The sequence below is a fragment of the Rattus norvegicus genome, chromosome 3 (genome assembly GCF_021556685.1).
Source record: "Rattus norvegicus strain SHRSP/BbbUtx chromosome 3, alternate assembly SHRSP_T2T, whole genome shotgun sequence".
Classification (NCBI taxonomy): domain Eukaryota; kingdom Metazoa; phylum Chordata; class Mammalia; order Rodentia; family Muridae; genus Rattus; species Rattus norvegicus.
In genome coordinates, this window is record NC_141536.1 from 138848395 (window position 1) to 138920483 (window position 72089).

Here is a 72089-nt window from a genome sequence, read left to right on the forward strand (position 1 = left end):
TTCACAACTAGGATTGTCTTGGCTATTTGTGGTCTTTTGCAGCTCAACATAAACTCTTGTCTTTTCTTGTACATATTTGAGATATGAATTCCACTCCTGGATATTAATCCGAGAACTCCACAATCTCCTACGTAGATATTTGCTCTCATATTCTTATTTACTACTGCTTGAACCCATGTAGCAGGGAAGTGGAACTAAGCTAATAATTGTCTATCAGCAGTTGAGTAATGAATACTAGGTCCTCATAACACAGCTCTGAACAAAAATTTAACTGACAATTTTGCAGAAAAACTGATGTATTTAGGATGTATAATATTAGAAGAGATCTCTCAAGCTCAGAAAGACAAACTGCATGTTCTTACTCAGTTGTGAAACCTAGTCTGTGATATATAAATATACATGCATATAAATATATATTATGAATGTCGGTATAGAATAACATGTTGAAAGAAGAACAAGACAGCAAATATGTGATGAGGAAGAACTGAATGGAGACATGAAGGATGCTTTGTTCAGATAACTGAGATATGTCTGATTATACTCAGACACCACAGCACTGAATCATGCAGACAGTAATTCAGCCAAACTTTCATTTTGCACGTACAAGAACAAGCCTCTAGTTCCTGTTTTTCTGTGATGATTCAGGTCACTTACCATTACATCCTCCATATATGATGCTGGGAATGACAGAATGCCATGAGAACGCAAATAATGATGGCTCCCACCATCCTGGCCCACAACCCCTAGAATGGAGCTATAAGTATATCCACTCTCTGTGGCATCTGTGTATAGCCAGATGGATCTCTTTTCTGTTACCAGCTTCTTCTTCATGCTATGACTGCTCCTGAGAGCAACCCAAGCAGATTGTGGTACAGACGTTTTCACTCTCCCTTTTCCTCCATCTGCGATCCACAAAAGTCCCAAGTCCCTGTGTTGTGCCCTGTAGTGGTCCTGACTTTATTCCTCTTTTCCAATTAGCAGGTGGAATGACAGCTGTCTCAGTCCAATCAGCCTGGTGTAACAGGGTAGACAGACAAGTTTACAGGAATATGAACATCGGTGTGGTTTATGTTGAACACCTGCTTCTGCATAACTCTGGTCAGTTGACATATGCTAAGTAGAGGACATTAATGTGACAGTATACCAATAAGGTCTGGGCAGTGATTTCCTTAAAATTATTTTCCAAGGTAAGTCTTTCTTTTTTTTTTTAAATGTGTTTATTTATAATACACTGTAGCTGTCTTCAGACCCACCAGAAGAGGGAATCAGACCTCATTACAGATGGTTGTGAGCCACCATGTGGTTGCTGGGGTTTGAACTCAGGACCTCTGGAAGAGCAGTCAGTGCTCTTAACCACTGAGCCATCTCTCCAGCCCCAAGGTAAGTCTTTCACATATGTTTTGACAATGCTTTGCCTAAGAGATTTCATGTCTCCTCTGTTACCCTTGCTTCTGATGTTCCTTTTTTTTTTTTTTTTTTTTTTTTTTTTTTTTTTTTTTTTTTTTTTTGTGGGGACCGAACCCAGGGCCTTGCGCTTGCTAGGCAAGCGCTCTACCGCTGAGCTAAATCCCCAACCCCTTTGTAAGCATTCTTAACCCAAGTATGACTAGCCTTCTGAGTCTCATGTATCCTGTCATTGCCTACACCATTCCTGATGACACTTAGGGAAATCGCCCAGTACAAGGGTCTACAATTAGTGCTCAGAAGTCAAGAGGATGGGACTGGAGCAATGGCTCAGTGGTTAAGAGCACTGACTGCTCTTCCAGAGGTCCTGAGTTCAATTCCCAGCAACTACATGATAGCTCACAACCATCTGTAATGGGATCTGATGCCCTGTTCTGTGTGTATGCAGACATTGATGATGTACTCACATATATAAAATAAACAAATAAAAAAATTTTAAAAAAAAAGAAGTCAGAGGACAATTTGTAGGAATCACTTCTTTTCTTCCACCAAGTGAGCTCCAGAGACTGAACTCAGATCACCAGGCTTGGTGGCAAGTGACTTTACCTGCTCAGCCTTTGAGCAGGCTATCTTTAATTAAATTTGTGAAAAATTTTTATTGTTCTGATTCATTAGCAATCAGATCAGAATATATCAAGAAACTTCTGGATCCTCTAATTGTACTTTTGAAAATTTTGAGATACAAATTCCATTAACAAAAGAAAAATTGGAACAAGTAGTTAAATTTCATTAGTCACGTACCAACTGTGAATGCTAAAAAATAACACAGATATGTGACTTTTACAAATGATTTCTGTTCCATAGTGCTTGGCTTCATGGTGTTGCCATGCTTATCAGTTATCTATCTATCTATCTATCTATCTATCTATCTATCTACCTACCTACCTACCTACCTACCTACCTACCTACCTATGTATCTATCTGCATGCCAATTCTTTTTGTTTAACTTATTCACTTTACTAGGAAATCTCTTGTCATTTTGTTTTCACATCCAGGTAACTTTGAACCTCCTGAAAACAGAGCAGGATCTCTTAGGGTCAGATTACAAAACTAAGGCACAAAATTACTCATGTTATGAATTATATTTGAATAATATGTTCTTCACATGATCATTTCCGAATTATTCTAGGCACAATTCATAATGAAGGCACACAGTGGTTCTACATACAAAGACAGGGTCTGATCTTGGAGTCCCAGCTGAGCATCAACTTGTGATCATCTGATCGTACCACTGCCTATTACTCATGTGCCAAGAATTAAAAGCTTGCCCAATATAGCCATATACTAGGATCTTGAGACAGAATAGAAACTAGTTATAAAGCATCATATATAAGACTAAGACAGTGACTGCAGAACAAGATCTAAACACAAGCAAATAAACACAGACACACAAGGGCACACACGCTAGCACACTCCACAACTCCCATCACAGAACACAACCCCCAAACACTCCCACACACCAAGAGTAGGGAGCCAGGCAAATAGTTCTCTAATGTATTTGAGAAAAGAAAAAAATATTGAGAATAAAATTTCTGAGACATTTGATACAGCTTGGGTATACAGTCTCTAATACCTGATTATGAACAATTCTGAAAGATACCTGGAGAATTTTACAACTATTTTACTTCATCTAAGAGTTTTATAACTGATTCAAAGTTTTAACAACACACTGTATTTAAAGTTGAAAACACAACTTTCAATAATTGCCAAATGTGTCAAAAGAGAATGTACCACTATTGTCATGCAAATTTTTATTTTTTCATAACAATGCAATACTCTCCTGGAAACTCTGGGTGGTAACAGTAATACAGACATCATGTCCTGATTGGATTGGAGGCACTATAGGCAAATAGACCCATCTACCTACAATGTGTACAAGTTAGGTATTACCAAATATAAGTTACTTTCAAGCCAATCTAACACGCTGTGAAGTTCAGGTACATATAAAACTCAAAGAGCCATGCAATGACTACGTGTATTAAAAATAAACAATTGAGTATTTTAGATTTTGATGTATTTAAATCTTTCTCACCTCAGGCATCAATAATGCCTCAGTGCCCACTTGCCAAGTTCAACTCACTGGCACAGGAAACAACTTCCTGAGCACAACATCAGTATCTCAGGAACTTGGATGAACAATTAGTAAATGGGACCTTAGGAAACTGAAAAGTAAGGTGAACGACACCATCGATAAGACAAAGTGGAAGCCCACAGAATGGGAAAACACATGCAAAAGAGGACTCATACCTGAAATACACAGAGAACCCAAGTTAGAGAACAACAAAACAAACAACCCAATTAAAAAGGGAGTACAGAGCTAAACAGATTTTTCTCAAAAGAAGATTCTCTAATGGCTGAGAAGCTATAAATGTTCAACATCCTTCGTCCTCAGGAAAATGCAAATAAAAATGATGGTAAGATTTCACCTTACGCCGTTCAGAATGGTTTAGATGAAAAATTCTAGGGACAGCACATGCAGGCAGGGATGTGGAGCAAATGGAACACTCCTCCATTGCTGGTGGGCGTGCAAGCCTGTGCAATGGCTCTGGAAATTAATTTGGTTATCAGGTTTCTCAGAAAACTTGGAATTCTACTCATGGCACAATCATACAACTCGTGGGTATATACCCAACATATGTTCCAGCATACCACAAGATACCTGTTCCATTCTGGTTATAGGAGCTTTATTTGTAATAGTCAGAAACTGGAAAACTGTCTGGATGTTCCTCAACAGAATGGATAAAGAAAATGTGGTTCATTTATACAAGGGAGACTACTCCGTCATTAAAAACAAGGACAGCAAATGAATGGAACCATAAATTATCATCCCGGGTAAACTAATCCAGACTCTAAAAGGTATGCATGGTATGAACTCTGTTTAAGAGGATTTTAGCCACAATGTACAATGGTACAATCCACAGACCCAAACAGGCTAAATTACAAGGAGGACACAAGGCAGGATGCTTGAAATCCCACTCAGAGGGGGAAGTAAGTCTTCAGAGGCAGATGGAGGGAGGCAACTGTGTTTCTTACCAGTTTGTATCCTTTTATGTCTTAGGCGTTGACTATTCCACACAAAGGTGTTACCACATTGGTCACATTCACAGGGTCCTTCTCCAGTATGTGTTCTTCAATGTATTTGGAGACTATGGTGATGTGGAAAGGCTTTACCACATTGTCTACATTCATAGGGTTAGTCTCCTGTATGTGTTCTTCTATGATACAAGAAAACAGTTAGGCATGAAAAGGCTTTGCCATATTGATTATATTAATAAGGTTTCTCACCAGTAAGTGTTCTCTTATGCACTTGTAGACTACTGTGACTTGCCAAGGGTTTACCACCTTTCTTTCGTTCATAGAGTTTCTCTCTAGTGTGTATTCTTCTATGTGTTAGAAGATGATTGTTCCGTGCAAAGGCTTTACCACATTGGTCACATTCAAAGGGCTTCTCTCCAGTATGTGTTCTTTTATGTGTTTGAAAATGACTGTGATGTATGAAGGCTTTACCGCATTCATTACATTCATATGGTCTCTCTCCAGTATGTGTTCTTTTATGATACAGGAGACCACTTTGACATGCAAAGGCTTTATCACATTGATTGCATTCATAGGGTTTCTCTCCTGTATGAGTTCTTTTATGTATATAGAGACCACTTTGACATGCAAAGCCTTTACCACATTGTTTACATTCATACGGTTTCTCTCCTGTATGAATTCTTTTATGCCTTTGAAGAGAACTGTGTTGTGAAAAGTCTTTACCACATTGGTTACACTCATAGGGTTTCTCACCAGTATGTATTCTTTTATGTCTTAGGAGATGACGATTTCCTGAAAAGGCTTTACCACATTGGCTACATTTAAAGGATTTCTGTCCAGTATGTGTTCTTTTATGTTTTTGAAGATCACTGTGATATACAAAGGCTTCACCACACTGATTGCATTCATAAGGTTTTTCTCCTGTATGTGTTCTTTTATGATATTGTAGACCACTTTGACATCCAAGGGCTTTACCACTTTGACTACACTCATGAGATTTCTCTCCTTTATGAACTCTTTTATGCCTTTGAAGACAACTGTGAGATGCAAAGTCTTTACCACACTGGTTACACTCATAGGGTTTCTCTCTACCAAGTTTTGTTTTATGTATGTGGAGACTACTACGATATGCAAAGGCTTCACAATGTTGGACACCTTCATAGGGTTTCTCTCCAGTATGAATTCTTTCTTGTCTTTGGTTATGACTCTGAAATGTAGAGGTTTTACCACATTGAATAAACTCAGAGAGTTGCTCTTTAGTAAGACTTCTTGTGTGCCTGCAAACACAAATTTGAAAACTTTCATACATTCATTACACACATGAATATTTTCATTTGTATGAATAAGTTACAATTTGGTCTAATTGTAAAGAACAACCTGACTTTAATGTGTTATCCCTTTGTTTACAAGGGGACTTCGTTGTGGGTTCTCTTGCATTTTTGAAGATGCATGGACTGGGAAGAGCACTGATCCATGGCTCATATTTACAATGTCCTTTTTTCTATATGAGTTTGTTCACATATCTGAAGAGAACAAGAAAAACTCGGAGCTTTACCACTGATTGCACTTATAACTTTTGCTATGGTAAGAATAATACTACATTTGCAAAGTGAACCAAGGCAAATAGAATTTCCACATCACTAATACTCATATAGTAATAGTCCACAGTGTGAGTTTGTAGATGTCCCAAATAAGGCTGGAAAACTATTTGTAAACTTGTAGCATATTTAGAAAGTCTACACAAACTAGGGAATACTACATGTGTCTTCTAATTGTGCTGGAAGACAAAGAGGTTTGTTGTTTCTTTCAATATTCCTATTTTCACATGGCTTGTATCCATTGTGACATATGACATCCCTAATAAAAAGGATTAATTCAAAGAAGAGTAGCAAGTAAAAGCATTCCACACTGAATTCACACAGTTTCACTTTCTTTACTCATACAGCTGTGTTACAGGAATTAAGGTTTCTCCACTAGAACATTCTGGACTTCCTAAACTACCCATCTCACTAAATTAGCAATGATTGACACCAGCTTTAGTATGGACTATTTGCTTATTAGAAGGCTTTGGAAATAAACTTATCACCTACTCAGTGTGTGTACCGTGCAATGTGTAAGTGGTAGTAGACTGAGCATTTAGTTCTTCAGTACTTCTATTGGGCTGTGATTCAAATGGTGAGATCTGTTAAAGCACTGTTTCCTTGTCTTTGTACTTAGAGGAATTGCCTGGTAAACACAAATTAGATACTTGACATTGACGTACATGGTTATGTGAGAATTTAATAATCATCCATAACTTAAGTTAAAGTAGTACTTTTTTTTACTAGAGATTGCTCAATTGTTAAGAACCCTGACTGCTCTTCCAGAGGTCCTGAGTTCAATTCCCAGCAACCACATGGTGGCTCACAACCATCTGTAATGGGATCTGATGCCCTCTTCTGGTGTGTCTGAGTACAGCAACAATATATTCAGATATATTAAATAAATAATAAATAAATAATATTAAAAAAAAACCTGTAGGACCTATTAAAAATTCTTCCAAGGCATATTTTTATCAGTTTGCATGTAAAAATTACCTTCCATATCTTCTAGAACTTTGAAAACGTTCTTCAATATTATGGTCTTCCCAAACGTAGCCTAAAATATAGTATCAGAGACCATATGTTATACTATTGGAAATTAGGCAAAATTTAAGTTACTAAAACTTCAGTGAACTTTAGAACCATGCCTGATTTATTCACCATATTTTACTATTCTCAGCTGAAATTATAAGAACAAATAACAATTAAGAAAGAAACAGTCATCCCTACATGTTAAAAAGTGAAAGGAAATTCACTGTCTTACCTATAGCAGTGAGATTCCTGTAGGTCTCCAGCATCACATCTTTGTAGAGACTCTTCTGAGAAGGATCCAGCAAAGCCCACTCTTCCTGAGTGAAGTGCACATGTACATCATCATAGGTCACTATACCCTAAAAAAATCCCATACATGTGTACATAAGAAAACAGGTAATTACTCACAACATTGTAAATGTATACTTCCTTGAGAATATAGCCATACAATTCTGGTAATTCCTGCACTTAATTTCTGACACAAACACTCTAATGGTATCAAGAAGGAAACTGAATGATTGAGAGTCACCTCTGTCACTTCTGCAGCCCTTGGATAGGATAATGAGTTCAAGAGAAATGATAATTAACAGACATAAAGGCACAGAAGCAAACACATCAATGGTACTGAGCCCACATCAGATAAATTGTATGAACAATTACTAACTAAAAAAAGACGTGCAGGGTGTGTTCACTCCTGTCTTTACTCCCACTAGTGAGGAGGCAGACTCAGGTGTGTGACACTAAATTGGATGGCACCTGCTCTACGCCTTGAATTCCAGGAGTTCAGAAGTTACGTATTAAGACTCTAATTTCCCTGCAAAAATCAAGCAAACAAAAAAGATAGAAAAAACTCAAAGGTCTTCATTGAAGTCTCTACAAAGAATTATACATTCACTCCAAGTCTGTATTCATTTTTCAAAAAAGCTCAAATGACACAGTTTCAACGGTAAAATTAATAAGATCTTAATAAAAGGGAATGCATATTTAAATGTTTATAGAGGGACAAATGAAAACAAGAGCAATATAAATCTTGATCATGAATTAGAAACAAAGGGCAGGAGAGGTGGATCACCAGAGATATTGCCTGTATTGGAGTAAACTGCCAATATTTACATTGTACCAAGTTCAGAAGTTCTGAGAGTATCTTCTGCCTAATGTGAGCATCAGGCACACATGATCTACATATTCCTACATACAGGAAAAATACTCTTAGTCATTAAAAAATTCATAACACACCCGACAGGTAGTAATGATGCCACATACCTGCAATCCAATGGAACATCCATGTAGTATCAATGACATGAATACATGACATTATGAGAAATATAATACACTCTCTGAAAGTTTCAAAATTCAAGTGTGGATGAATTTCAGCATACCAACATACACTTGCATATGCAAACTCTACATTCCAAGCCCAACAGCTAATACTATAAAAACAGAACAAACCAGGATTTTGCCCCACATCCAATCATAGCATTCTGGACTCACTTCACTAAATAGTGCTGCCTGGTCCGGAAACCTACTTTCAGGCCAGCCAGAGACACACAGGGATACTTTGTCTTCAAGATCAAAAAAGAGAGATGGCTCAGTGGTTAAGAGCACTAACTGCTCTTTCAGAGGTCCTGAGTCCAAACCACAGCAATCACATGGTGGCTCATAACCATCTGTAATGAGATCTGATGCCCTCTTCTGGTGTGTCTGAAGACTACGGTGTACTCATATATAATAAATATATCTTTTAAAAAAGATCAAAAACAAAAAAAAAAAAACAAAACAAAAAATATAAAAATGTCAGTGAAATGCCTTAGCATCGAATCCTCTCATGAAAATATATTTAGGGCATAAAGGTCAGTGTGGGCTCTCCAGACACCGCCCAGACCTGAAGGGACCGGATCAACAGTTCTCTGCACCCAAATCCCGTGGGAGGGAGAGCTAAGCCTTCAGAGGGGCAGACACGCCAGGGAAGCCAGAAGAGCTAAAAACTGCCCACATTTCTGACTCCAGAGGAAAACACGTAATGCCATCTGGGACCCCGATGCTCGGGGGCCCCGGGGAAAAGGCAGCGCAGGCCCTCCTGGTTGCCACCCTCACGGAGAGCTCAACAGCAGCCCCCCACAAGCATCTTGAGCTGCGGGACCACAGGTAAGAACAACTTTTCTGCTCCAAGCGACCTGCCTGGTGGACTCAGGATACAGGCCCACAGGAACAGCTGAAGACCAGTAGACAGGAAAGACGACATGCCCGAAAGCAGGACACTCTGACCACATAACTGGCTGAAAGAAAACAGGAAAACAGGTCTACAGCAGTCCTGACACACAGGCCTATAGGACGGTCTAGTCACTGTCAGAAATAGCAGAACAAGGTAACACCAGAGACAACCTGATGGCGAGAGGCAAGCGCAGGAACCCAAGCAACATGGTTCTTGGAACCCAAACCAAGACTACATGGCATCATCACAGCCCAATACTCCCATCAAGCAAACGCTGAATATCAAAACACACCAGAAAAGTAAGATCTAGATTTAAAATCACATTTGATCATGATTCTGGAGGACTTCAAGAAAGACATGAAGAATTCCCTTAGAGAAACGCAGGAAAACATAAACAAACAAGTAGAAGCCTATAGAGAGGAATCACAAAAATCCCTGAAAGAATTACAGGAAAACACAATCAAACAGTTGAAGGAATTAAAAATGGAAATAGAAACAATGAAGAAAGAACACAGGGAAACAACCCTGGACATAGAAAACCAAAGGAAGAGACAAGGAGCCACAGATACAAGTATCACCAACAGAATACAAGAGATAGAAGAGAGAATCTCAGGAGCAGAAGATTCCATAGAAATCATCGACACAACTGTCAAAGATAATGTATAACGGAAAAAGCTACAGGTCCAAAACATACAGGAAATCCAGGACTCAATGAAAAGATCAAACCTAAGGATAATAGGTATAGAAGAGAGTGAAGACTCCCAGTTCAAAGGACCACTAAATATCTTCAACAAAATCATAGAAGAAAACTTCCTGGGGTTGGGGATTTAGCTCAGTGGTAGAGCGCTTGCCTAGCAAGCACAAGGCCCTGGGTTTGGTACCCAGCTCTGAGGAAAAAAAAAAAAGGAAGCTTCCCTAACCTAAAGAAAGAGATGCCCATAAATATACAAGAAGCCTACAGAACTCCAAATAGATTGGACCAGAAAAGAAACTCCTCCCGTCACATAATAGTCAAAACACCAAATGCACAAAACAAAGAAAGAATATTGAAAGCAGTAAGGGAAAAAGGTCAAGTAACATATAAAGGCAGACCTATCAGAAATCACACCTGACTTCTCACCAGAGACTATGAAAGCCAGCAGATCCTGGACAGATGTCACACAGACCCTAAGAGAACAAAAACGCCAGCCCAGGTCACTGTATCCACCAAAACTCTCAATTAACATAGATGGAGAAACCAAGATATTCCATGACAAAACCAAATTTACACAATATCTTTCTACAAATCCAGCACTACAAAGGATAATAAATGGTAAAGCCCAACATAAGGAGGCAAGCTACACCCTAGAAAAAGCAAGAAACTAATCGTCTTGGCAAGAAAACAAAGAGAAGAAAAGCACACAAAGATAACCTCACATCCAAATATGAATATAACCGGAAGAAATAATCACTATTCCTTAATATCTCTCAACATCAATGGTCTCAACTCCCCAATAAAAAGACAGATTAACAAACTGGATACGCAATGAGGACCCTGCATTCTGCTGCCTACAGGAAACACACCTCAGAGACAAAGACAGACCCTACTCCGAGTGAATGTCTGGAAAACAACTTTCCAAGCAAATGGTCTGAAGAAGCAAGCTGGAGTAGACATTCTAATATCGAATAAAATCGATTTTCAACTAAAAGTCATCAAAAAACATAAGGAAGGACACTTCATACTCATCAAAGGAAAAATTCACCAAGATGAACTCTCAATCCTAAATATCTATGCTCCAAATACAAGGGCACCTACATACATAAAAGAAAAAAGCTCTAGAACAAAAAGAAGCAAATACACCCAGGAGAAAATAATCAAACTCAGAGCTGAAGTCAACCAAGTAGAAAGAAAAAGGACCATGCAAAGAATGAACAGAACCAAAAGTTGGTTCTTTGAGAAAATCAACAAGATAGATAAACCCTTAGCCAGACTAACGAGAGGACACAGAGAGTGTGTCCAAGTTAACAAAATCAGAAATGAAAAGGGAGACATAACTACAGAGGAAATTCAAAAAAATCATGAGATCCTACTACAAAAGCCTATATTCAACAAAACTTGAAAATCTGCAGGAAATGGACAATTTCCTAGACAGATACCAGGTACCGAAGTTAAATCAGGAACAGATAAACCATTAAAACAACCCCATAATTCCTAAAGAAATAGATGCAGTCATTAAAGGTCTCCAAACCAAAAAGAGCCCAGGTCCAGATGGGTTCAGTACAGAATTCTATCAGACCGTCATAGAAGACCTCATACCAATACTATCCAAACTATTCCACAAAATTGAAACAGATGGAGCACTACCGAATTCCTTCTATGACACCACAATTACGCTTATACCTAAACCACACAAAGACCCAACAAAGAAAGAGAACTTCAGACCAATTTCCCTTATGAATATCGACGCAAAAATACTCAATAAAATTCTTGCAAACCGAATCCAAGAGCACATCAAAGCAATCACGCACCATGATCAAGTAGGCTTCATCCCAGGCATGCAGGGATGGTTTAATATACAGAAAACCATCAACGTGATCCATTATATAAACAAACTGAAAGAACAAAACCACATGATCATTTCATTGGACGCTGAGAAAGCATTTGACAAAATTCAACACCCCTTCATGATAAAAGTCCTGGAAAGAATAGGAATTCAAGGACTATACCTAAACATAGTAAAAGCCATATACAGCAAACCAGTAGCTAACATTAACCTAAATGGAAAGGAACTTGAAGCAATCCCACTAAAATCAGGGACTAGACAACGCTGCCCACTCTCTCCCTACTTATTCAATATAGTTCTTGAAGTTCTAGCCAGAGCAATCAGACAACAAAAGGAGATCAAAGGGATACAGATCGGAAAAGAAGAAGTCAAAATATCACCATTTGCAGATGATATGATAGTATATTTAAGTGATCCCAAAAGTTCCACCAGAGAACTACTAAACCTGATAAACACCTTCAGCAAAGTGGCTGGGTATAAAATTAATTCAAATAAATCAGTAGCCTTCCTCTACACAAAAGAGCAACAAGCCATGAAAGAAATTAGGGAAATGAAACCCTTCATAATAATCCCAAATAATATAAACTACCTCGGTGTGACTTTAACCAAGCAACTGAAAGATCTATATGATGAGAACTTCAAGCCTCTGAAGAAAGAAATTGAAGAAGACCTCAGAAGATGGAAAGATCTCTCATGCTCATGGATTGGCAGGATTAATATAGTAAAAATGGCCATTTTACCAAAATCGATCTACAGATTCAATGCAATCCCCATCAAAATACAAATCCAATTCTTCAGAGAGTTAGACAGAACAATTTGCAAATTCATCTGGAATAACAAAAAACCCAGGATAGCTAAAAATATCCTCAACAATAAAAGGACTTCTTCAGGGATCACTATCCCTGAACTCAAGCAGTATTACAGAGCAATAATGATAAAAACTGCATGGTATTGGTACAGAGAAAGACAGATAGACCAGTGGAAGAGAATTGAAGACCCAGAAATGAACCCACACACCCATGGTCACTGGATTTTTGACAAGGGGCCAAAATCATCCAATGGAAAAAAGTTAGCATTTTCAGCCAATGGTGCTGGTTCAACTGGAGGTCAACATGTAGAAGAATGCAGATCGATCCATCCTTATCATCCTGTACAAAGCTTAAGTCCAAGTGGATCAAGGACCTCCACATCAAACCAGGTACACTCAAACTAATAGAAGAAAAAGTGGGGAAGCATCTCGAACACATGGGCACTGGAGAAAATTTCCTGAACAAAACACCAAGGGCTTATGCTCTAAGATCAAGAATCAACAAATGGGATCTCATAAAACTGCAAAGCTTCTGTAAGGCAAAGGACACTGTGGTTAGGACAAAACAGCAACCAACAAATTGGGAAAAGATCTCTACCAATCCTACAACAGATAGAGGGCTTATATCCAAAATATACAAAGAACTCAAGAAGTCAGACTGCAGGGAGACAAATAACCCTATTAAAAGATGGGGTTCTGTAGAGGGCCGCAATAACATTCGCCACCACTAGATGGCGCTGGCTCCCACTGCGCCCCACGTGGAAGGCCAGGATAGCCTCTGCCATTACAAGATGGCGCTAGCCTTCACCGCGCCAGCCGACTCCCTTTCAGGAAGTTAACTGTGTGTGCATGTGCAAGAGTACCTTCGTGCCAGGTCTTTGCCCACTCCGGGGCATGCCTAATGAGATCATGAGTAAGCAACCAATCAGGCGTGGACACACCACATTAGGGTGTATATAAGCAGCGCCATTCTGGGGCTCGGTCTCTCCTCTTCAAGATGCAATAAACGCTTTGCTGCAGAAGGATCCTTGTGTCCGCACGTCGTTCCTGCTGGAGAGACGTTGGGCGCGCGACATTTGGTGCCGAAACCCGGAACAAATGCCACACCATCGCTGGCGCCGAGGAGAGCCTCCGTTTGCGGAGAGGATCCAGAACTGCAGGTTGAAAGGTAAGCTCTGAGAGGCATGTTTGATCTCTCTCATCTCTCTCCCCCATTAGAAGATACGGTGGAAGCTTTTGTTATTGTTTTGGCAGCGCTCATTCTTTTTCTTTTGGTTTTCGATTTTGCGGCTGCCGCTAGGCACAGTCAGAAGTCGTGCCTAGAAGATGGGAAATGCCGCCCAACAGTAAGAGCAGGACAGGGAGCGCTAGGGGAGTTACAGGACAGCATGTCAGAAACAGAGCGGAATGAAAGATTAAAGAGCTCAAAGAGAAAAGGTGCACCTAAGAAAAGAGGCCCTTCCAAGGACCTTGGATCCGAGGAAGCGAGAGATAAGGGAAAGGACGCCCTGGGAGAGAAAAAGGGAGGAGATAAAAGGAACACAGTATTTTGGGAGAAAAATTTTGTCTTTGTGCTTGTAAAAGGTGTGATTAGGCTCTGGAAACTTCACAGAGTCATACTGATCAGATTTGATAGAGGTAGACTGCCTGAAACATTTATTCAGGAGAATCAAGCAAAAAGATATCTCAATTCTAAACTTTTGTCTTCAGAGTTGTATTTTACAGAGTGTGCGAACTTGTGAGAACATTACAGCCAGTTTACTTACTCCAACTGCCATTTCAAGATAGATTTAGAGGATTGATTTTGAGTTTTCATTCTGTGAGCTTGCTTATAGTTTTGGAGAGCCCATAAAGTGATGTCATTAGGAATGGCTAATGGCCTTGTGTTGTGTAATTTTGTTGCTTCTTCAATGTGAGAGGTTGGAACTTTGAATCTTTCAGTGTATATGTAAATTTTTACTACAAACCTTTGCTCTCAAAATGAGCTTTAATATTTGGGGAGCAGCTGTTGCACTACTCCAGAAAAGGATATTTGAAACTAATTTCAAGCTTCTAAGGATATGTTAATTGGCTAAGTACCTCACCCTACCAGAGGACTTAGGTCTTTGTTATGCACATTGGAGATAAAGCTTCAGCTGTGTTAATACAGAGTTGTGGACTAGAGTCATGGAAGTATTTTAAAAAGAAACCTGATAAAACATATCTTATTCCAAACAACAGTTAATTGGTTATTACAAAATACTGATATTTGGCCTATTACATATACAAATTTTTCAGGCAAAAATTGATAATTTTACTCTTTCCATGCTTTTGTACTTCCTGTATATTTGTGCATACAACCCATAGGAAATGCGCTTACTGTATTTATAGGTGGTTCATCTAATGAAAAGGCTACACGTATGATTAGATCACTTGTTTATTCTCTTGAGTTTCTATTGCTTCAACACAGATTATTAAATTATGTGCTATAGCCACTGTTTTTAAAATGTTAAAAAAATCAAGCTTTCAATTCACATACTAATAGCCAATGTGTGGCTTGTGGTTTACAATTGATTTCAATTACTTAATGCTTTACTAGAGACAGGTTTTCTACTTAAAATCAATGAGTGATTTCAGTGTGAATGTCTGACAACTCACTGTCCTTTCAGTGCTCTGGCTCAGACAACTAAATTAAACCTTAGACTCATACCTAACTTTGAAAATGGTAATAGAGTTGATATGAAAAGAGGAAGACTCCATTTGCTTACTTTAAATTCTCAGCCTCGCCCTGCCAGCTCAGGGATTTCTAGTAAGACTGAAATTGGACAATATTTACAGGATTTGACATTTCTAATTAATGCTTATGTTTAGGTAAATAAAGTTTGTGAGGTGCTAGAGAAATGGCTTAGTGGTTAAGAGCACTAAGTACTGTTCCTTAATAGACCATTTAAGAACTCAAACTGGATTGCCTGGGCTCCTTAACAAGGGAGGACAATGATACCAGACAGATTATAGGCCTTACATAGGAACAATTAGTCAAAAAATCTCATTCTTTATATATCCAAAACAATAATGCTGGAGACAATAATTTGGTATATAAGTCAATTTATAAATACAAGTGCTCAGTGTCCTCAATTTAATCGAGGACTTACCTTAATAAATAATATCGTTACTATATCTTAATAAATAAAAAGAGGGAGTTAAATAATGCTCCTTTTATTTCAATTTTAAAATTTGGATGCCAAAGTTTATGGCACCCTACAACTAGGCATACTTCTGCCTAGGTGAAATAGAAAGATCCACATACTGACATGATCCTGTCCAGATATTTTATATGGGGAAGAGGGAATGTTTGTGTTTTTTCTACAGGATGCTACGAGAGTGTGCCAGCTGCCTGAGTGGTTGCTGAGACTTTGCTGATCCTGGTTGCATGAAGATTCAGCTTTCGTGGTTCGGGTCCCTGGAGTCATTCCTCTGCCCTGAGAGGAAGATGAAAGATTCCCCTTCATCCTTTGTCATCACAGAGATTTTGCCGTTGCTGCAGTCAGTGTTACTGCTGCGTGTGTCCTGTCCCACTATGGCCCGCTCTCTGACCTCCTATGCACTGCTGCTTGCTAGAGAAGACTGGACTCCAGCCGTTGCTGCCCCCTCATTTCCCTGGTGACTCTTGCTGCCTTAACTGGTCATTTTACAGACTGTAGCTTCACAGGAATGCCACCTGCGTAAAGCTGCTGTGGACTGGGGAACTCTGCCCTGGTTGTACAGATTTCAGAAATGGTTCCATTGTCTGCTGGTTGTTCCAGAGAAAAATGACTGATCCTGAACTGTCCTGGAAAAGACCTTGACACTTTCGCTGCTATTGTAGCAGCCATTACTGCTGCAGACATTGTGTCTGCAGTGTCTGGAGTTATCCTCCCCCAATCTATTGTTAGACAAGCACAGTGGGTGAACTTTTTGGAGTAGTTGCTAACAATTGGGAGTTCAAAATTTTATTATAGGAGCGGCTTGACTATGGCCCTTGGTGGTAACAGCTGAAGAGAACCAAATGAGGTGCCCACTACTTATCGGGAGTGGCTCTGTTTGGTGCAGCCCTATGCTGTGGATTAGTGTTCATACTATGGTTGGTTTGCAAACTCAGATCTCAACAGAAACGTGACAAGGCCATTATCACTCAAACACTTGTGGCCATTGAACAAGGGGCCTCCCCTGGAATTTGGTTATCTATGCTCAGGAATTAGTCGGTATCTGAGTTCTCTGCTCTTGCACCCCATGGATCTGTGGATCCATTGCACTGGGATGAGAGAGACTCATTGATCCTTTGATCAGCCCTTCCACATCGCTGAGGTTTCCTCATTGCACGCGATGGTGATGATGACTATTATAAAATAATATAAATTATAAGGGTGAGATGTAGAGGGCTGCAATAACATTCGCCACCACTAGATGGCGCTGGCTTCCACTGCGCCCCATGTGGAAGGCCAGGATAGCCTCTGCCATTACAAGATGGCGCTAGCCTTCGTCGCGCCAGCCGACTCCCTTTCAGGAAGTTAACTGTGTGCGCATGTGCAAGAGTGCCTTTGTGCCAGGTCTTTGCCCACTCCAGGGCGTGCCTTATGAAATCATGGGTAAGCAACCAACCAGGTGTGGATGCGCCACGCTAGGGTGTATATAAGCGCACCATGTTGGCGCGCCGAGGCTTCTCCTTAAGATTAAAATAAAAGTTTGGTCACAGCAAGGATTTCTATGTACCCGCATGTTTGCCAGCGAGAGGTCCAGCGTGGGACAGGGTTCAGAGCTAAACAAAGAATTCAAAGCTGAGGAATATCGAATGGCTGAGAAACACCTAAAGGAATGTTCAACATCTTTAGTCATAAGGGAAATGCAAATCAAAACAACCCTGAGATTTCACCTCACACCAGTGAGAAGGGCTAAGATAAAAAACTCAGGTGACAGCAAATGCTGGCGAGGACGTGGAGAAAGAGGAACACTCCTCCATTGTTGGTGGGATTGCAGACTGGTACAACCATTCTGGAAATCAGTCTGGAGGTTCCTCAGAAAATTGGACATTGAACTACCTGAGGACCCAGCTATACCTCTCTTGGGCATTACCCAAAAGATGCTCCAACATATAACAAAGACACATGCTCCACTATGTTCATAGCAGCCTTATTTATAATAGCCAGAAACTGGAAAGAACCCAGATGCCCTTCAACAGAGGAATGGATACAGAAAATGTGGTACATATACACAATAGGATATTACTCAGCTATCAAAAACAATGCCTTTATGAAATTCATAGGCAAATGGATGGAACTGGAAAATATCATCCTGAGTGAGGTAACCCAATGGTATGCACTCATTGATAAGTGGATATTAGCCTGAATGCTTGAATTACCCTAGATGCACAGAACACATGAAACTCAAGAAGGATCACCAAAATGCGAATGCTTCACTCCTTCTTTAAAAGGGGAACAAGAACACCCTTGGCAGGGGATAGGGAGGCAAAATTTAGAACAGAGGCAGAAGGAACACCCATTCAGAGCCTGCCCCACATGTGGCCCATACATATACAGCTACCCAATTAGATAAGATGGATGAAGCAAAGAAGTGCAGGCTGACAGGAACCGCATGTAGATCTGTCCTGAGAGACACACCTAGAATACAGCAAATAGATAGGCAAATGTCAGCAGCAAACCACTGAACTGAGGAGACAGGACCCCTGTTGAAGGAATCTTAGAAAGGACTGAAAGAGCTTGAAGGGGCTTGAGACCACAAATGAACAACAATGCCAACCAACCAGAGCTTCCAGGGACTAAGCCACTATCCAAAGACTACATGGACTGACCCTGGACTATAACCTCATAGGTAGCAATGAATATCCTAGTAAGAGCACCAGTGGAAGGGGAACCCCTTGGTCCTGCCAAGACTGAACCCCCAGTGAACGTGACTGTTGGGGGGAGGGTGGTAATGGGGGGAGGATTGGGAGGGGTACACCCATACATTAGGGAAGGGGGAGGGGTTAGGGAGATGTTGGCCTGGAAATTGGGAAGGGGAATAACAATCGAAATGTAAATAAGAAATACTCAAGTTAATAAAGATGAAAAAAATATATTTAGTCTAAATTCAATGATCCTTATTGTCTACAACAGCCCTTTGCAGTGTCCAAAACATCCAAAGACTCCTTGGACACTTAAAGCAATCTTTTGAATGCCACACCTTGCAAAATCAGAAAACAAATTATTTTTTGAATATATAATGGCCAGAAAGAAAGTCAAAACAAAAACTTTCCATTCCAATACAGAAGAATGTGTCCAATGGACCAAGGTAAGAAACCCAGGAGGGCAAACAGGAAATCCTGTAGCTCTGTCTCAGACACTTGGGGCTTCAGGTTCAAAGGCTTACCTGGCTCCGTCCCTGCAACTTCTCATTATCTCTCAGTTCCAGTTCTTCCACTCCCTATGTGCATCTCTCCACGGCAGACTCTCATACCACAGGTCTCTCAACATCTTGTGGTCTCAAAATGCAACTGGGCATCATCCATAGACCTTCATCCAATGAACTCTCACAGAGTCCTCACTGGGGCTCTGACTCTGACAAACACAGAAAGCTACAATACTGCTGAACTGAAACCAAAATGGGAGAATCCATGATGATAATTTCACAACTTCCTTGTTTCCAGAACCAGCACAATTTGGGCGAGTCTGTGAAGTTTGGCTCCTAAATTGTGATGGACCCTACCACACATGGATTACAGCTGCAGTAGGTTTTATATGAAGTTCCTACCTGGGACTAGGATCACCTTGCCCACTTCTTCCATTAATTGAAGGCCTAGCAGGAAGGAGTCTTGCTTATGATACCACCTTAGGCTTCCAATCCAGAGCAATGGCCTCTTTAATGGTGATCATCTCCTTGAAAACTCCTGCCTCTGTGTCAGCACTGACTGCCATCTGAAACTATGTAGTCTCTTTTTCTCTGCAAACCACAGGCTTTGCATTTTTTTTCTACCCCATTTGTTGCTCTTTTTGCCACTATCCTCCTCAATGAGTCAAGGAAATAACCATCCAACAGATCTAATATTACAACTAAGAAATTAGACAATCATCTTTCAATTCTGCCCTACTCAGTTTCCCAGGGCATGGGCAGAGTAAGAAACATTTGTGGCCAAAATACAACACATGACTTCTAGCTATAATTTTCATAGCATCTATTTCCCACTGGATTTCTATGCCATCATGTTCCTCTGTCTGCATTAGTCTCAATACCCCAATCTTCCTAAGTCCTACGTTACAGCAGATGAAGGTACATGTACAGCTTCCTATGCTTTTGGCCATCTCTAACCTTATATTTTCCATATAATGCTAAAAGAAAACATTCATAGGTTTTGTCGAGCATCAAAATCACTTAGTGTATGCCATTCTTTGTTCTGACTTGCTACTCAGGTAATGAACACTTTTTTCTGCATGCTTCTGTCAGATCACACTTCATCATGTTGAGAGCTTAAGACAGAAACTGAAGCTAGAAAATGATGGCAAAAAGTGTGGACCAAATTGTTTCTTCACTTGCTCTCCTGCTTGGTCATTGTCCCATGCTCAGCTAGCTCTCTTATCCAGCCCCGTCCCCCTTTCTCAGGGATATTGCTACCCTCAGTGGAAGTCCCTCCCCATATAAATCATGAATCAACACAATTTCTCAAAGACAAAGCAACCAGCCATTACAATGGGGCACACCCTCAATTGAGCCTTCCTCAGGTGGAGTGAATGCTCTAAGATGTTGAGATCTGAAGCTAATTAGAACAGACTTAATAATAATATATGACAATGTTTTAATAATCCCAAACAAATGTGTTAGCCAACCACTTAAGTAGTAAAAACACAAACATTGATTGCTACAAAAACAGAAAAACATAGATTTGGCAATAAATTAGAAGAGGCGAGTCATTAGAATCAAGAGAAAACTAAAATTTTTTCCAAAGAAAGTCCCCAAACAAAAACTCAAGGAGATTACAATAAATTTTCAACAGACAAAAATGGTGAATGCCAATTATTATGAGATTATATTTAATAAAATCATACAACATATAAGGCACCACAGATTAGAGTAGACACAAAGACCTATCAACACAACCCAGCTCTTTACACAAGAACTATGATACTATGCCATGGGCCACCCCAGGCAGATATGGGGGGCCTTGGGCTGAGAGTCCTTGAAGGCTAGGTAGGTAAGGATTAGGTGGTGACAAACAGAAACAAACACAGAGGCAGTTTGAATCTGAGTGTATTTTTGCAGCTCTCAAGCAAGGATTTTTATACGTAATGAAACAGGTATTAAAATTCTTAGAAGATGTGTTTAGTGAAGCAATCTCTGATAGGACAGATAACGTCATTGTCATTTGGCACAGTAAAGTATAAAGTCATCCAAGGCTAGTGGCATATCTCCAAGAACAGGTTAATACATTTTTATGGTCAGTTATTGTTTAACATCTAATACCTAATTTCTGTGAAACTCCAAGGTGTAAATTTAAACTATTTCAATTCTTTTTTTTTTTTTTAATTTAAGGCTCTCTTTACCATACACCAAAGCCCACTTCTGATGACACATGGATAGCCATGTGAAATTTTATGGTTGGGAAATTTTTGTCATAATATTATTTTGTAATTTTACAAATGATTTATGAAGTAAAACACTGGTTTTCCCAGAGTTAAGGCCATGGTTAGTGATCCCCCTCTCTCAAGGATGGTTTCTTATCCATTTTTCTCACTTAAAATCTCAGCCTAGGCCATCAGGAACATCTTGTAAATACGGAAAGGGAAGAGAAGATGATAGAACAGATAAATTGCCATGAAGAGTCCACAGCCGGTCCCAGGAGGTCTCCTTCCTTTGAAGTTTCCGCCTCAATCTGTGGAACTTGTCACACCGATTCTACTGGGGTTGTTGTGGCAATACTACAATCAAAATCAAATTCAAAGAAATCAGTGGCCATTACTAACCCTGTGGACTCTGGTACTCTATTCTGCCAATAATAAAACAGATTGGGGAGAAACATAGACTCAGGAAAAAGCATATTCCCAGTGGAGAGATTTGCTTAAAGCATACAAATGTTTCAATATTGGAGAAAATATTGACTACTAAAAGTATCTCCTCAACTTATGATAAAGAAAAGCATGTCTTTTCTTTAAAGTGTCGCCTGGAAATCATTTGTTTCCTATGATTAAATGACTGGATACAAGTCTGCACCAGAGCAAGAAAATGCAATTGAAAGAAGACTTTTTAAAAACAGTGTATGCTTTGTACTGTAAACTTAAACAACCTGTTGTAAGCTAACTGCTTTTATAGGTCATAAGCACTTTTGAAAACATACGCAATCCCATTCATGTGAATGTTTGTGTGTGAGAGAGACAAAATGTCTTCCATGTGTGTACAGGTGACAGATCAGGGAAGATGGCGTTACTCCCTTGGTTCTGGAGTAACGGGTAGGTAAGAGCCTCCCAACTTGGGTTGGGTGTTGGTATCTGAACTCAGGTCAACCCCAGCATGAATAGTAGCTGATTGACCTGCCTACTCACATAGTACTTTTTATCAAAAATAACCAGTCTTTCACAGATGAACACAACGAAAAAACTAAGTAAATATAGAAGCAAATAAATGACCCCCGGGGACCTGATGCCTGTTTATTAAGATGTTGGGTGAGGAACTTGGTAGGATACTGCCAGACCATCCCTACTTTCTACTACCTGAGACCCAATCCTCAAGGATGCCCTTAGGACTGCAGCTTTCTTTCACCTGTCCATGCCTCCTGTAGATACAAAAGGGCATTTCCATCGTCCCTTCTCTTCCTGACTCATCTCTGTGTCTGAAACCCCAACTATGGGCAGACACACTCGTTCAAACAAAGGCCAGGGACTAGGCTATCCAAAGACCTATCCCACTATCTGTTACCCTAGACCCAATTCTCATAGTTGCCAAAAGCTCTGCCAGACAGTGTTGGATAAAGCTTCCTCTACCAGTTTCCATGGTTCCGGTAAATACCACAGACCATTCCCAAGTGCTGTGCTTTTCCTGCCACATCTCTGTGTCCCAGCCCCTACTCTGGAAGAAACCCCTTCTCAACCACATGATCAACCGCACTATCTCTCGCCCTAGATGCAATTTTCAGAGTTTTCCCGAGCATTAGACTAGAACACAAGAGGCAGCTTCACCTCTCTTCTGTCAAGTGTCCCGTGGATTAGTAAAATCACCTTTCCCTCGATTCCTTTTCCTCCATCTTCCAAAACCAGCAAACATTCCCTCTTGAACACACCCATCAAACAGATCAGTAGAAGAGGCAACAGTCAGAAAAAACACTCTCTGAAAATCCAGAAAACATAAACCAAGGATCAAAACACCCACCAGAAGAAGACAAACCTAGAAATCAGCACCTAGACCTGAAATCACACTAAATATACAAGCCTGGACAACATCTTAGGAACATAGTAACAGCTAGGAAAATATGTCAGCAAAAGAAGAAAGTTATCCTCCCATAGCAAGGCCTGAATATTACAACATAACTGAAAGCGCAAGAAAAAGACCTTAAAAGCAACTGTATGAAGGTGATAGAGGTCCTTAAAGAGGAGAAAGGTAGGAAAACACAAACAACTGGACAAGAATAAGAAATTCAATAAATAAAGCAAACACTTGAGGAAAACACAACTGTTCATGACAGTAAAATGAAAATAGAAAAGGAAATCGCAAATTAGAGGTTCTCCTGCCCACCCCCCACCCCCACAGCTCCGTGTTTCCATTCGTTCTCCTGGCCCTCTTGGCTTCTCTCCTGTCTTCCTTCACACAGGATCCTGCTCCTCTCCCCCCTCTTCCTCTGCACTCCCCTCTAGGTCCCTCCTTCTCTCCCTCTAACTCTTGTGATTATTGTGTTCCCCTAAGTGGAGTTTAAGTTCCCTTACTTGGGCCTTCCTTCTTAAACTTCCTATTGTCTGTGCATTGTATTGTGGGCATTCTGTAATTTTTGGCTACTATCCACTTATCAGTGAGAACATAACCTGCATGTCCTCCTGGGTCTCTATTAATTTGCTCAGGATTTTTGAATTCCAAGCATTTGCCTGCAAAATTCATGATGTCCTTGTTTTTAATAGCTTAAAGTCCCAGAGACCTGGGATATGAACGGCTCCCAGGACTCAGAGGGGATGACTGTAGCCGAAATGCTCAAAAGTCAAGAGACGGAACCTGAAGGGACCATCTCCAGTAGATAGGGCCCACAGTGGAGAGATGGGGCCACCCACTACCTTCAAAATTTTTGACCCAGAATTATTACTGTCTATAACAAATGCAGGACAAAAATGGAGCAGAGGCTGAAGGAAAGGCCGTTCAGTGAGTGGCCCAACTTGTGATCAAGCCCATAGCCTAGCACAAAACCCTGACACTATTACTGATGCCATGTTGTACTTACAGACATAAGTCTAGCATGGCTGTCCTCTGAGAGGATCTACCAGCAATTTACTGAGACAGATGCCAATACTTACAGCCAACCACTTGGCTCAGGTCAGGAACCACAATGGAAAAGTTAGGGGAAGGACAGAAGCTGAAGGGGATGACAACACCATAGGAAGAACAACCTCATCTACTAACCTCAACCCCTCAAAGCTCCCAGAGACCAAGCCAGCAACCAAAGAGCATACATGGGTTAGTCCATGACCCCAGGCACATATGTAGCAAAGGACTGCCTTGTCTGGCTTCAGTGGGAGAGTATGGGTCTAATCTTGTAGACTTGATGCTCCAGGGAGGGTGGATGCTGGGGAGGATTAGTTGGGGGGTAGGAGGGTGGGCAATAGGGGGGATAGATAGGGGGAGCACCTTTTCAGAGGCAAAGGGGGAGGATGTGAAGAACTCTGGTAGGGGTTACAAGAAAGGAGGCAACATTTGGAATTTAAATAAAATACTTTAATATAAAAAAAAGAAAAAGAAAACACAATCCTGTAAATCAAAATTTTTAGACTGAAAATAGGAACTACAGGGCCAAGGTTCACCCACAGACTAGAGATGGAAGAGAGAATGTCAATCAATAAAAGGAAATGACACAGGCCAAAGAAAATTTAAATCTCAAAATTCTAAAACTTTATAAGAGGATCGTTGGCTCCAATGCTCTATGTTATGTAAGGAAATTCAGAATTCTCAATAGTATTTTGAAGAAATAGTATACACATTGGCACAGTGACTTCTGTACTTACAACAAAGATACAAGGATCAAGAATAGGTACAATACTTGTGAAAAGGTGTGGGGATGGAGAAAAAAAGCCAAAAACAGAAGCCTAAAAATATACTCCAGTTTTCATCAAAGTACCTAAGGAAACTACACTAGGAAAAGTGTGAACTTGATCAATGTTACCTGTGATTGTATGGGTATATGAATTAAATTAACACGGACTTCATGAAGCTTATACAAATTACTCAAAGTGACCCCTAAACTGTTAGGTTTCTGATCCTTCAGCTACTACTGATCCGTCTTCCAAACAGAGGCCTCATGTTCTAAAGCTCTCTGCAAATGGAAGTGATTACAATGGTGGGCTCTGACTGCAGCCTCTCATGACCCCTTGTGATTTCTGGCAAAACTAGCCTCACTGAAGCTCCCACACAAAACGATGTTGAAGAATAATTTAATGTCTGCTTCCTGCTACATGGATTATGTCACAAGATTGGAGATGTATCCTATCCACTTACCTAGTGCCATTGCACATCTGAGAAACTTCAATATTTTAGAAACTCCTTTTACACCCTGTAATTGAATTTCTGTGAATCATGCCATTGTGACTGGAGGTAGTGGAAAGGTGAAGGTTGATCCCCTATTGCCACCTTCCTACTATTTCTAAATGATTTATAATTGCTTTAAATTTATTTTATTTATACTAGTACACTGTAGCTGTCTTCATACACACCAGAAAAGAGTATTAGATCACATTACAGATGGTTGTGAGCCACCATGTGGTTGCTGGGAATTGAACTCAGGACCTCTGGAAGAGCAGTCAGTGCTCTTAACCGCTGAGCCATCTCTCCAGCACCACGACTTATAAAATTTGTCACATAAAATTGAAAGCGGAAGGTTCAGAAATTCTAGGAACCAGACATTCAGTTTCCTACTGCACACCAAAAGCGACGCCTATGTGTGGATAGTGACATTATGAGCAACACAGATTTCCACTAATAGGGCTCACAGAGGGCCTCTGCTCAGATTACTATATGGACTAACAGAACCACGGTCTGACCAATTGCCCATCTCAGTCTCAGCAGATCAGACTTTGATAACTCAGCACACATGCTCCTCCTGGCCTGGGGATGCTGACTCCCACCCTCACCATGGCATGGCCTGTGGTCGTCTTATAGCTTGCCACAGAAGCATCTGAGGAGAGTCCTGGAAAGAACCTACAAGCTAGCTTCCACTGGTGATCCTGACTGCTAGGCCTGCCCAGCGAGGCCTCAGGACAGTAGCAGTCCCTTTACTGAGGGATCAGAGAGCAAATGCCTCAGACAGCTGACGTCTTCCTAGCTCTGCCCTTCCATTCTGGGTACAGAAAGAGCCCTAGTCTGGGAAATTTGTATTGAGTAGACTGTTTTAGTTACCCACAGCATTTCTTTTCCTTTTTCAAGGCACAGGGTTCTTGTTTGCATCTTCCATTACACATGCAATGTTCGGTGCAACCATTTCTACTTCATAATTAGGAAGTCGTGCAGCCAAAGTGCAGTCAAATTCAAACAGTAACGTAGTTAAAAAGAAAAAGTGACTAAGAATTTAAAAGTAAGGAGTGGTTAATGAGAAGTGAATGGGGGGAAAAAAGAAATAAGAAAGGAAAGAACAAGACTGCTCTGGGGTTTCTTATGCATAAAAGTGAGAATATATAGTCAGAGCCAGGAGCGACTGGGAAAGTACAAAGTGGAACCCTGAGCCATGTGGAGAAGCAAGATCCAGACAAAGAGATGAGGATGATTACTGACAGATGAAGACGACCAAGTAACCGTGATGGTTGGGTTACATAAGGAGTGGCAGCCCGGCCCCTGGGCTAAATAAATGGTGAGGTACTCCAGCCATGACATGTAACAGGGAGGTTCTGAGGTCTGCTGAGAGAACCTGACTGGAAGGTTGGCTCTGATTTGTTAAATAGGCCACTCAACACTTTGTCCCAGGGTTTCAGACTTAATATTAGGAAAAAAGAAGAATGAAATGTTTAGTTATACTCTGAAAAATTCTTTTTAAAAGTTTAAGCGGGCTTTAATGGTCCAATATTCTTCAGGGACTAAACGTATGTACTAGAACACACTAAGTACTATTCATGTCTTTTCTCTCACATTGTGTATTTTCTAACATTCCTTTTAGGAACACAACACCACTTTGTCTGAATCTTGTGTTGCTTGAACTAGTATAAATATAGAAATTTGGTTTCTAGAAATAAGTTCAGTTCCTCATCCAGATTCATGATTGCCCTGCTCTGGGAGCCCCCTTAGATCGCCAGTTTGGACTTATACTGATTGTAAATTTAATTACCTGACTACTCATTGCTATTGCCAACGACTGTCAAAGCAGAGAGGCCCTCACCTTCCTTCTGCCCTCTTCTTTTCTGTGCTGTGATTACACTAAATTCAAAGTTGGTCAGAAAACTAAATTCTTACTCATGTACCTCTTTATCTCTAATCCCCTCACCCTGATCCAAGGAAGTTGGAGGACACTCATTCACTGGTCTCTTTTTCTTCTCACTGACCAATCAAAGCCCAGCCTGAAAGAACTTGCAGGACTGCCTTCCAAGTACTGGACAACAGAGGCAGGATTAGGTGTTCATAGCATGTCGTAAGCAGAAGGAAAGGCTGAGCTATAGGAGATGTTGCTCTAAACAGACACAAATACAAAACACCTTTAGAAAAAGGAATGATATTCTTAATGAATAGGAAACAGTGGAGAATAAAAACAAGATCAGAACAGCATTGCATAAAGAGAATGACATTTTAAAAGTAACACCAGGAGGTGAAGAGTCGCTGGTGGTCAGTCTGGTTGCAGAGCAAGCATGTGCAAAGGCCGCTGGGAAGCTGCGGTGCCCGGGAGAGTGCGATGGCGGAGGCTCGCAGCACGTTCCAGGGCTGGGTCTCGGTGCTGGGCTGGGGCCTGGCGCTGCGCTGTCTGTGCGGGGCGGGCCCGCTGTGGAGTGGCAGCCATGATTGGAAAAAACTAATTTTGACCCAGCACTGGCCCCCCACAGTATGCAAGGAAGTTAACAGATGCCGGGACTCTCTGGATTACTGGACAATACATGGACTATGGCCCGACAGAGCAGAAGATTGCAACCAGTCCTGGCACTTTAACTTAGATGAGATTAAGGACCTTTTGAGAGACATGAAGATCTACTGGCCTGATGTGATTCACCCGTCTTCTAATCGCAGCCAATTCTGGAAACATGAATGGGATAAACACGGCACCTGTGCTGCCCAGGTGGACGCCCTCAATTCCGAGAGGAAGTACTTTGGGAAGAGCCTGGATCTATACAAGCAGATTGACCTCAACAGTGTACTACAAAAATTTGAGATCAAGCCATCTATCAACTACTACCAGCTTGCAGATTTCAAAGATGCACTTACAAGAATCTATGGTGTGGTGCCTAAAATCCAGTGCCTTATGCCAGAACAGGGAGAGAATGTACAGACCATTGGGCAGATAGAGCTGTGCTTCACCAAGGAGGACTTCCATTTGCGGAACTGAGCCAGAGGAGCAGCCGTCCTCCGGGCAGGAAGCCTGGCTGGCCAGAGAGGCTTCGACGCATGGGATGATGGTCTGTGAAGACGGCCCGATCTTCTATCCTCCACCCAAGTGATATTCACTTGGGGAATATTTTATGTTCCACAAAGTAAGAGAAGTTCCCAAATCATTGTGCTTTCTAAAAATTCACTAAAAAAGTTTCTGTAAAAAAAAAAAAAGTAACACCAACAATTGACTTTGTAAAAAGATCAATATAATTGGAAGGACACATAGGTATAATGACTTGAAAAAAGAGCACAGTCTTTTCTGGTAGAGGGAATAGCATTAATGTGATAGTGTTTGACCTTGCCCCTGTGTGCAATGTTAGCTGCTAAGATCTCTAACCTGACACACAGGCAATGGCATGTGCTTCAAATCTCTGAGCTGACTTAACTGTGTCAACAAGAATTTTGCATGTGTGTGCATGCGCACATATCCCTGAAATGGAAATTCAATATTCACTCCTTCCAGCTACTGTACCCAAATTGTACCCTCACAAATCTATTCTGTTTTCATTCACATGAGTATTAATGAGGGTTCTCCAGAGTCTCAGAACTTAGGGAATGTCTCTTATACTATAGCAAATTTTTAGAATGATCTACGGTCTGCATTGCAACTAACCAAATGATGGGCAATTTTCAATGGGAAGTTCAAGAATCTAGTAGTTACTCAGTCCCACGACAGTAAATGGTTCAGCTTGTATTTTGTATAAGTTGGAGTGTTGAAGAAGTAGGTTCCAACAGATGGGCTGGCAAGCAAGTGCCAGGAAGTGAAGAAGAATGCCTACCTTTCCCCCTAGTCTTCACGTAGGCCTCCAGCAGAAAGTGTGACCTAGATTAAAGGTATACACCACCAAGCCTGGAAGTGAAACTTCCTTTATCCCAGGCTGGCCTGGAACTCAGAGGCTTATCCCAGGCTTGCCTGTCTGCTGGGATTAAAGGTGTGTAACACCTTGTCTGGGAATAAACTTTACATGGCCACTATGCCTCAATAACTGGATCAATAGCGGCTGTCATCCCTATCAAGATCTGGGTCAGAAACCCATGTCTTCCAGTCTGAAGACCTGGATCACAGGTGTGACCTCCATTTCTGGATTGTAGTTGCTTCCAGATGTAGTTAAGCTGACACCATGCAAAAATTAATACATGCTAGAAAATTATAAAGTCATTCACCCTGTCTGAAGTTGGTCCTTCTTCATAATGGTGACGCCTGCAGCTGACTCTTTTCAGCTTTACTCTGCGGTCTAGCTACTGCCTATCCTGTTTCATCTGACAGTGTACACAGTAAACTGTTCCTCCTGAAGGCAGAAGGCATGCTCCACAGGCAAAATACTTTTCCTCTTACTGAAATGGACAGTTCATTACGTAACTCAAATGAGGAATTTTAAAACACTGTCATGGTACAGTCAGTCCTTTAACTCGAGAATTTAGGAATTTTATCAATAGGAAAGAAAGGTCATTGCCTGGGAAGCCTGAGGCTGGGATCAAAGATATCTGAGTCAATACAGCTTGTCTTAGAAACATTTCTGTAAAAGGGAAAAAAGATGTAGCTATTCTAGAATTCATATACCTTCCCTGGGGAGGAATCACTCCACAAACGATTACATTAGTGAAGAAAAATCTTTTTAATGACACAATCTACTCAGCTCTGGCTAATGCTCAAAGAAAAGACAGCCAAGAACAGATTTTACATTCCAGATATGCTATCAATCCATGTCTCTTTTAGGTTCAGACCCAGGGTTATGTTTTAAATAACAAGTATAGACTGGAGACCGCAAGTCCCACAGTTGGGAGACTTACACAGCAACAATATAACCAGAATTATTTCTTAAGTACACTGGTACCCTGACACGGCAGGTCACTCTTCAGTGACAGGGTCCTGAGATGGAGCCAGGAGATGAGAGACAGGAAAAGTAGGAGGTAGACAGTGTGGGGGCTGGGGTGGGGATGTCTTGGACAACCGCTGTCTTATGCCGAGTAGGCTTCTGAAGAATAGCATCTGGTGTACTTCTTACAGGAGGGGAAAGAAGAAGTGAGAGACTTCTATGAAGTTAGCACAAACTACCATGAAATGGGAAAACACAGGAAGGATCTAATAAAAGAATTTTGTACAAGAGGAACCCTGAACATCTCAAAAACATTACTGACCAAGCCCCCCTGAGAACCATAGCCTCATGTGGTAGAAAGGGCTGGGATCTCAGGATCTGATGCAACCCAAACCCAAAGGCCCTGGTCCGACCACTACCTGATTTCCCAAGCACCTTCCTTGCTTTAGAGAAGGAGCTCTATTTTACTCTCACTACATCAGAACCTTAGGGAAGCTCCTAAGGCCTAAGCCCCAGGCTGTTACTGGCTCTGGAGCGTGAGAAGAGCTATGCCATTCTCCACCCATGAAGGCCTCATAAAAAGCCTTGCTTGGGTTGGGGATTTAGCTCAGCGGTAGAGCTCTTGCCTAGCAAGCGCAAGGCCCTGGGTTCGGTCCCCAGCTCAAAAAAAAAAAAAAAAAAAAAAAAAAAAAAGCCTTGCTTGATCAGGCCAGTCCTCAACACAACAGTGTTTTTCCTTTTCAAAGACCTGTCACTCAGTGTAGTCTTGCCCGTGTAGCAAAACTATGCTTTTCTCAAGAAGAAAACTGGTCCTTTAAGGAACTCCAGGCCTTAATGTTGTCTGTTACCCTATATTGCCCCCTTGAGCCACTTGTTAGAGTCCTGTTTTTTGATTGGGCCTTGTTCGTGATTGTAAACCAGAGTTGTCTCCTTAGTTATGGTTTGTAGACAAATGTCTAATCCTGGTAAAGAAACACATGTATTCTAACATTCTATTCTCTAACAGACCTGGTTAGCATACCGTGTATCTGTGGGGCGTTTTAGAGACAGTCCTCCCTCAGCGGCATTATAAGTTTTGATAAATCCTTTACATGATCAATTTTACTCTTCTACACCACAGCTAAATATTGGAGTGCTACCTACTCAACACACGAGATGCTTTTTGCAGCTTCCACAGAATTAACTCAAACAGATCTTACACCCACATATTAAAGAGCTAACTGCTAAGGCCAGAACTTACTGAAGATACCAGAGAAACTAGGGCTCTCCGAGTTTGGCATCCTGAAGCCGGTTCCTCAAAAGCTTTGTGAAAATGCAGCCATCCTACTAAAATTATTCAGAGCCCATCTTCGGTTCCAGGAAGAGAAACATTACCACAAGGAACCTCACAAGTCTCTGCTTCTGTCTGGCTGCTGTTTACCACGGAGCTCCAGAGACTACCCACCACACCAGGTCCCTCTGCTGGTCGCCTGCTCTTCCCTTTTGTGGGAAATGGTCCTGCACTTACCATGTTGGGACTTCAGAGCTTGCCTGAGCTCTCCTCACAGCATCCAGCAGCAGGACACAGAACACGTCAAACGGAATTCTCGTGACTGTTCAGTTTCAGAGAGGAACTTGCAGGAAAGCTCACGAAAAGCTCCCGGAAAGGCCCGGCTTCTCCTCTGATTGGCAGGAACGCGAGATGTTCTGATTGGCTAATGATTCTTGAGTGATATAAGAACCAACCATAGAGCTAAAGTGAGTTGAAGGGATACGGGGGAATAGTTCCCCTGCACAGGCTGCCAATCCTTTTTCCCAGCTGCAGAGCTCTGCATTTCAGTACAACTGAAAGATAAAAGTTTTAAAGTTGCCCCCCCCCCCCTAGACACAAAGTTTAGAGAAGAAGGAAAAAACAGGTTAGTCCCCAGAGTTGTATGTTCCAGGAAGCCCCTCCTAGGGCTATAGAATAGGTAATTACATTGACCGGTTCTACAGCTTTCTCCCAGGAACTAGCTGACCATGAAGTTAGATTAAAATCTTAGAGAGCAACCTTGAGAAGCAGGAAGCTTCTCCCAGGAGCTAGAGGACCATAAAGTTAAATAATGTTGAGAAACCGGAAGCTCCTCCTTGTGATTTTTCACTGGTATTCTCGACATTTTCCAATGACGCCCTCCCTACCCCCTAGGGTTGTGGTTTCTTCCTTTAAATTCCCCACCTCTTAGCTACTGCCCCTGCGTGGCATATGAGTCTCGACCCCAGTGCACTGGTTCCTATGGATAAACCTCGTGTGATTACAGCAAGGATGTTCTTGTGTGAGTTCTTGGGGGGTCTCCCCGCTCCTGCGGTCTTTCACAACTTGTTTCTGTTTTCCCACACAGGTCTGTGGAGGATCCACAACTCCAGGGAGGATCCACAACTTCTGAATGTTCAGCTACCTGCTTTTTCCCCTGTTGCAGTTTCCTCTCCAACCCGAATCGGCCCGTACAAAGAAAACGCAACTCAATTAATGTGAAAACAATCCAGTGTCTAGATTGGGCAGATCCACCCTACACTGTCCTATTCCTAGCTCCCAAATCCCTCATCCCTTGCACCTTTTATTTGCCAAGTCTCCAGCTTCTTCCTCTCCCACGATGACTCTCTCCTTGCTTCTTTCCTTTCTCCTCCCCTGACTCCTCTAACTTTTTTCAGTTCCCCATCGTGTGTCTAAACTGTCCCTTTCCCACCTATCTTCATTACTCCTCTCCCCACTCTCTCAACTGTTCAATCCTCTCCCCCCTCCTCAGGTTCTACTGGCTCAACTGTCGCCAACTGTCTTCTCTCACCCTATTCTCTGAATCTAATCCCCCTCTCCTCCCAACTCCTCCCTCTGCCCAAATCTTGCGCTCTTGCCTTTATTTTACAAATTCAGAGAGAACTCCAAGGCAAACCACAACATTCCCCTTTGTGCTACCTTGTTGCAACTTTGGAGCTGGCCTGAGCTCCAATTGTAGCACTCAGTAGGCTTCTTCCTATTTCCCTTCTTCCTCCTGCAGTCAAGGTGCATAACTTGCATAGCCCACTAATAGTGCAGTTATCAGTCTGTCTCGCAAGTGGAAAGGTGCCCAGAATATTAACAATTAAAGAGATTTTTAGGAAACAAGATTTGTCTTGTGTCTTCTTCAGGGTTCAGGTAAACTTCAAGTACTTTTCACCTAAAAGTTATGAGTCAACCCTCAGAGCCAAGCAGGAACCACATGACAAACACTGTGTGAGTTGTTGCCTGAGACCCCAACATTGAGCTAATTAGGACAGACAAAGAACACATGAAAGTTCATCTAAAGGACAAGCTCAGTGGAAAAAACACAAAGTTCTAGCTAAGCTTACAGAAGTGTTGATACAAATCTAATGGTCAGCATTGCTTAGTAACAGGCTTGCCAAGTAGAGGCTCCTGACCTTTCGCAAAGAGCTAGTTACAGACCCAGGGCTCCTGACCTTTGCAAAGAGCCAGTTTCCTACAGACTCAGGGCTTGTGACCTTTGCTACAAGCCAACTTCCTACAAGACCTAGGTCAACATCCTGCAGGTGTGAGCCAACTACCTTATTGGCTAGTACATCAAGGTCTCCTGGCCCCCTGAAGATTTCCTACTCCCCCAGCCTTGCGATAGTATACAACTAGAGCTTGCAAGAATTAAAAGTGTCGCCTTGATCAGACTCTTGTCTTGGCATCCTTCTTGTCCCCATTCTCTTCCAGTCCCTCTGGACCCTCGTTGACTGTCCTGCTGGACGGGACAAGTGTGGAGCACTATTGTTAACCAGCGTATCTTCCTCAGTGTGTTGGTAAAAAAAAAAAAAAAAAAAAAACAAATAAACAAAGAACAGCAAAACCCACAGCTGTGTTAGTAAAGGCTCTGTAGATGGACAGAACGGATAGAATCAATCTCTCTCTCATGTTGGAAATATGTCCTGACCAGAGGGAATGACAACGGAGACCCTGGAGAAGGGAGTGGAAATGGATGGGACAAGAGGCGGGAGAAATGGACTCAAGACATCAGTCTGATCAAGTCTCATTTAATAAAGCAAAAAGCACTTGCTTATAAGCAGAAAAATCACACACCACAAACTGATTGTCAAGATAACAATAACATATGTCACATCAGAAACCAACGGCATAATTTTCAATTTCTCAAAAACTTCTAACAATAAATTTCAATTTCCCTAACAATAAAGTGAAACTCATTCTAGTGCAGAAGCAAGCTACCAGGAAGTCCCCAGTATTCCTGACTGGTGGTAACCTACACGTAAGTTAGTTGGAAACAAGGACCCATGAAGTGGAAAACACCTAGGTCAGGCAAAGAAAGGCATAAGCAGGCCAAGCGGCTCTGGACAGAAATAGATCTACTCTTGGTAGCCGCCCATACCGCGCCCAAAGATGGCACCGAGTTCCTGTAAGTGAGTCAACAGGGCACAGCTGTTGTCCACCCCGAAGGACACAGTGCGCATGAGCCAAGCACGTCACAGCCCGCTCTCGGGGCATGCAAATTGGGCATTGGGGCTTGCACCAATCGGGTAGCAACACGAGTCTCCTAAGCATATATAAGCAGTGCCTTTTCCTCCCTCGGGGTACCTGTTCAACAATAAAGGCTTGTTCGCAGAAGAATCCTGTTGCCACGCGTCGTTCTTGCTGGCGAGACATTGGGCGTGCGACAGATCTACTAGAATGGCTCAAGAGCTTTGTTGTCCTAGTAGCCCGACAGTGGTTGTCTACCAGTTATAAGTTGAAAAATCCAGTAGTGGTTTATTCCATGTGGCTGCATGCTTCAGCTGGTCTTCAGTATATATCAGAATTCTGAAAAAAAATGAGCTCTAATTCCAGTTTTTAAAAAATGAATTTGCTAGCCAGAGGCAGGGCAAACAAAGAGAAAGAGATGTATCTATCATCTTTAGTCATATAAATATATGTGTGTGTGTGTGTGTGTGTGTGTGTGTGTGTGTGTGTAATCTGTGTCTGAGATTAAAGATGGATCTTGTCAACTCAAAATCCAGATTATAAAAGGGTTCTTTCATTTCAAAAGCTGTGATAAAGAAAAATCCCCCACAATATCCAACTATTTGGGTTTTAGCTAATTCCAGATATAGTCCTTTTGACTTCCAAGGTTAGCCAGTACAACTATCTAGACAGGAGAGGTAAGAATGACCCCCCATTGGCAGGCAAGGAGAACATGGGAGCCATCTCCAAAGCAATGATTTTCTTCTAAAAAGGAAGCATTGAGACTTTATTAGGGAATGTGGATACGCTCACACAGAGGTTTGCCTACTCCTCAGCATGCTAAGTTAAGTCTTCTTCTGAACTTGGTCACAAGGTAAAAGCGGAGATTTTTAAGGGCATTCTTAGGTCAAAGTCAGGCAGAAACATGTAAAATATTAAAATGATGGACAGAAATGCCTCTGGGATGTTCATCTTGTGCTACAAGGTCTTAGCTGAAAATCAGGGAGATGACACTGTAAAGGTAGATTTCTCAGGTGCCAATGCTACCTGCTAACCATTATCTATGTTCTAACCAATAAATAGTCAATGCTACAAGTCTCACATACAGAAAGAACTGAGTAAACAAATGTCAAGGACCAACCTCCAATAGGTCTGGGTTCCTAAGAGAAGGGGTGTTTGAGAGCAGCAGGGAAACCAGCAACTTGAAGTCAAATCATGGGTCCAAGACTAACAGCTTTGTGGCCTATGTTCTGCTGAGATGACTTTCCAGATGAAATGGCTTCCCAGACTCTCCCACCCTACCCCACCCCCACCCCCTGCCTGCCTTTGAGTATTCTGCTCTGCTCTAGAGAGATTTTACTTGCTAATCTAAAAACTCTCGGGTTCAGACAGGTAGCTTTCTGGTCAAGACTGATCACTCTGCTAGTAAACATTCTAAAAGCTCTTTAGATTTCTCATGCATTTTCTTGGGTGATCAAAATCAGAAAGCAAATTACAAAACAAAAACATTCTAAAAGAACTGTGTTTTCTTCTCTGACAGCCTTCTCTGGATAGCGGCTAGAAAACATTTTTTTTAAAAGATTTATTTATTATATTTGAGTACACTGTCACTGTCCTCAGACACACCAGAAGAGGGCATCAGATCTCATTACAGATGACTGTGAGCCACCATGTGGTTGCTGGGATTTGAACTCAGGACCTCTGGAAGAGCAGTCAGTGCTCTTAACCACTGAGCCATCTCTCCAGCCCCTGGCTAGAAAACATTTTAACAGAACTGTCTCACCTCTTTAAGTAATTCTTGAGGTTTCTGACTAAAGAACCCTTGGGGCTTTTGCCAGCCTTATACCCACCTGCCTCTGGTCAAGGCTAAACCTAGTTCCATTCTTCACCCACAGTTCTCAGGAGGAGCAGGAACATTCTTGAAAAGCAAAATGTACTGATTGATAGTCACCTGACCCTTTGGTCCCAGATAGAGTTTGAATGCATGTCATATGCTTGCTAGCCAATAGTTTCAAAGGTCAATATGCTTAGTCAATAAGCTTAAACTGTAACCTTGATGATGTAACCTGTACCCCTAAAAAGTATAAAAACTGCTTGTTAGAGCCACTCGGGGTTGCCTTCTAGTCACTCGCCATGAGGTTCTGATTGAGGGTTGACCCCGATGCACCAGAAAACTTGCGTTTAAATCGAACTCCATTCTCTAGTCTCACTTGGGGAAGTCTCCTAATAGTTTAGACTCAGTTTGAGCCTTACATGGCCTCAGAAATCCCGTAGAAAAGAATACTTGAAGAGCTGTGTTTGCTCTCCAGAAATCTACAGATAACGCAGCTCTTGTTACAGAATTTTTTTTTGTAAAAGTACTGCTATCGTTTATTGCTAGCTCATCTCGTGCAGGCCAAAAATACAGTGGTTTTTTTTTAATTACATAAGAATTTGGTCATTTATTCCAGAGTCCCTTTCGATTATGCTATGAATCAGTAGGCCAAGAGTCCAACCCCTTGATACTTAGGAGGTATATATATAGGTATATATATTAGGAGCCTGTATATATATATTTTTCTTTTAACATTGCAAAGAATTCAGAAATCTTGCCTCTTTTGATAAGCACAGATAATAACGTAGCTGGGTGGGAGTGTGCTGGAGAGACACAGCATAACTGAAGGCAGTGGAATGCTTCAACTGGAGCTTGATGGGCTACACTAGTAGCAGTATTGAAGACTTTGTTGTTGATGGTTATTTTAACTGTACAGACCTGCTCCAAAAAGTGGAGAACATCCTTATGTGGACTAGAGAATGTTTTGTGGTATTTTGATGAAGAACATGGCTGGTTTTTGCCCTTGTCTGAAAAGTCTATCAAGGTGACAATTTTATTTTTCTCCAAGGCTGAATTTATACCATAACAGGGGTAACAGAGAGAGGGGGGAAGTGGGAAACATTTACACAGGCCAAGGACACAGTACTCATGTGGTCAGCTGATGACAATAGGATGTTGGTTTTTCAGAAAGATGACAGGTTTGTCATATCACTGGGTGACCTGACCGCCAGATTTGTATTAGTCTTCTGCAGCTGGCTGGGGGATTTTCCATGAACCCAGTCATTCTTAACTCTAACTATATTATTAACATCAATAATGTAGGGTTTTAAGGGCATTGTCCCCAACAATGAACTATTATGTCTGCTGAAGATATGGGTTTATGGGTCCAAATTTATGTCTTCAAGATAAAATTGCAAGAACTTTAAACATAGGATTGGTTCCCATCTGAAGTAACCTATAATTTACAATATTTTTCACTCTGTAAGACAATGTGAAATGCATAGAGTATGCTAGTGAATAAAAATATGAATTATCTTATACCAGGAAGACAAGACTCTTATATCCTGGTAGGAAGTGCTGCTGGTAAGTTCCAGAAGTTACTGAAATTATTTACAAAAAAACATTTGAATGTCATTCTTAGTCTTTTTGTTACAGTGTCTTCATTGAAGAAAGATAGTCAATCATTTACCTCTAATATCAACTCATCTCTCAGCTCAAGATTTGGTTGTGCTTGCAAACTCAAAGTCTACCAAGCTTCATCACTTGAGTAATTCCCCAGGGACTTCACGTGGTAGAAGGAGATGGCTGTTTCCCATACTGTGTCTGAAATAAAATCTCAAACCAATGGGTTTTTTTTAGTTAGCTAACAGGGTTAAGGTTCTATTACATGCTTTAATATTTTTCTCTTAATGCCTCAAGTAGATTGAGTAATGAATGTGGCACTTGTGGTTGTTTGACTAAGATTATCCACTGTAGGTCCATAAATTTAAATGCTTAGTCATTAGAGAGGGGCAGTACTTGAACAGATTAGAAGGATAAGAACTTCTGGCCCGTTGGAATAAGTCAGTCAAAGTGGGTCACCAGGGGAGGGATGCAAAGTGTGAAAGTCCCACAGCAGATCCACGATCTCTCTCTCTCTCTCTCTTTCTGTCTCTTTGTCTCTTTCTCCCTCCCTCCCTCTTTCCCCCCTCCCTTCCTCCATATAGTTAAAAATGTAGTTTCCTCAGATAATTAATCAGCACTGTCTGTCTCAGCACCACCAGGCTCCACACCATGTTGGTAATGAACTATTTTCTGTAATTGTAAGCATCCACAGTTAAATCCTTTCTTCAATAAGAATTACTTTGGTCATGGTATCTATTCACAGCAATAGAGCATTGACTAAGACATCATTTTAAAGTTGGTTTGTGTTTGAGTGTGTATGTATGTGGGTGTATTAAATTTTAACCAAGATCAGTATTAAAATTCATATGTGAAATTCTAATTGGTAGCATATACTTTCCTAGGAAGAGCTACAGCAAAGAAAAGAGGTATCAGATTTATCAGATTTACTTCCCACTTTCCAACATTACTAGAAGCCCCCCGCCTCCCCGCCTCTCTCTCTCTCTCTCTCTCTCTCTCTCTCTCTCTCTCTCTCTCTGTGTGTGTGTGTGTGTGTGTGTGTGTGTGTGTTTTCATTTGATCGTGAAGTCATTAGTTTTCTTTCTAAGTGAATCAAGGAAGATTTTTTAAAAAGTATTTGCTATCAGCAGCATTGAAATAGCATGTGCGAGGTCTGGAGAGGGAAGGCCAGTATCCACAGGATATCCATGTGTGACTCCAGTTCCGTGGGGATTTATTCCCACTTTTCTGGTTTCTACAAGCATCAGGCATGCATTGGATACATACATGAACACGCAGTCAAAACTGCCACATGCCTTCTTATTAAAGCAAGGGGGTTTTATGGGTTTGGGGAATGGGGTGATGGTCTGTGAACTAGGAACTGTGATTATGCCCATATAAGGCTAAAAAAATGAGCCCTTTGGTGGGCACTCCTGGGTGAGTAATGGGAAGGCAGAGACAGGGGGAGATGAAGTGGTAGCCCAGGATATCCTCCTTGAAGGTGGGCTTCGGGAAAGAAAAACAAACAAGGTTTCTTAGCTTGTGCACTGGATAAACAGTGTTTCCAAGCAAAAAAGAACACCGAAGTCCTTTGTAGTCCCGGCAATTGCATCATGATCTCAAGATGCTGGTGAAGAAGCAACAGCTTTGATATTTGCCCTGCTAGAATTTTGGACTTGCTGTGGTCTGATTCCTTGCTATGCTCTGATTCTTCTTTGCGTGATAGAAATGTTTTCCCCTTATGGCATTTTATGAAGAATATAATGTAGATTATAGAATGTAAAACAATAGAATGTAACTACATTGTAATGAAAGACCCTCAGAGAGAATCTTCCTTCAGGAAGGAGATCCCCAAGCCCAATGACCAGGCCGAGACCACCGGATGCAATCAGCAAGAGGGTTTATTGTCCGGATACACAGGTACCTGTAGGCGTCTCAGTCATCTCGGAAGGACTGGTGCGCCCAGCAAGACCAGGGACGGGTTTTTATATTGTTCTGGGGAGCAGAAGCAGGAGAAGATGCATGGTTACAGGGACTTGATTGGTGGAATTAAATGAGGTGCGGATGCATGGTTATGCAGCAAAAGAGTACGTGCAGGCTGGGGCGTCCGGAATGTCAGGGGCTAGGGGCTTATCCCTTCCTGCCAGATGGCCTATGAGTCAGCACTGATAACTCGGGCTGGTTCCTGCATTCCTTTTTCCTTATCTTTATGGTCTGTTAGTCTTAACATGCCTGGGCTCACCCGGGCCTGTTTTAGCTCTGAGTCTGTGAATCTTAAGACTTACTTTTTACTTTTATAGTTGTGGACCTTAAGCTCGTATAATTTTCCTTTTAAGGGGGGGGGGTCTTTCAGTAATTTTTGTACTGCTTGAGAGATTTTCTGGGGGATGTTATGAGAGAAAAAATTTGTTACAGCTTGGCTTTATTCAGTGTGTGTGTGGTGTGTGGTGTGTGGTGTGTGCGTGTATGTGTGTGTGTGTGTGTGTGTGTGTGTGTGTGTGTGTGTGTGTGTGATTTTTTTTTGTTGTTGTCGTTGTTTTAGTTGAGCCCAGAGAACATTTTTCTGGCCCCAGAGAATTGAGTTTTTCTCCCTCAGAGAAAAGTCAGCTGAGTGATTAATTGATGATTCTATGCCTATTCTCATGTGTTGAAGCTGGCTTTTATAGTAGGAATTATTCCAATATTGACTAGTCAAGACTGCTTAGAAGAAGCCACCCAGCTAAAACCATTCTCTTGTACTTCTAACCAGACCAATCTCAAGCACTTGGACGTTCCCTCTTCTGTAGAAGATTATCATGCTAGGAACGATGGCCCAAGGGCACAGGATTAAATATATACCAGTACTTAAAGATTCAATGTGTGTTATCCATTATAGTGCACTTAGTGAACTAAGTCAGCTGGGGTACTAGATGTGAACCTGCCTTAAATAGAGGAAATCAATATCCAATCCTATATTCACTATTTTTTCCTTTTATATTTTTTCTTTCTTCTTCATTTTAACTTTCAGGACTTTTTGAGTTGGGTCTTACTGTGGAAATGACTAGGTAGAAAAAGGTATTCTCAAAATCAAGGGTATTAGCTTACCTTTGCCTCCTACTTTCTAGTCCTCCTATTGATGCCAGACAATGCCATCCACTGTTACATATGTAGGTGGAGCCATGGGTCCCTTCATGTGTAGTCTTTGGTTGGTGGTTTAGTTCCTGAGAGCTCTGGGGATGGGGATCTGGTTGGTTGACATTGTTGTTCTTCTGCACGGAGCCATATTGGATTTGGGCCTAGCCGCTTTTTGACTGCATGGTTCAAAGTGACTCTGGGCTGTTTGGCCACAGAGACTCACCCCTAAGATGACTGCATTAAGTCTTAAGATTGTTGGATAAAGCCTCTCCCATGAATTTACGGCACAGGAGTATAACATTCAAGGGATGCCTCAGCTCGAGCAGATACCAGTTATCTCCTCAGACACCCAGTGTCTCCACCACCTGACCTCATCGCCTGACTTCTTTGCCTCCAGCTATCACTGCCTATACCCTCATCTCCCCCTCCTTCATATTTCACAAAGGTCACTCCCCCTACCTGATAGCCTTAAAAGCTGCAATGTTCATCCCAATAAACGAGACCTTGACAACAGAACTTTTGCTTGGTCTCCTTCTTCTCTTCACCCCCATTTTGGCCCACAGGTAGAAAGCCTCTTCGGGACCCTGAATAACTGGGTCCCCGCTGGCGGGGACAAGTGGCGCCCGAACACAGGGACCCCGAAGCAAGGCCGACTACAGGACGATGGAGATAAGAGAGCTGCAGCGGGAATCAAGGACTCTTCAGGCCGCATCGCTCGTGTGTCGCTGGAGAGGGAGGTAAGGACCGGTCGAATAATTGTCGTCTAATTGCCATGGGGAAGGTATGGATTTAGGAGGCTTGTTTCATAGGAGAGATCAAGCGCTCACTCAGGGAGAGAGGATTAAGAGTTAAGAAAAAGGATTTAATCAAGTTTTTTTTGTTTTATTGAAGAAAGGTGTCCCTGGTTAATTTTAAGCAGTGTGGGGCTAGCTTAAGTAAAACTTGTAATAAAAAAGGGACAAGGTAATGGTAAAGTGTTTTTGCATATGCGTTCTTTTAGAGTTATATTTTAGTCTTTGGATCCTGACTAGAGATAGTTTACACCCTAGACATGAGAGAGAATGGGTTTGGGAAAAACAGTCCTCCCGGACTCTCCACGGATGCTTTGGAGAAAGAGAAAAACTTTTCAGGGCTCTCCTGGGAACAGAAGAAAGGCAGGAGACGTCCTGCCTCTCTGCTGGCTCCTATTGGAGAAATGCTTATTTCTAGTTCTGGGTTCCATAGGTAGGATATGTGGGTCCCTATCGTGGGACACCATCTAGTTTTTTCCCTCTATGTCTATTGTGTGTCCTTGGTGCACCAAGCTATCCATGTCTGTCAGTTTATGTCTGTGGTCTTTGTTTCTCGTTGTTTAAATGTTTTATGTTTCGTGTTTAAAAGAAAAAATGATAAACTTTATCTGCCAGTCGTTCACACCTTGACTTGGTTTTAACTCGTTTCAAGAAGGGAACAATGCATAAAAAACAGTTTCAATTGGCTTTTGGAGCCTACATCTGTAGCTAGAAGCCTAAGTCTGCTGGACAAGCTCCCCAGGGGCTGGCTAAATGTTTATACTAGCTGATCCTAAAGACACCAGGAGCTTCACAGCTTAAAAGGTGTAACATTGGTAACAGAAAGTTGGCTTAAAACTGTAATTTGGATATGAGCCAACCTAGGGAAACAGGTCCAAATTGAGGTAATATTTTTATGGAATTCTTATTCTAAAAACCAGGCTTCTAAAAGATTTTAGGGCAACGTCTCTTTGTTGAGGTATTGGAGACCGCACCATCGTGCGTTCATATGTAGGAATTGGCAGTCATAGCCAAAGTTGTGGTTTGCCCTAAAGTTACTGTATTTTGATGCTAATTCCACTGTCCCAAGAACAGCTGCCTAGTCACATACTCAGAATTCAGGTGACTTTCCAAAGTTGTGGCTGTGCTCTGGTGTTACAAAGAGATCTTAAAGATTGTGATTAAAGATTGTCAGTGTTACATTGACTAACTCAAACTTATTTATAATTAAGAAAAAAATCAAACAGGTAGAGATTGTTACAGGATTTAAAAAGGATTGATGAGGTTTTAAAACTTGTGAGAGCATTACAGCTTGTTTGCTTATCCAACTGCCATTTCAAGATAGATTTAGAGGATTGTTTTTATGCAGTTTGTTTACATCCTGGCGATTGTGAGTTTTTATTTTGTGAGCTTGCTTATAATTTTAGAGAGCCCATGAAGTGATATCATTAAAATTTTTTTACAAAAGAGTGGCTACTAGCCTTATATTATGTAATTTTGTTGCTTCTTCAATGTAAGAAGTTAGAACTTTGAATCTTTCAGTGTATATGGACATTTTTACTACAAACCTTTGCTCTCAAAATGAGCTTTAACATTTGGGGAGTAACTATTGCTCCAGAGAAGATTCAATATTCATTTTTAGTATTTAAAACTAATTTTAAGCTACTAAGGATATGTTAGTTGGCTAAGTACCTCACTTACCAGAGGACTTAGGTCTTTGTTTGTTATCCTCATTGGAGATAAAGCTTCAGCTGTGTTAATACAGAATTGTAGGCTAGAGTCATGGAAGTATTTTAAAAAGCCAAACAACAGTTAATTGGTTATTACAAAATACTGATATTTGGCCTATTACATATACAAATTTTTCAGGCAAAATTGATAATTTTACTCTTTACATGTTTTTGTATTTCCTGTATATTTGTGCATACAACCCATAGGAAATGCGCTTACTGTATTTATAGGTGGTTCATCTAATGAAAAGGCTACATGTATGATTGGATCACTTGTTTATTCTCTTGAGTTTCTGCTGCTTCAGCACAGATTATTAAATTCCTGGCTTTAGCCACTGTTTTTATAATGTTAAAAAAATCAAGCTTTCAATTCACATACTGATAGCCAATGTGTGGCTTGTGGTTTACGATTGATTTCAATTACTTAATGCTTTATTAGAGACAAGTTTTCTACATGAAATCAGTGAGTGATTTCAGTGTAAATTGTCTGACAACTCACTGTCCTTTCAGTGCTCTGGCTCAGACAACTAAACAAAACCATAGACCCAGCTCTTTGAAAATGGTAATGGAGTTGATAACACACCCTCTTGAAAAGAGGAAGACTCCATTTGCTTACTTTCAACTCCCAGCTTCACCCTGCCGGCTCAGGGATTTCTAGTGCGACTAAATCTGGACAATATTTATAGGATTTGGCATCTCTAATTAATGCTTATGTTTAGGTAAATAAAGCTGGTGAGGGGCTGGAGAGATGGCTCAGTGGTTAAGAGCACTAAGTACTGTTCCTTTATAGGCCATTTAAGAACTCAAACTGGATTGCCTAGACCCCTTAACAAGGGAGGACAATGATACCAGGCAGATTATAGGCCTTACATAGGAACAGTTAGTCAAAAAATCTCATTCTTTATATATCCAAAACAATAATGCTGGAGACAATAATTTGGTATAAAAGTCAATTTATAAATACAAGTGCTCAGTGTCCTCAATTTAATCCTTAAGGACTTATCTTAATAAATAATATTTTAACAATATTTTAATAAATAAAAAGGGGAGTTATCCCTGTATGCTAAAATATGCTCCTTTTATTTCAATTTTAAAATTTGGATGCCAAGGAACACTCTGAGTTTATGGCACCCTACAGCTAGGCATACTTCTGCCTAGGTGAAATAGAAAGATCCACATATTGGCATGATCCTGTTCAGATATTTTATATGGGGAAGAGGGAATCTTTGTGTTTTTTCTACAGGATAATACAGGAGTGTGCCAGCTGCCCGAGTGGCTGGTGAGACTTGCTGATCCTGGGAGCATGAAGATTCAGCTCTCCTGGTTCGGGTCCCTGGAGTCATTCCTGTGTCCTTGGAGGAATATGGAGGGTTCCCACTCATCTTTTGTCATCACAGAAATTTTGGCGTTGCTACAGTCATTGTGTCCCGTCCCACCGAGGCCTGCCCTCCGACCCTCTGTACACTGTTGCTTGGTGGAAGCTGCTGTGGACTGGGGAACTCTGCCCTGTTTTGCAGATCTCAGACATGGTCCCATTGCCTGCTGGTTGTTCCAGAGAAGAATGACCGATCCTGAACTGTCCTGGGAAAGACCTTGGCATTTTCGCTGCTATTGTAGCAGCCATTACTGCTGCAGCCATTGTGTCTGCAGTGTCTGGAGTTACCCTCCCCCAATCTATTGTTAGGCAAGCACAGTGGGTGAACTTTCTGGAGTAGTTGCTAACAATTGGGAATTCTAAATTTTATTACAGGAGAGGCTTGACTAGGTCCTTGGTGGTATGGCCATAGCAGCTGAGGAGAACCAGATGAGGTGCCTACAACTTATCGGGAGAGGCTCAATTTCCACAATCTCTTATATTAATGCCATCTGGCTCCTGCTCCTTCGCCCCTGGGCTCAAGTAAGAGGAATGAGAAGATGATCCAATGTAGCTTTCCTCAGTGACGGGCAACTTCCTCTGACCCTTGACCAATCTAGACATGGAGCCTTGAGGGCGACAAGGTGGTCCTATGACAGATAAGGCTGGGGTTTGAGAGGTCGATCCTAAGACAGAGGTGGCTACACCCTGTTTAAACGTGCGGGCCGGTCAAATGCTCCTCTGCCCAGTTTCTCCCCCAATAACACACACGTATAGCCCAGAACGGTGTGTTACAGCATAAGTTCATTCCAAGCCATTGGGGTGCAGTCCTAACTGCAAGAGTGGCTTGCCATGGCCGAGCTGGGCACTCTGTGAGGCATGTCTGATCTCTCTCAGACCACTACTTCCACCTAATGGTTTTTTTAATAAAAGAAAAATGGGGGAGTTGCACGGAGCCATATTGGATTTGGGCCTAGCCGCTTTTTGACTGCATGGTTCAAAGTGACTCTGGGCTGTTTGGCCACAGAGACTCACCCCTAAGATGACTGCATTAAGTCTTAAGATTGTTGGATAAAGCCTCTCCCATGAATTTACGGCACAGGAGTATAACATTCAAGGGATGCCTCAGCTCGAGCAGATACCAGTTATCTCCTCAGACACCCAGTGTCTCTACCACCTGACCTCATCGCCTGACTTCTTTGCCTCCAGCTATCACTGCCTATACCCTCATCTCCCCCTCCTTCATATTTCACAAAGGTCACTCCCCCTACCTGATAGCCTTAAAAGCTGCAATGTTCATCCCAATAAACGAGACCTTGACAACAGAACTTTTGCTTGGTCTCCTTCTTCTCTTCACCCCCATTTTGGCCCACAGGTAGAAAGCCTCTTCGGGACCCTGAATAACTGGGTCCCCGCTGGCGGGGACATTCTTCCTATGGGGTTGCAAACCCCTTCTGATCCTTCAGTCCTTTCTCTAACCCCTCCACTGGGATCCTCGTACTCAGTCTGAAGGTTAGTTGCAAGGATCCTCATCTGTATCAGTAAGACTCTGGTAGAGCCTCTCAGGAGACATCCATATTAGGCTCCTGTCAGCAAGCACTTCTTTTTATTAGTTTGATTGTTTGTTTGATATATGTGAGTTCACCGTTGCTGCCTTCAGACACACCAGAAGAAGGCATCAGATACCCATTAAAGATGGTTGTGAACCATCATGTGGTTGCTGGGACCTGAACGCAATACCTCTGGAAGGGCCTTCAGTGTTCTTAAGCACTGAGCCATCTCTCCAGCCCCAGCAAGCACTTCTTGGTATCAGCAATAGTGACTGGGTTTGGTGGCTATATATGGGGTGGATCCCCAGGTGGGGCAGTCTCTGGATGACCTTTTCTTCGGTCCCTGCTCCACTCTTTGTTCCTGTATTTCCTCCTATGAGTATTTTGTTCTGCCTTCTAAGAAGGAATGAAGCTTCCATATTTTGGTCTTCCTTCTTGAACTTCATAAGATTTGTGAATTTTTTCTTAGTTATTCCGAGCCTTTGGGTTAATATCCACTTATCAGTGAATGCATACCATGTGTGTTCTTTTGAATTTCATGTACTCATTGTTTTTACTAGCTGAGTAGTATTCCTTTTTCTTTTTTCTTTTTTTTTTTTCGGAGCTGGGGACCGAACCCAGGGCCTTGTGCTTTCTAGGCAAGCGCTCTACCACTGAGCTAAATCCCCAACCCCGCTGAGTAGTATTCCATTGTGTAGATATACCACATTATCTGTATCCATTCCTCTGTTGAAGGAACACCTGATTTCTTTTCAGCTCATGGCTATTGTAAACAAGGCTGCTATGAACAAAGTGCAGCATGTTTCCTTGTTACATGATCTCAGTCCTGAGTTTGATTATTTCCTGCCATCCACTCCTTTTGGGTGTATTTGCTTCTTTTTGTTTTAGAGCTTTTAGGTGTGCTGTCAAGCTGCTAGAATATGCTCTCTCCAGTTTCTTTTTGGAGGCACTCAGAGCTATGAGTTTCCCTCTTAGCACTGCTTTCATTGTGCCCATAAGTTTGGTTATGTTGTGCCTTCATTTTCATTAAATTCTAAAAAGTCTTTAATTTCTTTCTTGACCAATTTATCATTGAATTGAGTGTTGCCATTCAGCTTCTATGCGTATGTGGGGTTTTTTTTTTATTTTTGTTCTTAATGAAGACCAGCCTTAGTTCATGATGATCTGATAAGATTCATGGGATTGTTTCCATCTTCTTGTATTTGTTGAGGTTTGTTTTGTGACTGATTATATTATCAGTTTTGGAGAAGGTACCATGAGGGGCTGTGAAGAAGGTACATTCTTTTGTTTTAGATTGAAATGTTCTTTAGATATCTCATAATCCATTTGGTTCATAACTTCTGTGAGTTTCACTGTGTCTCTGTTTAGTTTCTGTTTCCCTGATCTGTCCTTTGGAGAGAGTGGGTTGTTGAAACATTCCATTATTATTTTGTGAGGGTCAGTGCATGCTTTAGTAACATTTCTTTTACAAATGTGGGTGTCCTTGCATTTGGGGCATAGATGATCAGAATTAAGAGTTCATCTTGGTAGACTTTTCCTTTGAGTGTGAAGTGTTCATCCTCATCTTTTTTGATAGTGTTTGGTTGGAAGTCAATTTTATTAGATATTAGAATTACTACTCCAGCTTTCTTCTTGGGACCATTCGCTTGCAAAAATTTTCCAGCCTTTTACTCTGATGTAGTGTCTGGGATTTTTTTTTTTGTAAAAATAGTTTTATTCTCCTTCAAACATAAACCATCACTCTTGGGGAAAGGAAGAAGGAAGGTGGCAGGGTGGTCCTCTGCTCACTTGAATGGGGTGGGGAGTGATTAAGAAGTCCCACCCCACTGCCTAGCTGAGATAAGATTACATCCCTTACACTGTGTGTAAATATCTCCTTATATTAAAACAATTTTTCAGGTCCTACTTCATTCTACCCCAAGCTGGGAAAACATTATCTTTGGTTTGTGACGTTACAGATCCCAGAAAAAGGGTGTGGGGGAGAGGCAGACATGAGACCACTGGAAAACAGGAAGGGTATAAGGCAATGATTAACAGGCCCCACATATCGGAGGGGCCCCTGTAAAGCGGAGAGGCCGTGAACCTGTGCACATGCACTCCTATCCTCAATCCCTGATGCTCAGGAGTGGTGTGTCCTGTCAAAGGTTCTCTGTGAGGTCCTTGGGGATCTAAACTCAAACCCAGCTCACTTCACTGCCAAGCTTCGGGTGCCTTTCTAATAGGAGTCAGCCCCCACTGCTTCTGAGATGAGGCCTTTTTAAAAATCATGGGCCCCTCTCCAAATCTCTCTTACAGGGAGAGCAGAAGGGCCCTTCCTAGGAAGGGGGTATTGGGATAAACAGCTGCAATGGGGCCCCATCACTCTCTGACCAGGTGGTAGATGTGGTGCTGAGTTCTGGTGGAGACTTCAAAGACTTAGGCAGTACACAGCAGTAGTTCCGGAGTGTCCCTGTTTGTCACGACCTGGAGGACAGTGAAGTTCTCCAGGACACTGTTCATCATGTAGCGTTCAGGCAGCAGATGGAGCTTGTGCAGGAAGTTAACCAGGTATTTACACATGGGAGAGCGCAGCAGGCGGTACACAAAGCACCTGCCCTCCAGCTAGGCCCGCTCAGTCTCCACCTTCTCCACCACTTGCTTGCCAAAGGAGCAGACCTTGGAGGAGCAGGTAAGTGTCATGAGCTCCTGGCTCTCCTACTGACTGCTCACTCCATAGAAGCCACCAGCGCCTCCACTGCTCCCTGCCTCCTCGGCACTTGGGGTCCCAGTTCAGGTCTGCCCAGAGCTTGACCAGGAAAAATGCATGTGGTGGCCCCCGGTCATACAGCTCCGGGAGACCGCCCTTTTTCTCAGGGAATTTGTCATAGATCTGCCGCACGTCCACACTCTCCAGAGGTGGGGCTCCAGGGCTGGGGCACTGCTGACTGATGTGGACAAACAGATGACTCTGGAACGAGTCAACTGCATCTGGTGGCTCCACAAACGCTGAGAACTCTACCAGCTGCAGGTGCACAGTGCCCAGGGCCGGAACCTGCCAGACTGGGGGAGAGGAGCAGGTGGGGGCAGGAGTGAGAGGGCTGGGGGCGGCTTGTACCTTGGTAGGTCAGTGGCTGGGGGCGTCAGTGACATGGAGAATGGTGCTTGTGAGAAGGGCTTCATGTCTGGAACATTCCATGTTGGCCCAGAGCTCCCTGACCAGAACTGGAAAAGCTCGGTGGCCTGAGGGCTAGAAGGACCCAGCTTGGCCTGGAGGGAAGGTGCAGAGATGAGTTGTGCCGAAGACATGGTGGCCATCGTCTGGAAGGCCTTGTCCTTGGAGACTTGGTCCTTCAGCTTGGACTGAATTTCTCTCGATTTCCTTCGAGCCAAAACCTGGATGTGACTAGAGACCTGCTTTTGAGTTCTGGTCTTCCCTTCCTCAGCTTGTTGTAATGGGCAATGGGTTCGTTCCAGTCATACATCTTGCCCTCATCTGACAAGATGATCTTGCGACGGCCACAGGGAGGGTAGATTGTCAGGGCCTCCTGAAAACTCTGCTCGATGTCAGGGCTCCACACACCTTCTTCATGGGGGCTCCCATCACCTCCAACACCCTCACTGCCTCCGGTGCCCTCCTCACTGCCTTCCTTACTACCTGTCCAGCCCCCCGCCATCATCCAGGGGGGCCCCAGTCCGGGGATCCTCCATCTGGGCCTCCTGGCCTGAGCTGGAGAGCTGCGCCTTGTTTTGTTTTGTTTTGTTTTTGTTTTGTTTTTTACTGAGGTACATTTCCTGTATGCAGCAAAATGCTGGGCCTGTTTTCATATCCAGTGTGTTAGTCTAAGTCTTTTTATTGAGGAATTGCGTACATTGATGTTGAAAGATATTAGGGATCAATGATAGTGCTTCCTGTTATTTTTGTTGTTAGGGGTGGAAATATGTTTGTGTGGTTATCTTCTTGTGAAAGAAGATTAACTTCTTGCTTTTTCTTGGGTGTAGCTTCCCTCCTTGTGTTGGAGTTTTCCATACATTATCCTTTGTAAGGCTGGATTTGTGGAAAGATATTTTTTAAATTTGATTTTGTCATGGAAAATCTTTCTTCCTCTGTCTATGGTAATTGATAGTTTTGCTGAGTATACTAGCCTGGGCTGGCATTTGTGTTCTCTTAGGGTCTGTATGACATTTGCCCAGGATCTTCTGGCATTCATAGTCTCTGGTGAGAGGTCTGGTGTAATTCTGATAAGTCTGCCTTTATATGTTACTTGAACTTTTTTCCTTACTGCTTGTAATTAATAGTTTTTCTTTGTTTTGTGCATTTGGTGTTTTGACTATTATATGATGGGAGTAATTTCTTTTCTGGTCCAATCTGTTTGGAGTTCTGTAGGCTTCTTATATGTTTGTGTTCATCTCTTTCTTTAGGTTAGGTGAGTTTTATTCTATAATTTTGTTGATAATGTGAACTGGCCCTTTGAGTTAGGAATGTTTACTCTCTTCTCTACTTATTATTCTTTGTCTTGGTCTTTTTTTCACCATGTACTGGATTTCCTGCATGTTTTGGGTTAGGAGCTTTTTACAGTTTGCATTTTCTTTGACTGTTATGTCAATGTTTTCTATGGTGTCTTCTGCATCTGAGATTCTCTCTTCTATATCTTGTATTCTGTTGGTGATGCTTGTATCTATGTCTCCTGATCTCTTTCTTACATTTTCTATCTCCAGAAGTGTTTTTCTATTTCCATTTTTATATCCTAGATTATTTTGTTTATGTTTTCCTGTATTTCTTTTAGGGATTTATGCATTTTCTCTTTAAGGGCTTCTACCTGTTTACCAGTGTCCTCCTGTATTTCTTTAAGAGAGTTATTTATGTCCTTACTAAAGACCTCTATCATCATCACATGATGTGATTTTATATCAGAATCTTGCTCTTCCGGTATTGGGCTGTCCAGGGCCTGCAGTGGTAAGAGTACTGGGTTCTGATGATGCTAAGTCACCTTGTTTTTGCTGCTTATGCTCTTCCGATTGTCTCTTGGCATCTGGTTATCTCTGGTGTTAGCTGGTCTTGCTGTCTCTGACTGGATCTTATCTCTCCTCTGTGCCTATAAGCCTATATGCCATCCATTTCAGAATCATGAACACAGAGCCAGGCTGCTCACCCTGAGTTCAAGGACAGATTGATCTAAATATTCAATTCTACAGCAAGACACCTCAAAAAACAAACATTAAAGATAAAAATAATCTTACTTTTTGTTTTACACTCTGTCCTCTTGCTGTACAGAGGGCCCATGAACATATAAAATCTTATAAAAAAAGAATCACTATTTTATACTTTTCTGCAGTGTCAGAGTATTTGTCCATTATCATCATGTCAGGGAGCATTGCAACTTGCAAGCAGACATGGTGCTATAGAGTAAGGGACTTCTGATCTAGATCCATAGGCACTAGACAAACAGAGATACTTCATTTATGAAATCTCAAAGCCCATCGCCAGTGACATACATTCTCCAAGAAGGCCATAACTACTAATTCTTTCATATATTGCTACTACTTAAGCATTCAAATATATGAGCCTATGGGGCCCATTCTTATTCAAACTACTATATTCCATTTCCTGGTCCCAGAGACTTGTAGCCATGTTATATGCAAAAATGCATTCAGTCCAACTTCCGAAGTCCCCATGGTCTATAACAATCTCAACATTGTTTAAATCTCTGACTTTCAAAATCTCTCCTGAGGTTAAGCACTATCTTTTATTAGTGACCCCTGTAAAATAAAAAATGTAAAAGCAGATCACATACATCCAACACACAATGGTACAGCATATATATATATATATATATAATTTATATATACAAACAGAGATACTTTTGTATATATGTGCAAAATGGTAGTATGTGAGCATAGTCAGGAACCACTCCAAGACCTGAAATCAGCAGGGCAAACTCCAAACTTTGCATCTTCATGTCTGATGTCAAGGGCTCTTTAGATCTACAAATATTTTCAGCTTTCTTGTCTGCAATATACTTCTCTTTCTTGGGTGGATTCCATACTTAGTCTTTAGCTTTCCATGGCAGATATCATATGACTCTGGCATTTCCAACATCTGCAATCTCCCAGGCAATCCAGGCTTTACCTTCACAGCTTCATACAAAAAGTCTCTCTTGGTCTCTATTCGGTGACATTCTTGATAAACAACTGATCTAACGACTTTAGTCACACTGGAAAAATTCCATACCCCTTTCTTGTATCCTTGATTCTAAAGTCAGATCCACATGGTCAAAGCTGCCAAGTTCTATTTTGTGCTGGGGTTACAACATGGCCACCCAGTTCAATAAAAGCTATACCAGATTTCTGTTTCCAATGGTTTCTTCCACTGTGTTAGCTTTTCTTTAATTCCTTTACACAAGTTGGAAAGACCTGCGTGGGGGTCTTTCCCCAAGATCACCACTCTCTTTATTCCATTTAGAATCAGGCTTTTCTTTCATCTGTTTATCAGCTTGAGAATAGTACTTAGCTCCATTATACTACCTGGTGCTCCTCTTCTCCTCAAACTGTACATGTCTTATTTTTCCAAACTTAGCTTGCTCCTTTTCATTGTAGTTCTCCACATATCTGACCATTAACAACCATACAACACAGTCAATTTCAATGGTGGAATTTGCTGGGATCCAGAGAACTTAGGTATTCCTGCTCCTCCAGCTCTGTCATCTGTAACACATAACTTCTCTTTTGGTCAACTACATTCCATGCCTGTGTCTTTCCTCAAAGAATGACCCATGGTCCACCTATCCTTGATCTCTGATCTCCTGTGTATGGTATTCTATTTTACCTTATTAAAACTGTGTTAGAGTGGCTGGAAAGATTGCTTAGTGGTTAAGTACACTGCCTCCTCTTCCAGAGGATTCGGGATTGGTTCCCAGGACCCACATGGGAGCTCACGGTATCTATAACTACAGGTCCATTTGAAGGATAAGGCAAAATGATTGGGTATAAACTAGTATCTGGCATCAATTTGCACTAGTGAGAGACTTCAATTAAATTTGAAAATTAGTCATATAAAACTATACTTCTTTTCCCAAAGGGAATGTGAGGCACTTGTTTTAGTTACTCCCTCTTGACCACAAATAAATACCTGACAGCAGGGGATGTAAGAAATGAGAATTATTTTCTAGTTTATAACTCCAGGGTTAATATTTCATTATGGTGGGAAGACATGGAATAGTGTTGGGCATATAGCTCCAGAGTTGAGTCTAAGAACAATAATTATATAAAATAGAGATTATCAGCATCTATAAAAGTTTGAGAACTTTACCATAACTTATTTCCTCCAAGGAGGCCCCATTTCCTAAAGGTACTACAAACTGCAAAATAGCATCATCAGCTTGGGACCCACTACTTAACACAAAAAACTTGAGAGGATATTTCACATTCAAAGTGTTGTAGAGTTAGTCCTAGAGAAGTAGTTTTCAACTTCCCTATTGCTTTGACAAGTTAATACAGTTTCTCTTGTGTTCTGAAGCCTCTCACTATAAAATTATTTTGTTGCTACTCCATGGCTGTAAGATTTCTATTGTTATAAATTGTAATGTAAATATCTGATAAGAGGGTATTTGGTATACACACCCTTGTGAAATTGTCCTTTGAAACTCAAGAGGGTCCATGACCCACAGTTTGAGAAGCTATGTTAAGAAGCCTACTATGTGTTTTTATTGTCTTGTAACACAGATTAGATTGACTAAAACTCCAAGTGACCATATAATATTCTAATAAACTCTTTTTCCAATCTATAATAGCGGAACAAAGAATATTATGAATCAGGGTATTTAGTGTATATTACTGGAAACACTATGTAAGTGTGTTACATCAAAGTAAGCAAATCTCTGTTAGAAGCGTTAGATAGGAACTCAAATCAATGTTCGTCTATGTGGGGACCACATAGCATGACATGGATGACATTGGAGACCCTAAGAAGCAGGAAACATATCCCTCTAGGGTACCCACCATCAGGAATAAGGAACTGCCTCAGCAGGCCTGAGTTGCTCATTTGTAGAGAGGTTGTTCCCATTTCTCCTGACCTTAGCCCTGGACAATGGGTAGTATAGATCTTATTTGCAAGTGACTGCTCTCCAGTTGGCCTTGGTACACATAATTATTCTATTATATTTGATTTTCCTATTTCTTTCTCCTTTTGCTCTGGTGAATTCTGTGAAATTAGATGTTCCTAGATATAATGATTCTTAACAATCAAAAACTGGGGCATAAATTGGGAATTTACATGTAAGAGGGGAAAATCCTATTAAACCTCATGGCTTGAAAAAAAAAAAACTGGGGCATGTGAGAACAGACAGCACAGTCCTCATGGCCCAGGTGCATGCTGTGAAAGCGGTTCTGGGAATTAACCTAACAACCCCGGTGGCACTCTCATTTTGGGAACAATGTAGTTACTGCACTAATGGTAGTGTCCTATTAACGTTTGATTTACAAACAATATTTGAAGAAATTGTGTTTAGATATAAATTAGAAAATGAAACAGAGTCATGAATGGGCAGTCTTTAATTCAAGGTAGATGGTGGACTCTACCAAGAGGAAAGGACTCCACCAAGAGGAAAGAAATATATATTTTTGAACCTGATATTCTTTTCTTTTTCCTTGATATTTTTTCTTGGATATTTTTTATTTACATTTCCAATGTTATTCTCTTTCCTGGTTTCCCATCCATAAAGCCCCTATCCCATCCTCCCCACTTCTATAAGGGTGTTCCCCCTCCCCAAATACTGACCCTTCCTGCTTCCCCACCCTGACATTCCCCTACATTAGGGGGTCCAGCTTGGCAGGACCAAGGGCTTCTCTTTCAATTGGTGCCCAACAAGATCATCCTCTGCTGCATATATAGCTGGAGCCATGGGTCTGGCCATGTGTACTCTCTGGGTAGTGAGTTAGTCCCTGGGAGCTCTGGTTGGTTGGCATTGTTGTTCTTATGGTGTTGCAAGTTTCTTCAGCTCCTTCAATCCTTTCTCTAACTCCTCCAATGGAGATCCCCTTCTCAGTTCAATGGTTTGCTGCTAGCATTCACCTCTGTATTTGACATGCTCTGGCTGTGCCTCTCAGGAGACAGCTATATCTGACCCTGATGTTTTTATACCTAGAGAGGGAAGTTGGAGATACAGTCCCTCTGTATTATGACAGTGTTGTTTAAAATATTGGGACACTGAGAAAGGAGAAGGCTATTGAGGTTATAAAATGAGTTGTTCACATTTGAGAGTGCTCCCTAGTCTTCCTTGGAAATGTGTGCATAAACCATGAGCCTGGCTGGGGAAAAGGGAAGTTTGAATCTTTGCAGGTAACAATCTTAATTCTTATTTTTTTAATGGGATATGGTCATTCTTTTGACATTGACATATCTGGTAATGATTACACAATATCTATTTCCCCCTTTGAGTGAGACTAAAAGACTGTGATTAGTCAGAGGCAAAAGTGTAATCTCAAGCCCTAGACAGCCTGGCAGCTTGTACCTGCTAAGAGTTGTCAGTGTGTTATTTACATGCCTTCCAGATATCCCTGCTTCCAATTGAGACCCTGATCCTGTGTTAAGGTTGCACTCTGGCAAGTCTATCTGTGAGTGCGTGGATAAACTCTAAAACATGATAGTTATAAAGACTGGGACCACTATACATATTACATGGCTCTCAGGAATGAATTACCCACGGCAACAGTTTAGAATATCCTGTCCACCTTCTTTGGATAATTTGTAAATAGAAGTTCTTGCTACAAAACTATCTACACTGGTCATATTACAAACATTTGTCTTGTCTTTTAGAAAATGAGTCTAGGTCACGACATCAGCAGAGGGATTCTGCTTGACCAGAGAGAACATTGGCCACTAGAACTTCAGGTAGGAAGGCTGCATGAGGAACCCCCACACTCTTTCAATGCCTCTTACCCTTAACTATCCATTTCTCCTCCTTACCTTGTCCCACCAGAGCAACCCTGCTCTACCAGAGATCATGCCAACCAGAACTCCAGATACGTTGCCCACTTGGGAATCGCTCTCGTTCTTTTCATTTCCCCACAATACAAATTGAGGGAATTCTGGAAATGATAAATCTCCATAAGGAAATGAAAACTATATTCCCAGCTGCCACCAACATAATACAAGAGATGGAAGAGAGAAACGCATGCATTGATGATACAAGGGAAGAAATAGATACACCAGTCAATGTAAATCTAAAAAATAAACAAAAAATGTTTGTTTTTCAAACAGGGTTTCTTTGTGTAGCCCTGGAATTCCCTCTGTATACCAGGCTGGCCTCCAACTCACAAAGATTCTCCTGCCTCTGCCCTATAAGTGCTGAGATTAAAGGCATGAGCCACCACCCCCAGGCTTTCACAAACTTCTTGAAGCACTATAACAAGTTAATTTCTGAGACTGTCAGTCTCATACTTCTTCTGAGTCATCAGGGTGAAGATAAAATGAACTGAGCTGGAGAGATGGCTCAGTGGTTAAGAGCACTGACTACTCTTCCAGAGGTCCTGAGTTCAAATCCCAGCAACCACATGGTGGCTTACAACCATGTGTGGTAAGATCAGATGCCCTCTTCTGGTGTGTCTGAAGACAGTTACAGTGTACTTATATACAATAAATAAATCTTAAAAAAAAGATGAACTGAACTGAGAATCAGACTTTTGCACCTTACTGCTATAAATGGCATGTATATGGAGCTAAATAGATGGCTCAGCTTCTAAGAACACTGGCTTTTCATCCTCAGTGCTTGGCTTTGATTTGCCCCCTCTATAAGGCAGCTCACAACTGTCTGTAACTCCAGTCCTGGAGAATCAGACACCCTTTTCTAACTACTGCTAGGAAGTTGGATGCAATTGGAATACACATTGGCAAAACATATGCATGGAAATTAAATTAATTTTAATGAAAAGTTATTAAATGTACACGAAGAAAGCCTGTCTTACAACATGGAGTCATATATATCATATATATATCTGTCTTTACACCACTTGCATACTGATGTCCAAAGAGGCCAAAAGAGTGCATCATATTTTCTCTACTTGGAATTGTGTTGGGAGCAATGCCCTTGAAACCCTCCATTATTGATGTTAATATTATAGTTAGAGTTAAGAATGACTGGGTTCATGGAAAATTCCCAGCCAGCTGCAGAAGACTAGGACAAATCTGGTGGTCAGGATGAATAATGATTTGATAAAGTTCTAACCTTGCTGAGAAATACATCTGACATCAAGATGCCCAATGTGCTGACTTGTAACCTTTCTGAAAAACCAACATCCTGTTGACATCAGCTGACCACACGAATACTGTGTCCTTGGCCTGAATAAATGTTTCACATTTCGCCCCGCCCCCTCTGTTACCCCTCTTATGGTATAAATTCAGCCTTGGGAAAAATATAATTGTTGCCCTGATCAGACCCTTGTCTTGGCATCTTTCTTCACATCTCTTGTCCCCCATTCTCTTCCAGGTACCCTCTGCACCCTCATTGACAAATGGCGCCCAGAGTGCAGCTGTTTGGAGGTCTCCTGGAGGAGAGCGTCGTCCCCGTGAATAGACAGGCCTGTCTTCCTTCTTTGTCGGAGCCTTTGCTCCCCGCTAGGAGCTTTTGCTCCCCGGCTTCTGGCTACCAGGACCCGACTTTGGTTCAGAAGCTTGGTGTGTTTCTCCCCGGACAACGCAGATCTCAGTGGTGAGTGATGGGACAAGCATTCTACAGTCACCTTTTGTGACAAGACTCAGAGAGACATTCAAGATGTGAGGAATAGGGTTAAGAAAAAAAAATTAAAGAAATACTTAGACTTTGTAGGAAATATTTGACCATGATTCCCCCAGGATGGAACAATTGATACAAAAATATAGTGCAGAATTAGTGATTGTTTCATGGGCCAGCTAACCCTCTATCTGCCCTCTGTAATGAATAAAAGCTGTGTGCTTTTTGGGTTCGAGGTTGCCTCTCCCTGCGTGGATGAGCAACCCCATGTACGTGGATTAAAAAACCTTATACCCGCATGCTATTGCAGCGGTCACTTTGTCAATCTGTGCTCTGTGGGTTGCGCTCCTGAGGTAAGGCCACTATGGGGTCTTACAACATTTTGGTGCATCAGCCGGGAACTGCGCTTTCCCCAAACCACAACTGGCGAGGAGATTGAAGGTAAGCTCCAGCAAATCTGTGTTTTGTGTTCTGTGTTACTTTCTGTTTTGTCTCTGTGTCATGTTGTCTCATCTTTGTTTCATGTTGTCTTGTGTCGTCTGCGTCTGCTGTCTGAAGGGTTCGAGTCCCTTCAGAGGGGGCTTCGAGTTCCCCGTGGAGAGGGGTTAGAGTCCCCTCAGTGGTCGCTGTGGGTTCTGTGAGGGGCTTACGGCTGTGACAGGCAGATGTGCTAGTTGTCACAGGCCACAGTCCCTAGAGGATGTTCTAGGAGGAGAAAGGAATCTAGAGGACACTCTAGAATCCTGTTGGCAGGTGGGATCAGACAGTCCGCCTCATCCCAGAAGCAGCTAAGGTTAAGCTGCAGTTTGGGCCAGGTACTGAAAGGTATCAGGCATCTGTTAGGATGCCTCGTCTTGGTCTTGTTTGTATAATTTGTTTTCTGTTGTATTGTCATGTATGTTTCTTTTGTTTCATTTTTGGACTTGGACTGATGACTGTGTTTGAAATCATGGAACTGTTTGTCTTGTCCGTCAAAGAGTTTTCCTTGGTTCTCTTGGTGCTTAACTTGGAAATAATTTCCTTGAGAGAAATTGCTTTCTGCCAGGGAGTTTTGTCTTTGTCTCTTGAGCCTCCTCTCCAAGGAGAGATGCCCCTCCCTTTGATCCCCTTGACCAGGTTAGCTGCTGTTAACAGTTCATCACACATGGACTCCAGGTTAGTGAGTGACCCTGCCTGAAGCAGGCATTAACAAGAATCTGAAAGCTTTGCCTTGGATCCTGAAGAAAGGATCTCCTGTTGCTTAGACATTCATAGTTTCTAAGGAAGGAACAGCACAGAGTGAGGAATTGTGGGGCTAAGGGTGGCAGGCGAGTGGGCCTGCTAGCAAGCAAGCTGCAGGCTATGCATGGGCAGTGGCGCAGCTCAGGCCAAGTTGGGGTTAGAGGAGTTTCAAGGTGATGAGTCTGGCCAGGGCTGATGCTTTGACAGCCAAAAGATAGTGGGGAGTTAGTGATTATTTTAAAGACTATTATGAGACTTTTGGCCCTTAAAAAATTCAGTTGCTGTCTTCAGTTATTGGTATCTTATTAATGATATCCTTAGGACTATCCCTGCAGCAGCCAGTTCCTCCCCCTGTGGTCAAAATGCCCCAGGTTAGGGGGCAGAGGAGCCCCTAAGGTAGTTTCAGAAAGAGTCTGCAGCAGACTGAGAGGAACTTTGTTTTGCCAGACAGAATTCGGAACAGGCTTTTGCTGTGTTTACTCTAGGATGATAACAGGAGAACGTCTTGGCACCGGCTCTTCAGCTTACTCCAACTGGAGGCTGTGGCCAAGGTCAGGATCAATGTTTCTTTTCCACGGACCTCTAACCCAGTGAGACAGCTTAGTAAGGACTGCTACTGCAGTCCTGGAATTTAGAGGCACGGGGAAGGCTATACTTCTATTAAAGATCAGTACTCCAGTGTTAGCAATCTCTTTATTGGATGTAAGAGACAGGAAGCCCACCTCAACTGTGACTCCTGCCTCAGGAATGGTAGCAGAAAGAGTGCTCATAGCCAGTTATCTCTGACTATAGCTTACTCTCTGATATCCGAGGTTTCAATCGGATCACACACCCCTGGGCGAGCCTCCTTCGATATTCAGATGCTATTTTCTCCTGGTCTTTTGGCTCAAGGTCTCCAAGCATGTCTGACAGCCTGGAAGAAACTTCCCCCCTAAAGAGGATGAGACATACAATTCTTTTCTCAGCCGCTTGGCATCTAACACCCAGGTCCTAACCATCTCTCCATCCTTTTGTTATTAGTTCTTACTGGAAACCCAGTGACGTTTGGAGGCTGAGTCTCTTGAGAGGCAGAGCCACCGAGCTGACACTGAAGGGAGGTACTCCTTAAGGGGGAATCTAAGTCCAGAGAGACAGCCGGTAACAGACTCCAGCTGCCCCTCTACTCGCCTTTCTGTTTTACAGGCACAAAGCTTGCACTTGTTTTTGCACTGGCCTTTTCGTCCCAAGAAAGCTTCCTGGTTTAGCTGTGTGACTGAATGCTATTTGTCACCTGATCTGGTTGTTCTGCCAGCTCTCACTGGGCCATCCTCTAGCTTTCTTGCCTGGCCCCTTTCCTCTGTTCTTAAGAACTTTATCACCTAATACACTGCGTTGTTTGACTTATAATACCTCCCGTCCTACTAATATGCATATCCCAGATTCCCATTGTGAAGGTTCTAATTCTAAAGCAAAGGGATGGTACATCTCCCTAAATATTAAATTTACCTCCACTGGTTGAAACCAGGATTGGACACGTGGATATACTCGGGATCTTAGAATGTTTCAATCCGGGGCCAATACAGGGATTTTTATTTACCATAAAATTGTTAAAAGAGCCTGTACATTCCTACTCCCCGGCTTCTGGGCACTCATCCCAAAAAGGAGCCCATGGAGGTGCTGAACACAGAGCAGGGTGCACACGACTTCATCTACAGCCTGCACTCCACCGAGAGGAGCTGCTTGCTCAAAGAACTGCACTGCATTGAGTCCATTGCCATCGCACAAGAAGAACTGGAAGCTCTGCCACCCACTCCAGGACGCTGAGATATGTGTTCTTCCACAATGTGATACCTTTCGTAGGGTTTGGCTTTTTGGATAACTCAATTATGATTGCTGCAGGAACCCAAATTGAATTGTCTATTGGAATTATTTTGGGAATATCAACAATGGCAGTCAACATGTTATCTTTTTTTTCTATGTATCAACATATTATTTAACTTTCAGTCATTGATACTGTACTGTTCTGAGTTTGGGTTTGCTTATTTCTTACATAACATGCACAGGATACATATTTATGTCTTTATTTTTTCCTGATGGTTATAATTCAATGCTGTGGTTTCTCCAAATTATTTAAGATGTTAATATCAGTTAAAATTGTAATTCTCTGCCTGGTAGCATCCCTTCTGTGATATTTCATGGTAATCATTTATAATCATATAAGTTCATTCAATTTTTAAACTTCCACATCTATCCAAAATGGAGCAGTGTTTTAAGTGTATCTGACTTTTTAAATTTTGACCCACACTGTCTTTAAGAGTCAGTGGTTAATTAGAAAGAACAATTGTCTGGCCCCCCTTTTACATAAACCATACATGCTAACAAGGGTACTTATTCCTGATTGGCTTTTTACCTTTAATTTCCCAACTTTGAGCAATCACAGTGAACTCTGGTTTGTGAGAGAAAGGCAGCGCTTGGATACTTCCTGTGTCTTAGAATATGGTTAAAGAGAGCATGAAACACGTCAGAAAAGGCTTAGAAAAGAGAAAATGAAGAGAAAAAGCTGAGAGCTGATATCAAAATTGGTTCTTCACTCTCCTTTGTTGTCCACCCTGCTTCCCTCCCTGTTGGGCTCCCTAGTAGGCCTCCTTTTGCTTATATCTTTTGGCCTTTGGACATTTAATCATTTAACCAGCTTTATTAAACAATAGGTAGATAATATAGCAGCAAAACCTATTCAGGTATATTATCATAGGCTAGCTATGGAGGATGCCTTTAATGAGGGCCAAGCTCACCTACACATCTCCTCTCAGCCCAGGCAAGGACATTTTTGTCCTTCAGTCAAACGAGGTCAACATTCTTTTCTGCCTGCTGTCCTGATGCCTTTGCTGAAATATCAACGAATTGTCACTGCTGCATGCTGAGCTGGACAGTCACCGACAGGTACGAGAGTGATATATTCACAAATAAAGGGCCTAAGACATGAGGGATGCCATTAGCTGCTGCATTATCCCATGATGGACCCTGGCCACAAGATTCTCTTGGCCATGTGACAAATATCACTCCAACCTAAGACAGACACAGTTCCCGAGGGGCTCCAGGACAGCATGGCTATTTGGTCACCTTTTCATTTGACTATAAGGAAGGGTGAGATGTTGGGAGTAATGCTCTTGAAGCCCTCCATTATTGATGCTAATATTATGGTTAGAGTTAAGTATGACTGGGTTCATGGAAAATCCCCAGCCAGCTACAGAGGACTAATACAAATCTGGTGGTCAGGATGAATAATGATTTGATAAAGTTCTGACCTTGCTGAGAAATACATCTGACGTCAAGATGCCCAATGTGATGACCTGTCACCTTTCTGAAAAACCAACATCCTGTTGACATCAGCTGACCACATGAATACTGTGTCCTTGGCATGAATAAATGTTTCACATTTCACCCCCTCCCTCTGTTACCCCTCTTATGGTATAAATTCAGCCTTGGGAAAAATTTAATTGTTGCCTTGATCAGACCCTTGTCTTGTCATCCTTCTTCACATCTCTTGTCCCCCATTCTCTTCCAGGTACCCTCTGCACCCTCGTTGACAGAAGTGCATAAATTTCTGAGCTGTTGGATGTACGTGCTAGGAACCAAACTTTGATAGGCAACAAGGATAGTACTACTTACCCACCTGTCTTACTCACAAATATGTCAGCATAATAATGCAGAAGAGAAGACTGCCCCATTACTCCTGTCTTCTATCACCTGAAGGTGATGAAAGCCTTTGCTCCATGGCATTGATTCAATGGACCTCTAGCCCTATTGAATGGACTCTCCACATTGCTTATTGTCATTGCTAACACATGTCTCTTTATATGACTAGAGACAACATAGGTTTAATAACCAGAGATGTAGGTAGACTAATCATATTGGGTAAGGTTCGGTAATTTGTGATATGTATTTTCGGGGTGGAGTTAAAGTCAGGTTTTTTTCTACATACATATGACTGTCCTGGCACTCAGTATCTGGACCATGTTGGCCTCAAACTCGGAGAGATTCACCTGACTCTGAGGTTACCAGCTTACACCACTGTGCCCTGCTGAGGTGTGTTTTTGAAATGACGTACTTCTGAATCAAAAAATGCAGATAATTTATACAGGAACAGTCTTTGTTTTGATGAACAGTAACTCTTTCCAATATTCTACAATGTATTTAATTTCAACTGGCAAATCATTTCATAAGGTCTCAATATCTTAATTATTTTCTTTGCCTTGTTAATTTTAGCTTTTTTTTCTTTTATTCCATATTTTCTTTATTTACATTTCAAGTGTTATCCCCTTTCCCAGTTTCCCCTCTGGAAACCTCCATCTCCTCCCCTCCCCCTGCTTCTATGAGGGTGCCCCTCCACCCACCCACTCCTTCCTATCTGTCCACCCTGGCATTCCCCTCCACTGGGGCATCAAGCCTTCATAGGAACAAGGGCCTCTCCTTCTATTGATACCCAATGAGGGAATCTTCTACATATGTAACTGAAGACATGAGCGACTCCGTGTGTATTCTTTGGTTGGTTGTTTACTCCCTAGAAACTCTGGGGTGCCTGGCTGGTTGATATTGTTGTTTTACCTGTGGGGTTGCAAGCCCCTTCAGCTCCTTCAGTGCTTTCTCTAACTCCTCCACTGGGGATTCTGTTCACAGTCCAGTGGTGGCTGCGAGCATCCACCGCTATATTTGTCAGGCTCTGGCAGAGCCTCTCAGGAGATAGCTACATCAGGCTCCTGGTAGCATGCATTTCTTGGCATCTACAATAGTGTCTGGGTTTGGTGACTATATATGTGATGGATGCCCATGTAGGGCAGTCTCTGGATGGCCTATCTTCAGTCTTTGCTCCATATTTTGTCTTTGTACTTCCTCACATGAGTATTTTGTTTCCCCTTCTAAGAAGGACTGAAGTATCCACACTTGGTCTTTCTTCTTGAACTTCATGTGGTCTGTAAATTGTATCTGAGCTTTTGGGCTAATATCCACCTATCAAAGAGTGCATGCCATGTGTGTTCTTTTTTGATTGGGTTACCTCACTCAGGATGAAGCGAACTTGTAAGTAATTTTAGCTTTTTAAAATGTTATACGTGGGGTCTGGGGAGATGGCTCAGTGGTTAGATGGTTAGGAGCACTGACTTCCAGAGGTTCTGAGTTCAAATCCCTGCAACCATATGGTGGCTCACATCCATCTGTAATGAGTTCTGTAATCAGATAGCTACAGTGTATTTATATATAATAAATAAATAAATCTTTAAAAATGTTTTGTGTGTATAGTCTTGTGCCACAGTGTGTATCTCTTACTCAGAGGGCAACTTACCGGTGTGAATTATTACTTCCTCTATGTGCATTCTAGAGATCAAAACCAAATAGCGAAGTTTGTCGGAAAGTGACCCTATTGGCCCTTTTTTTTTTCTGGCTAAAAACTTTGTGTGTGTGTGTGTGTGTGTGTGTGTGTGTGTGTGTGTGTGTGTGTGTGTGTGTGTGCTCGCATGTGCATGCTATAATCCAGGTGTTGAAGAAACAGAAAATGTAGTAGAGTCATGTGGATCCCCTAGACATTGAACTAGGGTCATCAGGCTTAAGCAGCAATTGACTTTAACCAGTGAGACAGAGTTCTCTGGCATCATTTGTGTGTCTGAGAAAGTGTTCTGAACAAATGTTTAGCCCTCAGAGACAATCCAAAAATAACAACAACAACAAGAGCAGCAGCAGCAGCAGCAACAACAACAACAAAATAAATGGGAACAGGGCACGGTAGTATATTTCTTTTTCCCAGCATTCAAGAGGCAGAGTTAGGTGGATCATTGTGAGTTTGAGGTTGGCCAGGTCTCAAAAAGAGATGCAGGACAGCCAGGGATACCTACAAAAACACTGTCTCAAAAATCTCAAAAGTGTGTGTGCGGGTGCAGTATAAATATCATGTTCATTTGCAAAAATCTTTTTTATTAAACTTTTCCAGTGTTCCTTCTATCCTTAAATGACAATATGCTTGAAAAGATAACTATGTAAGTAGGAGAGAATATTTTACTGAATCAATGTTTCTACAAATCTTATGTGATTGCACTTGAGGTGCCTCATTAGGAAGATAAATGACTGTGGTATGCAATGCTGTTAACCTGACTTTGTCCACCATATAGTGAAGACCAACATGTCCTTACAAAGTTTTCTTCTACGCCACACATATCTGTCATGGAATACAAACCCATGATCACACTACACCACACACACACACACACACACACACACACACACACACACACACACACACCAACCTTATGGTTATTTTAAAATAAATCACTTGGCACTTACATGATCTCTCATCTCTAGGCAATTCCCTTAGGATTCAATTCTTCAAGACGGAGGGCTAACTGCATAAGTAATTGGAACATGAAGAAGCAGCATCAAATAACATACACATACCCGTAGCACACCCATCTGTGTGATGAGATGTACAGTGGATTGCTGGATATATTACTTTATACATATCTACTAGGTAGATGAAAACGATTTTTTCTATACACACATGAGGTATTCAATGTATGTGACATCATATTCTACGAAGCATTTCAACATTAACATTTTTAAATATGGTTGGTCTCTTGTGTGTAGACATCCAGTTTTCCCAGGATCATTTGTTAAAGACCCTTTTCTTCTCCAGTTCATACTTTTGGCATCTTGATCAGGTGTTAAATAACTGAGGTTACCTGTATGCATATCTCTGTGTTCAATTTACCTCCACTGGATTTCGTGTCTGTTGTTGTGCCAGTGCAACTTTGTTTTTATCTCTGTAATATATGTGGAGCTATAGAACATTAACCTCTACAGAACTGTTCATTTGATTCAGGATTGTTTGCTTCTCTGGGTCTTTTTTGGTTCCACATAAGTTTTAGGATAGAATCTTCTATTTCTGAATGATGTGTGACTCATTAGGGTTACACTAAATAGCTTTATGCAAAATGATTACTTTCATATTACTGAATCCACCAATTAGTGAGCATCAGATGCTCTATCATTGTAGACGTCTTTCACTTCCTTGGTGAGGTTTAAGTATTTAATTATCTATGACAGCATTGCAAATGGTATTGTGTTCATCATGTAATTGTGTATTTGTTGTTTGTGCATAGAAAAGCTGTGGGTTTGTTCAGTCCATTGACTAGAATATTTATCACAAAGCCTTGTTGGATGTTGTCAAAGGCTTTTCATTCCTCTATTGAGATGATAATGTGATTTTTGTCTTTTATTACATTTATTGGCTTGATTAAATGAACCATCCCTGAATCTCAGTGATAAAATCTACTTAATGTCTATTTGGTCTTGGTAGATAGGCTTTGTGATGCACGGCTGTATATTGTCTAAATGGATATTGTTGAGGAATTGGTGGGTAGGGGTTGGCAGAAAGAAAGGTAATAGTGGAAGCAGCATACTTCGATTTTAATTTCAAATGCATGCCATTACAAGCAAAGACAAAATAACACCCTTGTATGGTAAGGACAACATAAAAATATGTCATCCATCAGAATAAAGTTGGAATTGTCTGAAAGATGTGGTGACTCTGTATCGAATGTAAAGCATACAAATCTCTATTAAAAGAAAAATCATGAATCTTTCATTAGGAGTACGAAGGCCTATGACAATTTCCAACATATGTGGATGAAAAAACTCCTGGAAGTAGAGCAGTTGAGGGAGCATAGCACATCATGATGAGGGCTATATGATCATACAAGGTGTGTATCCCACTGTACATGCTCTATGACTGCTAGAATTACAGGTGTCAGTCAGCCAGTGTGCCTGCACCCTGAGTGCTTGCTTTCAGCAATGAGTGACTGTAGCACATCTGTCTGAATGTTTGCTTGTAAGTATGAACTTCTCACAGTACCTGCACAGTCAATGCTCGGATACTGGTTTAAATTTCACATAGTACATTCTCAAGCAGTGCTGTGCTTATGCAGAATCCTCCTGCAGAAATCCTCCAAGCAATTCCATTAAAATCAGCAATGAGACATGGTCATCCACTATCCACTCTGTTTTCTAATTTATTGGTTACAGCACTCACTAAAACAATAAGGCAAGGCAATAAAATTAATGCAAGTCAACTAGGAAAAACACATTCAGTTTTATGTTGCCTGCTGTGGTGTTGGGAACTAAATTCAGGTCCTCTAAAATGACAGTGTGTACTCTTACTCAGAGTGCCACGTCTCCAGCTTCATTACTGTCTTTCTTATGCAGCTCTGAACAACTTGCCAAGGTGTCACAGAACAGGATCAGCTGAGTCCTCACACATCAGGCATCAATCATCAATCAAGTAAATCCTCCACAGATTAGGCTAAGGACCTCTGTATTTCATTTTTTCAACTGAGGTTCTCTTTTCCAGAAGATTCTAGCTCATATCAAGTTTAAAAAAAATAAAAATAAAATAAAAACCAAACTACAGGCCACAACCCACATATGTACATAGCTGTTAGGTAATGCTATTTAAACTGGAATTTTATTTTGGTTTTCATTTTATTATTTCCTGTTTTGTTTTGTTTCTTTTCTAGGCAGGGTTTCTTTGTGAAACTGAGCCCTGGTTTTCCTGGACATGCCTTGCAGGCGAGTATGCTCTCAAACTCACCGAAATCCTCCTGCCTCTGTGTCATGAGTACTAGGATTAAAGGCATGTGCTGCCATGCCGAGCTCCTGGCATTTTATTTTGAATGCATTATGTTGATCAAATCTCACTACATATATGCTGAAATTTTGTTCAAATGTATTGGAAATGAATTCTTTCCCAAAAGTAGTCTTAAAACAAAAACAATTAAGATTTTTCAGTAAAAGTGAATCAGATTTGCAGACGAATTTGTATGATTGTCAAAATACTGAAGTTGCTTCCTTTTCACATCAGAATTAGTAAAGATGCAGTAACCACATGTACAACCTCCCACAACGCATGTAAGGTTGCACTGTATATGAAAAATTCAGGTGTTATAATAAGTCTTTTAGAAAGCTAACTATGTAAATACATCAATAAACACATACATACAATGTTGACTGCAGCAAGGCAGAAATAACATCCTCTCACTTATGAATTCTGGACTGAGAAAATTTTTTAACTGATCATGACCTGCATGATCAGATGAGGCAAAAGTGAGACTGTCAGTATTCGGGGATATGATATAATCAGGAAAGGTTGCTCCAAATGAACTGGCAGCAGTGCTTAACAAGTGCTGGAGACTCCAGGGAATACAATGTGTGAATGGGATTCCAAAAAGGACATATGGCAGACTTCACAGAATTGTAAGAGATACTAAATAACCCTAGGGGCTTTTGCCAGCCTTACACCCACTGCCTCAGGTCAAGAATAGGCCAAGTACCAGCTTCCCACCTTGGGTCAAGGCTAGGCCAAGTTCCATTCTCCACCAACAGTTCTTGGGAGGAACAGGGACATTCTTGAAAACCCGCAGAATATACTGACTGATAATAAAGTACATATTTTACATTCCTCCTTTTAGGAATGTCCTCCCTGTTGGTGTTAATGACTCCATGATAATCAGAGATAACACAAGTACAGGAGGCAGAGGTGTGACTAATATCTCAGCAAAATGGTAAATGCTAGGATCTTCAGGACAGCCCTTAGGGCTGTGGAAAAGGCCTCTAAAACCATACACAATTCAAAAATACACAATTTCTCAAAAAATAAGGATAGAATATGAATTATGAGGAGCTTCAAAAATCTAAAGGAACAAGAGTAGGTACGCTGTAAGCCAACTTTTCAGAATGATACTAAGGAAGGAGATAGGAGATAAACAGATTAGGAAGTGGTGACCACAGGAGGTCTCACCCAGCTAAGTGGTTTACTTTATGCTTCCAAAGGCAGAGGAATTCCTGAGTTCAGGATCAGCCTGGGACAGAGCAAGGTTAGGCCCAGGTATGGTAGAAATGCTAATTTCAGGACTAGGTCCCACCCAGCTAGTTTAACATCGGTGCTTAACAGGCAATCAGATCTCTGAATGCTTTTGTAAAGAAAATGTGTGCTTGCTGTCTCTTAAGAGTTAAGGGCCTAGGATCGTGGGATGCTGATTCTGATAAGATAATCAAAAGGAAACGTGGAGTAAATGACTGAATTGATATGTAAAATAAAAGACTGGGCTTCTGATCTGCAGGAGATGAGAATTTTTTAGAATACCAAGAGAGAATTTCTTGGAGAAGGGTCTTTAGCAGAACATAGAGAGAGCTGTCTGGAGATCTCCAGAGAAAGCAGAACAGAGAGAAAGCACGCTGGAAAGCTGTCTCCAGCAGAACATAGGCCTCCAGGTTGGACCTAAGATTTGACTGCCACTCCTTTGTTTTTGATGCACTGGGGAAAAATTCCTGAACAAAACAGCAATGGCTTATGTTCTAGGATCAAAATCGACAAATGGGACCTCATAAAATTGCAAAGCTTCTGTAAGGCAAAGGACACTGTCATTAGGATAAAATGGCAACCAACAGATTGGGAAAAGATCTTTACCAATCTTACATCCATTAGAGGGCTAATATTCAATATATACCAAGAACTCAAGAAGTTAGACTCCAGAGGGCCAAATAACCCAACCTGATATAGCTGTCTTCTGAGAGGCTCTACCAGAGCATGACAAATACAGATTCGAGTGCTAGCAGAAAACCATTGAACTGAGAATAGGGTCCCCATTGGAGGAGTTAGAGAAAGGATTGAAGGAGCTGAAGGGGTTTGCAACCCCATAAGAACCTCAATGCCAACCAACCAGAGCTCCCATGGACTAAACTATTACCCAAAGAATAAATATGGACAGACCCATGGATCTAGCTGCATATATAGCAGAGGATGGCCTAGTTGGGCACCAATGGAAGGAGAAGCCCTTTGTCCTACCAAGGCTAGACCTCCCCCTTCCCCCGGTGTAGGGTAATGTCAGGGTAGGAAGGGGAAGGGGAACATCCTCATAGACGAAGTGGGAAGGGAGATGGGCTAGGGGCTTATGGAGAGGAAACCGGGAAATGTAAAGAACAACAACAACAAAATCCAATAAAAAAATCCTAACGGGGGAATATCTGTCGTGCTAGGTATGGTGGCACAAAAGTGCAGGATTAAATATATACTGCTCTTTATTACAGATTTAGTGTGTAGTGTATATTACAGTTTACTTAGTGAATCAAGGTCAACTGGGATTCTAAATGAGATCTTGTCTCAAAGATAACAAATCAAAATTAGATATATTAAGATCCAGATGACATTTTTCTTCTCATTCCTAATTAATTCTAAAGATAAAATTTGATTAATTTCCATATTGATAACTATGGTGTTTTCCCTAATCATATTCCAAGTTTTTCGATTTGTTTTTCCTCTATAATCTTGAGATTTACACAGTATAAATTGTTTCTATTGTTCATTGTATGATTTTAGAACTGGCAGATGTTTAATTAAATTTATAGCTGCAAAGCAATTCCAGTTTAGTAATCACTAACTATGTATCTTAGCCTCCAGTTTGAATATAAAAAGTTCCTCTTTATTTACTCAGGATTTTTTTCTCAGTCCTAATTCAGAGGAGCCTGCAATATTGGCCTAGAATAAAAATAAAATTTTACTTCACATCATTTTAGATGTTCCCTGGTTCTTGCCAGAACAACCATATCCAACCTTTTTGGAAAAAAAAAGTTTCATTGATAATTGAGATGGGTTATATTATACAAGTGACTATGTAGAACATCGTGGCCTCAAATTCATGGGTAGGAATTTGCCTCTAAAGTGCTGGGACTGATAGCACATGCTATCAGGCTTTGCAATATTCATTTTGCACATGATCTTAGCCAAAAGGCCGAGAAGCGATGCAATATTCATTTTGAAAATGATTGTATGGCACAGGTCCTAAACACTTGAAATGACTTTAAGAGTTATTGAATTGTTCCAATTCTCCAGTGCGCCCTTTATCTATGTTACTCATTTTGTTTTTTCTTTTCGTGTGTGTGTGTGTTTGTGTGTGTGTGTGTGTGTGTGTGTGTGTGTGTGTGTGTGTGTGTCTGTGTCTGTGTCTGTGTCTGTGTGTTTGTGTGTGGTTTTGAGGGATTTTCTATCCTAAGTTTTCTATTCCTTGCAATGTTTGCTCTCCAAGGCATTCTAAGTCACTCTAGGGTCTAACTTCTGTTGAGAGGATCCCTGCAGCTATCAGATAGGAAAGCAAACCATGGTAAGAGATGAGAATGGAAACCCAGTGCGGATGGACTTTGTCAACTAGATCTGACCTGGAGGGATCTAACACCAGGGGAATCTTTGCCAGCATCTTTAGAACACGGGACAATTTAGGAAAGATTTAAAGGCAGCAATCAGTCTAATCATTCTACTTCCAGGTATACAATGAATCTGAAGGTGTGACTATATAGAAACCATGACAAGGAACATGTGGCGAAGGGAATGGTTTCTATAGCTAAAAGACCTAGAATTTATTGTGTCCTCTGACTAATACCATAAAGGTCACCTAACCATAAAACACCGTGACATCTCCCCTAATGATGGGTAGGAGTCTGAGGAAGCAAGAGTCTGGGATAATCATTCTGGGTA

The 72089-nt window shown here is 41.5% G+C and overlaps 1 protein-coding gene, 1 long non-coding RNA gene and 2 pseudogenes across 12 annotated transcripts; 2 read left to right on the forward strand and 2 right to left on the reverse strand.

The window, feature by feature from the left end:
• Positions 1-575: 575 nt before the first annotated feature.
• On the reverse strand, positions 576-31883 carry LOC102555217 (zinc finger protein 120-like). 11 transcript variants are annotated; one of them, XM_087646186.1, is made up of 7 exons: positions 31750-31883; positions 13539-13829; positions 7345-7471; positions 7077-7137; positions 5656-5777; positions 4498-4679; positions 906-1012 (listed from the first exon to the last, which is right to left on the reverse strand). In XM_087646186.1, exons 2-6 carry the CDS (start codon positions 13584-13586, stop codon positions 4519-4521), a joined length of 519 nt encoding a protein of 172 aa, XP_087502312.1. In that variant the 5' UTR covers positions 13587-13829; positions 31750-31883; the 3' UTR covers positions 906-1012; positions 4498-4518.
• Positions 27737-28493, forward strand: Rnaset2-ps1 (ribonuclease T2, pseudogene 1; annotated as a pseudogene).
• Positions 31884-48977: 17094 nt separating the features above from the next.
• On the reverse strand, positions 48978-50306 carry Tead2-ps1 (TEA domain transcription factor 2, pseudogene 1; annotated as a pseudogene).
• An 11674-nt stretch (positions 50307-61980) lies between these two features.
• On the forward strand, positions 61981-64802 carry LOC147995745 (uncharacterized). Its single transcript, XR_015684982.1, has 2 exons — positions 61981-62461; positions 63087-64802. It is a non-coding gene; the product is annotated as an uncharacterized LOC147995745 (long non-coding RNA).
• Positions 64803-72089: the final 7287 nt, after the last annotated feature.

What these genes read in the sequence shown, in the direction of transcription:
- LOC102555217 (XM_087646175.1), bottom strand. Translation starts at nt 13,586, where the DNA reads ATGATCTCATTAGGCATGCCCCGGAGTGGGCAAAGACCTGGCACGAAG. An exon ending in CAGGAATCTCACTGCTATAG is followed by an intron (nt 7,138 to 7,344) that starts GTAAGACAGTGA and finishes ACTATATTTTAG; the next exon opens with GCTACGTTTGGGAAGACCAT. An exon ending in AGTTCTAGAAGATATGGAAG is followed by an intron (nt 5,778 to 7,076) that starts GTAATTTTTACA and finishes TTGTGTTTGCAG; the next exon opens with GCACACAAGAAGTCTTACTA.